The sequence below is a fragment of the Pseudophryne corroboree genome, chromosome 3 (assembly GCF_028390025.1).
Source record: "Pseudophryne corroboree isolate aPseCor3 chromosome 3, aPseCor3.hap2, whole genome shotgun sequence".
Classification (NCBI taxonomy): Eukaryota; Metazoa; Chordata; class Amphibia; order Anura; family Myobatrachidae; genus Pseudophryne; species Pseudophryne corroboree.
In genome coordinates this window covers 368,851,831-368,923,919 of record NC_086446.1, presented here as the reverse complement: position 1 = coordinate 368,923,919, position 72,089 = coordinate 368,851,831, and the positions used below count along the sequence as shown (strand labels likewise).

The window sequence follows — 72,089 nt, the reverse complement described above, 5'->3', positions numbered from 1 at the left end:
CCATGGTTACTCACTGTTTGAAGAGAGGAGCATACGGCAGGCTTTGCAGACACCGGGTATCACAGCCTTACAGACTGCTGCAAGATTCTTTCACACTCTGAGAGCACTAGCAGTCCAAGTTAAAATTCTTCTGACACCATGTTTTGTTCATATGTTTGTAAATCCAGTCATCAGGACACAGACATGTGAGTTCACTGCTGTGCTGTTTATTCCATCACCAACTCCAGACACACTGCACACTGGACCACCCACTTCCCAGCATCCCCCTGGTCCTAGGGACCATCACTGAAGATTCAGGCTTACACATGTTAGTAAGGGAGTGTCTACAAATATTAAGCATTCTAATACACTAACATCACACATGGAATCGGCGCTCAGGGGACAAACTGACACAGAGGGATACTCACTCCTTGATTCTTGTAACTTTGGATGATGTTCTACAGCTCCTGTGGGTCAAAGCACAACAGCCTGTCTATGCTAACCTCAAACTACCGTAACTCTGTGTGGCCAAACTAACTGGCTTTCCTGCGGCCCAAACTATGACAACACGAGATTAAGTAGACAGTAGCTGGCATATAACAGAAACTGGATTTAACTAACTATCAATTAATAATAATAATAATAATAATAATAATTTTTATTTATATAGCGCTCTTTCTCCAACAGGACTCAAGGCGCTTCTAGACAATACTTTAATAACATTTACAACGCAATGGTGGTCATTCCGAGTTGTTCGCTCGCTGCCGATTTTCGCAGTACAGCGATTAAGTAAAAAAACTTCACAAATGCGCATGCGCATGGTACGCAGCGCGCATGCGTTAAGTACTTTCACACAAAACTTTGTAGATTTACACAAGGTCGAGTTACGTTTTTTCATCACTCGAGTGATCGTAGTGTGATTGACAGGAAGTGGGTGTTTCTGGGCGGAAACTGGCCGTTTTCAGGGAGTGTGCTAAAAAACGCAGGCGTGCCAGGTAAAAACGCAGGAATGACTGGAGAAACGGGGGAGTGGCTGGCCGAACGCAGGGCGTGTTTGTGACGTCAAACCAGTAACTAAACGGACTGAGGTGATCGCAGTCTAGGAGTAGGTCTGGAGCTACTCAGAAACTGCAGCAAATTATTTAGTAGCAGTTCTGCTAATCTTTCGTTCACTATTTTGCTAAGCTAAGATACACTCCCAGAGGGCGGTGTCCTAGCGTTTGCAATGCTGCTAAAAGCAGCTAGCGAGCGATCAACTCGGAATGAGGGCCAATATGCAATATAAGAACAATAAACAGGAGCATGCAGTGACCTGAGCAACAAAATCAAGGATAAGAATACTCCCCTAGTATTCCCTGCGGGTAGAGCCAGCCGGCCCTGCCTCGGAATGCGCTTAGTATGAACTTGGGGATCTTAAAGAACCCAGGGGCCAGAAAGTGAACAGCCGTTCACTTTGGAATTAGGAGAGCATGTGGAACTGGGCCGCTCCTCTACACTCTACCCAATCACCAGCCCTACTTGACCTGCAGTGACAGAATCAGACCTTGAGGGTGCGCCGGAGTAACCAGTGCCTGTTTCCTATGGAGATGCGTGCTGTAGATTCATTGCCCCAAAATGTTCCCTTCTGGGCAGTAATGAGCTTGTTTGGGCCTATTGCCCACCCTGTCAAGCACAGGCTTTAAACCAGATTATTGCTGTTTGGGGTAGTCCGGGCCTTTTGCCCAGATCACCCTTATAATGCAGCACAGGCCTTTTTGCCTTCCTACTTGGGCAAATAGATTATGACTAGGGCTTGGCGTCCTCTACTGGGAGCTCAGGCCTAATGCCTGTATTCACCCAAGGCCTAGTTCCCGCTTACCTGATCACAAGTGATCCTGGCCTAATGCCAGGATCACTACAAATAAACAGGGCCCCAGCTCTCCTAGCTAACACAAAGGCCTAGTGCCTGTGTTGTCCCACAAGCCTAGTGCCTGCCTAACTGATGATATAGTAATCTTGGCCTAATGCCAAGATTACGGTAAACAAATTGGGCCCAGTACTCCTAGCTACCCCTCAGGCCTATTGTCTGTTTGTGCCCACAGGCCTAGTGCCTGGCGACCCGGTGGTCTAGGGAGGACTTAAACAATGGTGGTGAGGACCCAGAGGCGCCTACCAGACTCGGTGGAAAGGCTGCAATGGGGAGCTTCGTTAGCTCTTTTTCTTCCCACCTGCTGCAGCACTCTCCGCTGGTCCCCTTCCACCGAAGGTCCCTCCACCACCGCTTTCTGGCTTCTTCTTCCGCCGCTGGCTTTCACTTCTCCGTCGCTGCCTCTTCTCTCTCCGCTGCCATTCTTCTCTCTTCTCCTGGAGGTCTTCACTCTTCAGTGCCTGGCGTCCAACTAAGCTCTCCCGCTCTGCAGCGTCTATTTTATGATGCTGGGAGGGGGCGGAGCCATGAGGCGGTGAGCCCTGATTGGCTCGCCATGGCCTTTCCTCATTGGCTGCCAATGCGCGAGCCCCAATTGGTTCGCGCTTGGCGCGCCATTCAAACTATCACGATCTGATTGGAGGGACTTGAATCCTAACAGATGCAAGTCCCTCCGTGCCGGAAGCCCACCACCGCGCCGAAGCCTGCCTCAAGATGCCGGAGGGGAACGTAGGTGAGTATCCCCCATTCCCTGCCAAGCCAGGCACCCACACAGACCCCTACTCACACATGCACAGAACGGAACCACCAGCTGACTCCATGCTTCGCAGAAGGGACTGCAGGAGAAGACAGCACCACTGGATACTGGGTCGCATCACTGGAAGGGTAAGTATATGATTTGCTACTTAAAAAAAGCTATAGATCGCAGTATTGAACTGATAGGATGAATAGTGATAAGCAAGAATTCCCTTTTAATTTTCTACATGAACATACCGCGATATCTCTTGGACTAGGTTAGCGTATGTTGGGCAATTTAAACTAGGTAGTATAAGTTTCAAATAGATGCTGTCAGGCCGTTTAGATTATGGTAGGCAATTTTGTCAAGGCTTTTATGTGTGTGGTATACACTGTTATTCACTTACATTTACCATTTTGCATTATTGTATTTATCCTCCTCATCAATAACCTTCTATAGGATCATACAATCTGGCTAGTAAGGCAGCCAAGTCTGGGCTCTGGTGAACACCTCTGCTGTCTGAGATTCCGTCCCTATAGATGGTAGTGTCAATCAGTGCCGTAACTAGACATTTTAGCACTGTGTGCAAGAAACGGCATCGGCGCCTGCGCCCCCTATGTAAAATAGGGGCAGTGCGCGCATCAGAAATATAGGGGCATGGCTTCATGGGGAAGGGGTGTGACCACAAAATAATACCAATTCATATTACGGTGCACAGTAGTCTCTATTGTTTAAATTACACCGCACAGTAGCGCAACTACACCAGGTAGAGCCACTTTTACACATTACGGCAGGTAGAGTCCCCTTTTTTACACATTACAACAGACAGCGTCCCCTTTATAAACATTACGGCAGACAGCGTCCCCTTTTTACACATTACAGCAGACAGTCCCCCTTTTTACACATTACAGCAGACAGTCACCCTTTTTACACATTACGGCAGACAGAGTCCCCCTTTTTACACATTACGGCAGACAGTTCATTACGTCATTACGTCTCTCCCATAGAACCGCATAGACACTAGAGATCAATCATGACCCCTAGTGTCTAAGTGCCGCTCCCACAATGCAGTGCGCAATGACTTCATCGCGCACTGCACAGCAGTACCGGCACCGGGGGGGCACCACCAGTAGCGGATCTTGCCACGGCGGCGGTGCCCTCCAGAAGGCAGCGCCCCGGGCAAAAATCCTGTGTGCCCGTAGATAGATCTGCTACTGAGATATATATATATATATATATATATATACAGTTGTGCTCATAAGTTTACATACCCTTGCAGAATTTTTAATTAAGAACTGGGGTATATAAACTTTTGATCAGGGTCATTTGGGTAGTTGCTGTTGTCATTATGATTTAAAAAAGCTTAAACACAGTTGTTTGACAATAAGTGGCTTCACCCAACCACTAACCATGAGTGAAAGAAAAGTTTGTGAGTTATCATTCATATCCTGACAAATGGCCAGAAAATCACAAATTCTGCTAGGGTATGTAAACTTATGAGCACAACTCTCTCTCTCTCTCTCTCTCTCTCTCTCTCTCTCTCTATATATATATATATATATATATATATATAAATATATATATATATATATATATATATATATATATATACAGTGCTCAAAAAAATAAAGGGAACACTTAACACAATGTAACTCCAAGTCAATCACACTTCTGTGAAATCAAACTGTCCACTTAGGAAGCAACACTGATTGACAATCAATTTCACATGCTGTTGAGCAAATGGAATAGACAACAGGTGGAAATTATAGGCAATTAGCAAGACACCCCCAATAAAGGAGTTGTTCTGCAGGTGGTGACCACAGACCACTTCTCAGCTCATATGCTTTCTGGCTGATGTTTTGGTCACTTTTGAAAGCTGGTGGTGCTTTCACTCTAGTGGTAGCATGAGACGGAGTCTACAACCCACACAAGTGGCTCAGGTAGTGCAGCTCATCCAGGATGGCACATCAATGCGAGCTGTGGCAAGAAGGTTTGCTGTGTCTGTCAGCGTAGTGTCCAGAGCATGGAGGCGCTACCAGGAGACAGACCAGTACATCAGGAGACGTGGAGGAGGCCGTAGGAGGGCAACAACCCAGCAGCAGGACCGCTACCTCCGCCTTTGTGCAAGGAGGAACAGGAGGAGCACTGCCAGAGACCTGCAAAATGACCTCCAGCAAGCCACAAATGTGCATGTGTCTACTCAAATGATCAGAAACAGACTCCATGAGGGTGGTATGAGGGCCTGACGTCCACTGGTGGGGGTTGTGCTTACAGCCCAACACCGTGCAGGACGTTTGGCATTTGCCAGAGAACACCAAGATTGGCAAATTCGCCACTGGCGCCCTGTGCTCTTCACAGATGAAAGCAGGTTCTCACTGAGCACATGTGACAGACGTGACAGAGTCTGGAGACGCCAAGGAGAACGTTCTGCTGCCTGCAACATCCTCCAGCATGACCGGTTTGGCAGTGGGTCAGTAATGGTGTGGGGTGGCATTTCTTTGGGGGGCCGCACAGCCCTCCATGTGCTCTCCAGAGGTAGCCTGACTGCCATTAGGTACCGAGATGAGATCCTCAGACCCCTTATGAGACCATATGCTGGTGTGGTTGGCCCTGGGTTCCTCCTAATGCAAGACAATGCTAGACCTCATGTGGCTGGAGTGTGTCAGCAGTTCCTGCAAGACGAAGGCATTGATGCTATGGACTGGCCCGCCCGTTCCCCAGACCTGAATCCAATTGAGCACATCTGGGACATCAAGTCTCGCTCCATCCACCAACGCCACGTTGCACCACAGACTGTTCAGGAGTTGGCGGATGCTTTAGTCCAGGTCTGGGAGGATATCCCTCAGGAGACCATCTGCCACCTCATCTATGTAAAGAACAAAGTATTTAATAAGAATGTTTCATTCATTCAGATCTAGGATGTGTTGTTTAAGTGTTCCCTTTATTTTTTTGAGCAGTGTATATATATATATATATATATATATATATAAATATATACATTACCTATTTCTATTCTAAGACTGGTGAGCACATTAGTGCACCTCTTAATATGATTATTTTATAATCACAATGTACACTATTAGGTACCTCTTGTTTTTTCGTTACATAGTTTGGATGAACTCGTTGAATCTGTACATAATGATAAGAGATATTTATCCTAAGAGGTTAGAAAAGCACCGGTACCATTTTCCATAATTTGCTATATTAAGGATAATAATGTAATAAGCTTAGATGTTGGTATAGAACACTGTGCATGAGCAATATAAATGCTGAGAAATGGTTGTTATGGCACCTACCCAGTGCACAGTAATCAAGCACTATCAGTTACGCTCAGAGCAGTATATAGTTTGGATCTAAATGGACTCTCCATGGGTAAGTAAATGCAATTGAGCGCTAAGGCACAGCAGATATCCCAATTTAAGCATTTTCTTTACAGTGTAATTGTCAAGGACAAGTACAATGTTCTCTGCCTGATAGTTAAGCTCATAAGAGTTTAAACTAGCAATATTACCATTATTTTCTTTCTGCCACCACATGCTGCTTTGTTAATTCTGTAAATCAGTATTAACAATTACATTAACATGCAATTAATGCAATGGTACTCACTATGGGGCCAACTGGTTATTCCTTGTGGCTGGCCCCTCCCTGGAAAACCGCCACCTCTTTGCTATACTAGGACATCAGTATTTTAGTGGTATTGGCTATGACCTTTAAAGATTCTTCTCAACTTACTGTATATTCAAGTTTGTTAACATTTGCTGCTTAATATTTCATAAAATTAGGATTTTTTTAATTACAAATCCCTTTTTCCCACATTATTACTAGAGATGAGTGAACATAGGCCCTCATTCCGAGTTGTTCGCTCGCTAGCTGCTTTTAGCAGCATTGCACATGGTAAGCCGCCGCCTACTGGGAGTGAATCTTAGCTTAGCAGAATTGCGAACGAAAGATTCGCATAATTGCGAATAGAAATTTCTTTGCAGTTTCTGAGTAGCTCAGGACTTACTCTGCCACTGCGATCAGTTCAGTCAGTTTCGTTCCTGGTTTGACGTCACAAACACACCCAGCGTTCGCCCAGACACTCCCCCATTTCTCCAGCCACTCCCGCGTTTTTCCCAGAAACTGCAGTGTTTTTCCGCACACACCCATAAAACGGCCAGTTTCCGCACAAAAACACCCACTTCCTGTCAATCACACTCCGATCACCAGAACAATGAAAAATCCTCGTTATGCCGTGAGTAAAATACCTAACTTTTGAGTAAAATAACTAACCGCATGCGCTCTGCGAATCTTGCGCATGTGCAGTAAGCGACTAATTGCAATATAGCGAAACTCAGCAACGAGCGAACAACTCGGAATGAGGGCCATAGTGCCGGGATCCGGGTCCAGCACAGGTTTTCCTGTCTGACTCAGATCCCAAAACAAGGCAAAATGTCATTCTCTCGTTGTTGGATTCTCGCAGGTTTTGGATTCTATAAAGGTCCCCGGTAATCGTGTCATCTTCAGTCCAGCTATGGAGCTTGTATTGAATAGACGTGTCCATGCTGTGTCTGTCCAGGGGTGCTGTGTTGTCCATCAAGGGTCTGGAGCTGCTGTGTCCGGCCAGGGGCTGCTGTGTCTGTCTGTAAAGGGGTTTTTGTGTCTTCCAGGGGTGCTCTGTCTGTCCATTGAAGGGCTGCTGTGTCCACTATCAATATATCTGGATACACTACTTCAGCCATGTGTGATAAATCAGAATGACTACATTCTTGATACTACATCTTTCTTGAATAGGTTATCAGAGATTGGTGACATACCTCATGAGTCATAATAGCCTATTATGTAGTATTGACAGTTCAAGACTATATACGGTGATTACAAACAATGAAGGTATGCAGCAGTACATACTCTCATAACTGATAACCCACTATATAAAGGACCAGACATTGATTTAGTGATAGATCTTTTTAGGATCATTTTGACAAAAAAATGTGTTTATGTTCGAAGGCCGTTATTATCTTCAGGTTTCCGGCGTAGTGATAGGGTCGAATGTGGCCCCACCGTATTCTAACGCCTACATGTATAATGTTGAATGGGGGATTTTTTTCTCCGGACGAATATACAGCCAGTACAATTACATTTATAGACGATAATTTTGTTTCACAAGAAATCCTTGAAGTATGGTCTCCCATACTCACAGTTCATCAAAGCAAAAAGAATCTGCAGTGAACTGAGTGAGGCTGAGAAACATATTGATATGACGATCACAACATTAATTGAATCGGGGGTATGATTACAAGTCACTTCGGGTGGCTAAAACTAAGGCTACAGTATGTCTAAACCAAGGGGACAGTTACTTAAGCTTAGTGACAAAAAAGTAAAGAAAAAGCGGATGACATGAGTAAATCATTTTAACACTGAGAGTACTAAGATTAATTCTATATAAAAAAATCTTTGGCCAATTGTGAATTCTGACAGGGACCTTAATTTAGGTGACATAGATTTAATTCCTTGCTATATGTAGGGTTGCAATATGCGCGACTGGTTAGTTAAAGCTGATGTATGTAACAGGGAAATCATTAAAACTGGAAAAAATTTGACACAAAAGAAGGGGTGCTTTAAGTGCCTTAATTGCACAACATGTAGAAATTTAGTTGCAGGTAATTGTTTTTAACACCCCCTGAGTGGTAAAAAATTCTTTATTCAACATCATGTTACATGCACTACTAAGTACATTGTGCTACCTGACTGTGTGGGTTAAGTTACGTCGGTAAAGCCGATAGGACTTTAAGGGAGAGAATGGCAGGCCACCGCTCAACCATCCGAGCGGCTCATGACACCGGACAGAGTGACCAACCAGTTGCCCGTCATTTCTATCAAGCGAGCCATAGCTTAACAACCCTAAGATACCGTATTATAGATCATATCCCTCCAGATAGGAGAGGAGGAGATAGCTCTCAGAAACTGTTGAAATGCGAATCAAGGTAGATTCACAAATTAGGTACATTGGTGCCCAGGGAGTTAAATGAATATCTGGGCCTACATTGCTTTTTATAGAGTATCTTATAATGGGATCTATGGTCACTTGGTTTATAATGATGTCCCTGCAAGCATGCACATAATGGGGGATATTCAATTATTTGGAAAGTCGGTTGGGTGTGATGGACAGGAAAAAACAGACACACAACTGACTTTTCAAAACAATTGAATAACCCCCTATGTGTTTCACAAATTGATAACAACAGTATTGCTTTTACTCCTACTGAATGATTATTTTGTACTCTGTGGAGCATAATTTGATCAAATGATTACACAATAAGTTACATGAAAAGTATCTCTTGCTGTTGCCATTTGTGTAGGCTATGAGTATATGATGCAGATATATTGTTATTATTGTTATAGTTGTATCCATTCTGTAACTGCCACCAATTATGCTATTTATTTGCAGACTGGTTACCGTGGTGATGGTTCAGGGAAGTATGGCATCGTTGTTGAGCGTAATGATCCCAGAAGTCTCACAGGCCAGCACACGGGGTGTGGTAAAGGGGATATTTGGTGAGTTTAATGTTTTGTTTTTAATGTCCTGCTGATGTTAGGAGTAAACTAACGAAACGTTGACTATACCTGAAGGTGTGTGATGCTTTTTTACCTGAGTGCCGCCGATTGATTGTTTATATATATATATATATATATATACTGTGACAGGAACACTGGAATAGTGTTTGAGGGCAGGTGTGTTTGTCCCAGGTTCTTGTCCTACATGTTTTAGAAAAAAGAAACTTCCAGGAAAATGTTTGTTTTGTTAGCAGCTTTTCAGTCTGTTGGAAAAGCTGGATAAGAGTCCAGGGAGAGAGAGAGAGGGGGGGCAAGTTCCAGCCATTGGGCCCAGTTCGGGTCTTTGGCCTCACAGAAGGCTAATCAGGGCTTCTAGCAGTGTAAGAGTGTTATAGGGCTGCTAGCCTGATCAGTGTGTGCAGACTGCCTGGGGATAAACTGCAGGATCTCTGTGAGGGAAACCTGCATCCTTATACAAGTGAGCCACACAGTATTTACTGGAAAAACTTTGTGTTTTGTTTAGAGACAGTCAGGTACATCTTGTGTATAGTTAGTGCTGGACAGGCAAGGCATTTTCTTTTGCTGTTTATTTTTATTTTCTGTTTAATAAAATTAGTTGCGGCCAGTTGCACCACAAAACTGGACTTGTATGATCTCTCAGCTGCTGCACACTGCTGTCTACCCCAGGAGACGGCGCCTGTTCCCCTACAGTGTTACAAGTTGGTGGAGAATGCGAGCACTCTGTTCTGCGCATAAGTGAAAGCCGCAGCTTTATGAGACCTGCAGAAAACTGTGGTCTATGCAGATACAGGCCAGTGTGAAGTTGCTGAGACTCACCCCTGAAGGTTCAATATACTGTATGTCCTGGGTGAAAGCAGCTACAAAGCAGCCTGAAAAACCTGTTCACATGGAGGAACTTCTTAAGGCCTTACTGCAAGCTATAGTGGCTCACCAGGAGGCCAACAGACAACAGCAGGTGGCAATTGAGGAAAATAGGAGACTACAGCAGGTGGCCATTGAGGAGAATAGGAGACTACAGCAGATGGCTCTTGATGAACTTTACAGGCAACAGTGGCAGGCTAGAGAAGCCTTAACAGAAGTGATGCAGAGTCTTGCAGCGCGGACTGGAGATGTCGCCGCCAGTGTTCCGACCAGCTCTAGTTCCATGTGGGCCAGTCACTTCTTGCAGAAAATGACGGAGGCTGATGATGTGGAGTCATATCTGACCATGTTTGAGAGGACTGCCGAGCGTGAGAACTGGCCTAAAGCACAATGGGCCAGTCTGGTAGCACCTTTTCTTTCGGTGAGCCCCAAAAAGCATACTTTGATTTAAGCCCTGCCAAGGCTCGGGACTATGAAAAACTAAAAACTGAGATCCTGACCCACCTGGGAGTCACGCTGTCAGTACGGACACAACGGGTGCACCTTTGGGTGTATGCCATGGAGAAGCCTCCTCGCTCACAGATGCACAACCTTATTCACCTAACCAAAAAATGGTTACAGCCAGAGACACTAACTGGTCCCCAGATGGTTGAAAGAGTCGTCATGGACCGCTATTTGAGATCTTTGCCCATGGTCCTGCGCAAGTCGGTGAGCCATGGGAATCCGGATACAGCTGACCAGTTAGTGGACATGGTAGAGAGGTATCTGGCGGCAGAGGAACTACTGATGACTACCCAGCAACCCCTAGATCCTCGACAGTGCCCTTCAGTAAAGACTGGTAAGATTGTTCTGTGGGAAAACGTTGCTGGGTGGTTAAGAGAATACAAAACTGGAGAGACTGTAAATACTGGCCCTGGAGACAGGCCAAAGGGGCTAGAAAGGTCCCTGCTGCCCAAACGAGTTGATAATCGTGTGTTTTAGTGTTTTAGGTGTGGTATGCCAGGTCATGTTGTTGCCAATTGCCCAGTCACGCAAGAACCCATGCAATGTGATGCTGCCTTTGAATGTCGCAGAATGTCTTTCTTTGCTAGGTTAGCCTGTACTGTTGTACCTTCACCTGAGCTGGAAAAACAAATATGTGTAGTGTCCCTAGATGGCAACCAGGTACAGGCGTTTCTTGATTCAGGAAGTTTAGTAACCCTCGTGAAAGCTGGGTTAGTGAACCCCTTAAAGGTTCAGCAAATAACTATTAGGGTAACTTGCATACATGGGGATACCCAACACTATGTCACTGCTAAAGTGAATATAGAAACCTTTTGTGGGTCAGCAATTGTTAAAGCAGGACTGGTCCCCACCTTGGAGCGTGGGGCCATAATAGGGAGGGATTTTCCTCATTTTTGGAAATTGTGGGAATCCCGTTTAGGAACAGGTGTGAGCAGTAAAGAGCCAGTTGACAATACCAGAGATTTTATGGCTGTACGTGTGTCCTCTGAACTTTCGGACCATTTAGCTTTTGCTAGTTTGGCTGGGGAAGTGACAGATGGGGAGTCCAGTGAGGATCCTCTTGCTGGGAACAGAGACATAGTAGTTAGAGCTGAAAGTGTGCCTGACCTTGAGGTAAAGAAGGATCTGTTTGCGTCTGAACAGTAAGGGATCCTACCTTAATAAAGGTTAGAGAGAATGTTAAGTTTATTAATGGGGAACCTGTGGTACCAGGTGACAGGATTACATATCCGCACATGGCCATCTGTAATGAGCTCTTGTACCAAATGGTCAAAAAGGGTGAGGATGTGGTGGAACAACTGGTAGTCCCTCAGCCTTATAGAAGAACAGTGTTAGACTTAGCTCATAGTCACGTTACAGCAGGACATTTAGGAGCATAAAAAACCACTGAGAGAGTTTTACAAATGTTCTTTTGGCCAGGGGTTTATAAAGAGGTGTCTGAATATTGTTCTTCCTGTCCTGAATGCCAGTATCATGCCCCCAGACCCCATTTTAGGAGCCCACTAGTTCTCATGCCTATTATAGAGGTCCCGTTTGACAGAATAGCCATGGATCTCGTGGGGCCCTTGTTAAAGTCTGCTCGGGGCCATCAGTATATCCTGGTAATAATGGATTATGCCACTCCATATCCTGAGGCTATCCCTTTATGCAATATCACAACTAAGGAGATAGCTAGGGAGCTGGTGCAGGTTTTTAGTAGGTTGGGAATACCAAAAGAAATCTTGACTGACCAAGGTACCCCATTTATGTTGAGGGTCATGAAAGAATTGTGCAGATTGTTTAAGGTCACTCACCTCAGGACATCCGTCTACCATCCCCAAACTGATGGGTTGGTAAAAAAGTTTAATAAAACATTAAAAGTATGTTAAAAAAGGTTGTAGATAAAGATGGAAAAAACTGGGATTGTTTGCCATACTTGTTGTTGGCCATCAGAGAAGTTTCCCAGTCCTCTACGGGGTTTTCTCCATTTGAGTTATTGTATGGTAGACACCCCAGAGGGCTGCTGGACATTGCCAAAGAGACGTGGGAAGGACAGCCCACTCCTTATAAAAGCATTATTGAACATGTAACACAAATGCAGGATAGGATTGCAGCCATGATACCTATTGTCAGAGAGCACATGGAACAGGCTCAAAGTGCTCAACAGAGGGTATATAACCGGAATGCCAGGGTACGTGAATTTGCTCCTGAAGATAGAGTTCTTGTTTTGGTACCCACTGTGGAAAGCAAGTTTTTAGCTAAATGGCAGGGACCATTTGATATCAGGGAAAAAGTGAATGAGGTTAACTATAAAGTATACCAACCAGGAAAGAGAAAACCCGAACAAATTTACCATGTTAACTTAATAAAACCCTGGAAAAATAGGTTGTCTCTGTCAGCTGAGCCTTGCCCTTCTGTGTCTGCACCTCGTTTGCTTAGAGCAGTAAAGGTGTCAGAGACACTATCAGCTGATCAGAACAACCAGGTAAAAGAGTTTCTCATCCGAAATAGGGAGATATTTTCAGAGCTGCCTGGCCGAACGGTCATAATAAAACATGACATTGTCACAGAACCAGGGGTCAAGGTCAATTTAAAGCCATATAGGATTCCTGAAGCTCGGCGAGAAGCTGTCTCTAAGGAGTCTAACAGTGAGTGGTCCAGCCCAATAGTTCTAATCCCGAAACCAGACGGTAGCATACGCTTCTGTAATGATTTTCGTAACCTAAATGCTGTGTCCAAATTTGATGCATACCCCATGCCCCGTGTGGATGAGCTTATAGAAAGGCTGGGAACAGCCAGGTTTCTCACCACGTTAGACCTGACCAAAGGTTACTGGCAAATACCTTTAACTGATAGCGCAAAAGAAAAAACAGCCTTTTCGGTTCCGGAGGGGCTATACCAGTATAAGATGTTACCCTTTGGGTTGAATGGGGCTCCAGCAACCTTTCAACGGACAATGGATAAGATTTTGAAGCCCCATAGAAAGTATGCAGCTGCCTATTTGGATGATGTGGTAATTCACAGTCCGGACTTGGGGTCCCACTTGGTTAAAGTACAAGCAGTGCTGGACTCAATCAGAGAGGCAGGGTTAATGGCTAACCCAAAGAAGTGCTGCCTAGCGATGGAGGATGTGAAATACTTGGGCTTCACCATAGGTAGAGGACTGATTAGACCCCAATTGAATAAAATTGACGCTATTCAAAACTGGCCTCGTCCAGTGAATAAAAAACAGGTAAAGGCTTTTTATTCCTAATTTTGTGACCACAACAGTGCCGTTGTCAGACCTTACCAAAGGGAAGCAGTCAAATATGGTGAAATGGAACCCTGATGTAGAAAAAGCATTCCAAGCGTTAAAAGTGGCTTTATGTTCACAACCTGTATTGATAACACCAGATTTTTCAAAAGAATTTGTTGTACAGACGGATGCTTCAGAGGTAGGGATAGGGGCCGTGTTGTCCAAAAACAGAGATGGGGAGGAACACCCTATAATTTATTTGAGTAGGAAACTCAATGAGCAGGAAAGAAGGAGCTACCGGCCCAGTGTGAATACATCTGCACGAGGTGTGTGCGAACGGTTGCCCTGGAAGCCCAGGTAACTGATCTAGAGCAAACCGTTACGCGACTGAGGGAGATTCACAATCTCGAGCGTAGTTTAGACAGAACGGTGGAGGAGTTGCGGGAGGGGTCACTGGTAGAAGAGGATGATGATCAGGTAGCCAGTTGGGTCACAGTTAGAAGGAAGAAAAAGAGGGGGAGGCACGACATCTCCGAACTATCAAACCCGAACAAATTTGCCCGATTGGACGAGGAATCGGAGGATGATAGTGAAGAAATGACGCTGCCGGAGGAGACTGCTCCCTCTAGCATCCAGAGGTGCGGTCCCTCTGGCGCGGTTGGGATAAAAGATAGAGAGGTACCTAGTCAAATGGTGGTGGTAGGGGATTCTATCATCAGGAAGGCAGATAGGGCAATCTGCTACCGGGACCGTGATCGCCGTACAGTCTGTTGTCTCCCGGGTGCTCGGGTACGGCACATCGCGGACCGGGTAGATAGATTGTTGGGAGGGGCTGGCAAAGACCCGGCGGTCTTGGTGCACGTTGGCACCAATGACAAAGTTAGCGGAAGGTGGGATGTCCTTAAGAAAGACTATAGGGACTTAGGAAAGAAACTGAAGGCAAGGACATCTAAGGTAATATTCTCGGAATTATTACCAGTGCCACGCGCTAGTCCAGGGAGGCAGAGGGAGATTAGGGAGGTAAATGTGTGGCTTAGGGATTGGTGCAGGAAAGAGGGGTTTGTGTTCCTGGAACACTGGGCGGACTTCTCAGTCAGGCGCCATCTCTTTTGTCGTGACGGATTGCACCTGACTGAGGAGGGGGCAGCGGTGCTGGGGGGAAGGATGGTTAGAAGGTTGGAGGAGATTTTAAACTAGGAGCCTGGGGGGAGGGTTTAGCTAGAAACTACGGGTCATGCAGTGAGAATAGTGGGGACGGCAGTAGTAAACGAACTGGGGGAGAAGTTGGGGGGAGGGTAAGAGCAGGCGGTAAGGTTACTAACATGGGTACTAAAAGGGATTTTACCAAAGCACTAACCAATGACGATTACAGGTCATCCTTGCCACATAAGGTGAAAGATGTCCCTAACGCAAGGGAAAATACTTATCTTAGTTGTATGTATGTAAACGCCAGAAGCATTACTGGTAAAAAGGGTGAACTAGAAATACTTGCAGCAAGCAAACAGTATGATATTATAGGCATTACTGAAACTTGGTGGGATTAATCTCATGATTGGACAGTCAATCTAGAGGGCTATACACTGTTTAGGAGAGACAGACTAAATAAAAAGGGTGGAGGGGTGTGTCTGTACGTAAAGCCGTTTTTAAAACCTAATATATGGGAAGATCGTCAGGAGGGGACTGTAGACACTGTTGAGACATTATGGGTAGAAATTGCATGCGGGGAAAAAGGAACAAAAAAGTTAGTATTGGGTGTATGCTATAGGCCGCCTGGTATCAACGCATCTGATGATGAATTGTTACTAAAGCAAATTGAAAAAGCAGCAGGAGTAGGAGACATAGTAGTGATGGGAGATTTTAACTATCCAGAGATAAACTGGAAAAACGATTCATGTGATACTGCTAGGGGCAGTATGTTTTTAAACACACTAAATGATAACTACCTAGTCCAACTAATTGAGGAACCAACTAGGTACAATGCAATCTTAGACCTGGTATTAACAAACAATCAGGATTTGGTATCGGGTATTATAGTAGGGGAACCCATAGGAAACAGCGACCACAATATGGTCACATTCAATATCAGTTTCTACAAACAGCCCTATACTGGCTCAACTAGGACTTTAAACTTTAGCAAAGCCAACTTTGAAATGATGAGGGTATTTTTCAGGGATATTGAATGGGAAGGTTTGTTTTTAGGAAAAAATACTACCGAGAAATGGGAGGTACTAAAATTCCTGCTAGCTAAAAATACACTCAAATATATTCCTATGAGTAGCAAAAAAGGGAATAAAAATCATAAACCGATGTGGCTTAACAAAAAGATTAAGGAACTTATGGGCAAGAAAAGGCGAGCATTTAAAAAATACAAATCTGACGGGGATGCAGAGTCATTTCAGCAATATAAGGAATGTAACAAAAATTGCAAAAAGGAAATAAGAGCGGCTAAAGTAGAAACTGAAAAACTAGTAGCAAAGGAAAGCAAAGCGAATCCCAAAAAATTATTTAAATACATTAATAGCAAGAGATTAAAAAAGGAGAGTATAGGCCCTTTGAAAGACAAGTTGGGAGTCTTAAGCAAAAATGATAATGACATAGCGGACACACTAAATGAGTTTTTTTCAACAGTATTCACTAGAGAGGACCCAATTCAGGGACTGACACACAATCTCAATAATGACAATATCACACTGATAGGTACTTATTTAAGCGAGGAAGTAGTCTGTGACCGATTAAAACATTTAAAGATTAATAAATCACCAGGGCCCGATGGTATTCATCCAAGGGTTCTAATGGAGCTTCACTCTGAACTGGCAAAACCACTATCTTTGATCTTTGAGGATTCAGTTATATCAGGTATGGTTCCCAAAGACTGGCGTATAGCGGAAGTAGTGCCTATATTCAAAAAGGGAAGTAAAGCTGAACCAGGTAATTATAGACCAGTTAGTCTTACATCTATAGTGGGGAAAGTATTGGAAGGTATTCTAAGAGATAGTATTCAGAAGTTCCTTGAAACCAATAAGGTCATTAAAAGGAATCAACATGGGTTTATGAAGGACAGATCCTGTCAAACCAACTTACTTGGCTTTTATGAAACAGTAAGCGCAAACCTAGATCAGGGTAAAGACGTGGATGTAATCTTTTTAGACTTTGCCAAAGCGTTCGATACTGTACCACACATGAGACTTATATACAAGCTACAAGAATCAGGGCTAGGAAGCACAATATGCACTTGGGTCAAAAACTGGTTAGATAATAGGAAGCAGCGCGTTGTGGTTAATGGATCTTTTTCAACTTGGACTGAAGTGCTAAGTGGTGTGCCGCAAGGCTCAGTATTAGGACCGCTAATGTTCAATATTTTCATTAACGACCTAACAGAAGGTCTAGAGAGCATGGTGTCAATTTTTGCAGATGATACCAAATTGTGTAAGGCTATAAATACAGAGGAGGATGCCGAGTCTCTTCAGAACGACTTAGTTAAATTAGAAGCATGGGCAGCCAAATGGAGAATGCGCTTCAACACAGACAAGTGTAAGGTAATGCACTGTGGTAACAAGAACAAAAATTACACCTACCTACTAAATGGGGTAAAATTAGGGGATTCTGTACTGGAAAAGGACTTAGGTGTCCTCATAGATAGCAAGCTAAGAAGTAGTATCCAAAGTAGGACTGCAGCAAAGAAGGCTAATAAGATATTAGCATGCATAAAACGGGGTATTGATGCTAGGGACGAGAGTATTATACTCCCGTTATATAAATCACTAGTGAGGCCACACCTTGAATACTGTGTACAGTTCTGGGCACCGTACTACAAAAAGGATATCCTGGAGCTTGAAAAGGTACAGAGTAGGGCGACCAAACTAATTAAGGGCATGGAGACGATGGAATACAAGGAAAGGCTTGAAAGACTAGGCATGTTTACATTGGAAAAGCGGAGACTAAGAGGGGATATGATCAACATCTACAAATATATAAGGGGACAATACACAGAGCTTGCGCGGGACCTGTTTTTGGTTAGATCAACACAGAGGACTCGTGGACACTCGCTCAGGTTAGAGGAGATTCCGCACAATACGGCGTAAAGGCTTTTTCACGGTAAGGACAATACGTGTTTGGAATTCCCTGCCCGAGGGAGTTGTAATGGCGGAATCTGTCAACACCTTTAAGAATGGGTTAGATCAGTGGTTCTCAAACTCGGTCCTCAGGACCCCACACAGTGCATGTTTTGCAGGTAACCCAGCAGGTGCACAGGTGTATTAATTACTCACTGACACATTTTAAAAGGTCCACAGGTGGAGCTAATTATGTCACTTGTGATTCTGTGAGGAGACCTGCAAAACATGCACCATGTGGGGTCCTGAGGACCGAGTTTGAGAACCTGTGGGTTAGATAAATTCCTATTGGAAAAGGATATCCAGGGGTATGGTGCATAGTCATGCATTATAGTTACTATAAATAGGGATAAAATGCAATGGCTGACAGCAGCATCAGTCAGAAATTTTAGTCAAATCATCATGCATAGGACACCACAAATAGGTTGAACTCGATGGACAATTGTCTTTTTTCAACCTCAGATACTATGTTACTATGTTACTATGTTACTATGTATGCTATTGCGGAAAAGGAGGCTTTGACCATTAAGTGGGCATTAGATACCTTGAGATATTACCTCTTGGGTAGACAGTTCAAACTAGTGACAGATCACGCCCCTTTAAAATAGATGTATGTAAATAGAGGTCAGAATTCTCGTGTAACTAGATGGTTTCTGGCATTGCAATATTTTAAGTTTACTGTTGAACATAGGCCAGGTACACAATTGGCTAACGCAGATGCATTGTCCCGCATCTTCTGTTTAGGGGCTACAAGTGTTCCGGTCCCTAGGTCGAAACAGGGGAGGGGGATATGTGACAGGAACACTGGAATAGTGTTTGAGGGCAGGTATGTTTGTCCCAGGTTCTTGTCCTACATGTTTTAGAAAAAAGAAACTTCCAGGTAAATGTTTGTTTTGTTAGCAGCTTTTCAGTCTGTTGGAAAAGCTGGATAAGGGTCCTGGGAGAGAGAGAGAGGGGGGGGGGGGGGGCAAGTTCCACCCATTGGGCCCCGTTTGGGTCTTTAGCCTCACAGAGGGCTTATCAGGGCTTCCAGCTGTGTAAGAGTGTTATAGGGCTGCTAACCTGGTCAGTGTGTGCAGACTGCCTGGGGATAAACTGCAGAATCTCTGTGAGGGAAACTTTCGTCCTTATACAAGTGAGCCACATAGTATTTACTGGAAAAACTCTGTGTTTTGTTTAGAGACAGTCAGGTACATCTTGTGTATAATAGAAAAGGAGAGAAAAGACAAAAAACCCTTGTTTGGGAGCACTCGTTTGTAATGATTTGTGTAATGTTAATAGAATAAATGATAAGTGAAATAAAACTTAACCTTTAATTGTTTCTTGAATAAAAAAGGAATAAATGTGAAATATTTGTGAGACTCGTGTCTGATGTTTGAAAAAAGGAACTTGTTTAACCTTTTTAGCAAATGAGGTACAAGTTGCCAGGAGAAGGTGAAAATATCAGAAGCAATATATTTGATGAATAACAATGTGTTCTGATGAAATAAGTGTAGCCAGAACAGTCACTGTACATGCCTTGGAATGAAGGTTTCAATAGAAGCGTGATATGGTAGCAAAGTTGAGTGAAACAAATCTTTGGAGAGAGAAAGAAAGAGAAGGGGGCCCACTGCACCTGGTATTCTCAGGGGGTTTCCCATCCTGATACTGACCAGGCCATGCCTGCTTAGCTTCCGAGATCGGACAAGATCGGGCGCATTCAGGGTAGTATGGCCGTGGGCCTATTGTAAGAGATGTAAGGAAAGAGATAAGAGAGAGAATGCACTCCTGTTGTCCGTACAATACGTAAATCAACCATGTATAGTCCGGGAGTGTTTTTCCAGAAGCAGAAGTGGAAGTATAGCAAGCATTGGAGAATTAAAAAGGGCCCACCGCACCTGGTATTCTCAGGAGGTTCTCCTTCCTAGTACTGACCAGGCCATGCCTGCTTAGCTTCCGAGATCGGACAAGATCGGGCGTATTCAGGGTAGTATGGCCGTGGGCCGGTATGAGGAAAGTATGAATAGAAAGGGAGAGTATACTGCTTACTGTACTTCACACTCAACCAAGGCCACTGATGGTCTCAAAATTGGTATTTCCAGACAAGGTATGTCAAGATAATTTGGAGTGTCTGGAATATATATAGGTATAGTGTGGTAGGTGAAGTTTGGCAGGTAATGAGCTCCCATAGAAATATTGAAAGGATAATGTGTGGTGTGTGTGTATATCTTGATACTTAAACTGGGGAAAGGAAAATAATGATAATAATAACTTTTAAGTAAAGAATATAACAGTTAGTAATAGGACAGAGCTAAAAAATAACTCAATTTGAATGACAATTCACACAATAATTGCTGGTCCCCTGAGGGAAAGCCAGATGAATGATCATATGTTGGAAAGGAGCTCAAGGCTGGCTCCCAAATATCAATTATTCTATGATAAATGCCAGAAAATAGAAAAATGCTACCATAAATACACATGTGTGTTGGAATCACAACAAATAGAAAATGTCACCATAAATGCACTTGTGTGTATAAATCACGATTAAATATCTGTAATAAATAAACCTTGGAGGCATAGGCGGTTGTTAGAACAGAATTATGCAGATATTATCTGCTAATAAAACGCTGTTCTAGAACAGAGAGTGTAGTGATAGATTTAGTATCTGTTATCACTACTGATGTATATATAGACAAAAAACCAGTATGCAATCGGTGCTAGGCAGTGAATTTAAATACTAGTGATTCCTGCTGCACATTTAAACCCTGGTGGTCTAGTGTCAGTTACCGCAGCCGCAAGGTATGCGGCGAACGTTGTCCTGGTCTCCTCTGTACACACTCCCGCTGCAGTGATGAGCGCGGCCGCCCGCTTCCGGAATGGGCGTGGCCGCGATGACGTCACTAAGGACGTTCTCTCTACGTACGTTTCACCTGATTGGGCTTGGTCACGAGAGCCTCTCTCTACTGCTCTCTTGTGGCCAGTACTTAAAGGTTGAGATAACCAATGGATTAGTTACTTGGATTTGACTGACGATTGGTTAAACCTATCAGATTTGGAGTGGGATACTCTGTGGAATCCATTTTGGAAAAGGGAAAAGGGAAGGGCAAGGGGAAAGGATGAGAAATGGAATGGAGGAAAGTGTGTAGAATGAAACTGTGAATGAAAGTGGGAGAAAGATGCAGAAATGGAATTGGGAAAAGATGAGAGGTGAATGTGAAATTAGGATATAAATATGGGAATAGGATAAATGAATATATGAAAAAAAAAAATATATATATATATATATATATATAAAAAATAAAATATAAAAATAAAATATAAAAATATAAGTGAATATAAAAATGATAATGATGATGGTGATAGATAGAAAAATAAAAAAATTGTTAAATATGGGATTATGTAAATTTTGAAAGAATTGATGTGAAAATAAAATGGAATCAAATTAACATGAAATATATTGATGCTGAATATGAATGAATATAAATATGGTGTCATATGTTGAAATGAAAGGAAGTGAGTGAGGGAGTGCTGTACAGAAATGGAAGGGAATAGAGCTGGTAGGGGAAGGAATTGTGACTTGAATGTGAGGATTGAAGTGCGGAAAAGGGCGGGGGTTGTAAATTGGAAGGTGTGGGGGATGACATGATGGATGTGAGTGTGTGGATGGGAGAGTCTGGGAGTGTTGTGTTAGGTGTGGTCTGCAAAGAGAATATTGAGTGTGGGGGGAAAAAAGGGAAGAGAGTGGAAATTTTAGGGTCTGGAGGGCCATGGAGGCGGGTATAGGAAGAGGTTCAGGTTATGGGCTGTGAGAAAAGTGAAAGAAGAAGGTGCATGAAGTGTAGTGAAGACTGGGATGAAAGGAGGGGGGGTGGGAAGAGGGGGGGGAGAAAGGGAAATGTGGGAATGAAAGGAAAAAAGAGAAAGAGAAATGAAAAGGGAGAGAGGGGAAGGAGGTGGATGGGTGATTGAAATGCGAAGTGGAGTAGTGAAATAGGAAAAGAGGATAGAGGGAGAGAGGGGAAAGAGAGGATGAGTGGTGAAAAAGAAAAAGAAAAAGAGGGAAGGGGAAGAGAAGAATGAGGAGGAGAAGGAAAGGAAGAGGGAGAAGGGCGGTGGAGAGAGGAAAAAAAGGGGGAAAAAAGGAGAAAGTGAGGGTTGGGGTGATGGTGTGGGACAAGGGGGGAATGGACAGGATTGGGGTGGGAAGGGAACAGGATGAATGGATATTGGAGTTATGTGGGTAGAAAGATGCTGTAGTTGATGTATTCATTTAGACCTTTGGGCATTAGAGTGTCCATCTTGAAGATCCATTCAGATTCCTTTTTCTGGAGTGCCATGCTGTAATCTCCGCCTCTTAATCCCATTTTTACATGTTCCAGACCTGAGAAATGAAGATCTTCTGTTCGACTGTCATGGAAACGTAAGAAATGTCTGGCGACTGTGGTGAGCTTCTTGAATTGGGCTAAGTCTGATTTGGCATTTCTAACCGTACTGATATGTTCAAGTGCCCTGACTTTGAACATGCGAGAAGTCATGCCCACGTACCTTAAGTTACAGGTACAAGAGATGCAATAGATCACATTCTCTGTCCTACAGTTGAAAAAGTCATGCACTGTGATCTGCTGGTTAAATCTGTCCATGATTGTCGTAAGGTTAGAGATGTGTGGGCACAGTTTGCATTTACCGCAAGGATAGCTACCTTTGAGAGGTCTTGGCTTTGAGGGCTGTGAAAAGTAGCTTCTTACCAGTTTATCTTTTAAATTGGGTGCCCTTCTCCAGCTCATGTTGATGTTCTGGCCAATTTGGTCCGATATGTCCTCATCCATTTTTAAAACGTGCCAATGGGTTTGCAGGATTTTTCTTGCATCTTTCCAATTCTTACAGAAGTCACCGATAAAGCGAAGGGTGTTTTTATCTTCCTTAATTTTTGTAGTAGGAAAAACCAGAGAATCCCGTTCTACATTCTGTACTTCGGATTTGGCCCTTTTAATAATTCTGTTGCTGTATCCTCGTTCTTTCAATCTTGCAGCCAGCTCAACGCTTTTAGTTTGAAAGGTGGAGTCTTCAGTACAATTCCTTTTTAATCTAAGGAATTCTCCTTTGGGAATATTTCTGATGGTTGATGGAAAATGGCTACTAGTTGAATGAAGTAAGCTGTTGGTTGAGGTCTCTTTCCTGAAGATTTCAGTGGCTACTGTGTTGGTCTCATCTCGATATATCCTGAGATCAAGGAATGGAATGGAAGATTTACTGCTAGTATATGTAAATTTCATATTGATCTGATTGGTATTAAGAGAAAGGATGTATTGGTCCAGTTCGTTTTGGGTACCATCCCAGATCATGAAAATGTCGTCGTTGTAACGTATCCAGATCAGAATGTGGTTAGTGTATTCCTCTTGATCATCGTTGAATACCATTTCCCGTTCCCACCAGCCCAAAAAGAGGTTCGCATATGTGGGGGCACTTGCCGCCCCCATAGCGGTGCCCCTGGTCTGTACATAGAAATGATTGTTGAAAAGAAAGTAGTTGTGGTTCAACACAAAGTGGAGTAATTCCAAAAGGAAATCCTGAAAGTCACCAGTATCACCCATGGACAGAAAATATTTGACTGCATTAATGCCCAGATCGTGTTCAATGGATGTGTATAAAGATTCAACATCTAATCCAACCATGATATGGGAGTCTTCCAAGCGTATACCTTGAATTTTCTTCAGGACATCAGTCGTATCCTTGACATATGAAGGGAGGGTGAGGACATGTTGTCGCAAGTGAACATCAAGGAAGCAGCTGGCTTTTTCTAGAAGGCCCCCATTCCCTGATATAATGGGTCGTCCTGGTGGATTGTCCACATTTTTGTGGACTTTTGGTAACAAATAAAGTGTCGGCGTCCTTGGGTGCGGGGTGTTCAGATAATCCCATTCTGTTTTTGTGATGGTGCCTTGTTGAAGGTATTTGTTAATGATCCGAGAATAAAGGTTTGAGAAGTTCTGTGTGGGATCAAATAGGGTTGTCTTGTAGCAGGAGGTGTCTTTTAATTGTCTATTGGCCTCTTTGAGATATAGTGTAGTAGGCCATATCACGATATTTCCTCCTTTATCTGACATTTTGATCTGGATGTCGTCCCATTTTTGCATCTCTTTTATAGCTGCTTTCTGTTGTCTGGATAGGTTGTCAATTGATCTAAAGGATTTCTGGCGCCGGTAAAGTTTGTCAAAGTCACGTGATACCAGATCCAAGAACACCTTTATCTCAGGACTTTGGTTATCCTGGGGATAAAAGGTTGACTTGTTTTTACAGATTGGGCAAGTGGAAGTAGGAGGTTGATCATCCGATAGTTCCTCCAGAATGGCTAGAGCATCTTGTTCTTGCTGTGACCAGTTAGCTGGGTCACTAATTGACGGGGAAATGGACTTGTCTTTTTTGGAAAAGTGTTTTTTGAGTAGGAGTTTACGACCGAAATGTCGAAGATTTATTTCCCATTTGAAACGGTCAAAATGATTAGTCGGTGAGAAAGAGAGACCTTTCTCAAGGACACTGGTTTGATCCTGGGTGAGAACATGTGTGGACAGGTTGATTATCCTTAGTTTGGTGAGGCCCTCATTGATTACTTCTGTTTCCTGGAAGGGTATCGTCTTTGCTGTGGTGACCGCCATCTTTGTCTTGATGTTCTTCCTTCCCCCCCCGCCTGGTTTTTGTTTTGCAGGGTATCCACGGGTCTTGCCCCTGCCTGCCTCTAAAAAAGAGGTGGATGTGGAAGCGGAGTGGTAACTGGGATCCCTCCTGCGATCGAAGAGATCTCTCGAATCAGAGTTTGAATCCGGATGGTCTTCTGTATCTGATAGTTCGACTTCAGAGGATGATGGTGTATAATCCCGCCTGGTCGTGTCCCTTCTGTGAGTTTGTTGGGTCCATTTAAAAATGTGTCCAGAAGTAAAGTCGCGTTTATCCCTTGCGAACTTGGATTTTTTCCTTTCAATAATATTATCCTCGTATGACTCAAGATCTTTTTTCATTTTACAGAAAAAATCTTGAAAGGAGGAATTGCCTTCCCATTGTTCCAATTTTAGACCCAGGGTATCAATTTCTTTAGTGCATTCTTCCATAATTAGGTGATTGTGTTTGATTAGAATGCCCATTAAATCCTGGGAGCATTTTAAGAGACATTGTTCCCAATCTTTGCGTAAATTATCTGTAGAAAGTGCGAATGAGGGAAAAAGTTTGGGCCGTAGACCTCTTGGAGATATTTTTTGTTTACAATAGTGTTCCAAGCTAGTTAAATCCCAATCAACTCTAATGCGTCTTTGGAGAGTTCTCTTCAAACGAGATAGGTCATCTTCCCAATTGGTCTCTGTGATGGGATCAGGGATCTTGATAGGAAAAATGGTATCTAAGTCTTCTATGGATCTTTTGTTTTTCAATCCAGTTTTTAAACTGAAAGTGCTCATATTTGTACTGGTCGTTGGAGCTGAGAGAGAGGCGGGTGTCTTGAATTCTTGAAACAGAGGTTTAAAGGGAAAAGTTCAACATGAAAGATAAAGAGATCAGTCCTAATGGAGGCCTAAAGATTGGCCTGGATGACTGTGCTGGGTCCGAGAGCTGAGGAAGAGACCTCAGTACCAAGAATTGTATACAAATAAATTCAATATGGAACCGCACTAGTCTTGATAATTTGAACAAAATGTAGAAATAACATAAATAACATAAAGAAACCAATATATATGCAGTTGGGAAAAAACAGAGATTTTAAACTGCTAATGATTGGCGGTGCTCCCAGGAATTTTGTAGACTGGACTACAATTGAAAAGGAGAGAAAAGACAAAAAACCCTTGTTTGGGAGCACTCGTTTGTAATGATTTGTGTAATGTAAATAGAATAAATGATAAGTGAAATAAAACTTAACCTTTAATTGTTTCTTGAATAAAAAAGGAATAAATGTGAAATATTTGTGAGACTCGTGTCTGATGTTTGAAAAAAGGAACTTGTTTAACCTTTTTAGCAAATGAGGTACAAGTTGCCAGGAGAAGGTGAAAATATCAGAAGCAATATATTTGATGAATAACAATGTGTTCTGATGAAATAAGTGTATCCAGAACAGTCACTGTACATGCCTTGGAATGAAGGTTTCAATAGAAGCGTGATATGGTAGCAAAGTTGAGTGAAACAAATCTTTGGAGAGAGAAAGAAAGAGAAGGGGGCCCACTGCACCTGGTATTCTCAGGGGGTTTCCCATCCTGATACTGACCAGGCCATGCCTGCTTAGCTTCCGAGATCGGACAAGATCGGGCGCATTCAGGGTAGTATGGCCGTGGGCCTATTGTAAGAGATGTAAGGAAAGAGATAAGAGAGAGAATGCACTCCTGTTGTCCGTACAATACGTAAATCAACCATGTATAGTCCGGGAGTGTTTTTCTAGAAGCAGAAGTGGAAGTATAGTGTCAGATTGTGTTTGGGCTGTGTCCCCGGAGGGGGCGCTAGTGGGTCAGTGGAGGTAGATGGGAGAAAACGAGGAGGCTGGATAACGTTCCTGCGCATGAGCGCAATGGTATTTATTTGGCAGATGATATTAAACAGGATGGTAGCAGAAACAATAATAACAGATGAATAAAGTCAATCACTCAGCATGATAACTGAAAGTCTATGGCAATGGATGACAGATGACTTGAGAAAATAATAACCGGTAATATATAAACAGAAGAACAAGTGCTTGTGAAATGGTTCTGGTTTGGAAACCAGTGCAGGTTTTAAAACAGGAAACTTAGGCAGCAAGGTGTAGAATGGCAAACCTGAGCAGAGGCAGGAGTCTGACTTCACAGTGCAGGTGATGAGGCACTGGCAGCAGCAAGCTGTATCACAGGTGGAGGAATGAAACACACCTGGAGTCAGTCTCAACTGCAGGCTGAAGCACACAAGGTGGTGATGAGTGTGAAGCCTTGTTGCAGGTTGCAGGTATTGCTGGGCCTTGAAGTTCCACGGAGCTGTGCAGAGTAACCAGGAGTACAAGTTCTTAACCAGAGAACCAGGAACACAGGAGGAACAGGAACAGATCCTTTCACATGGGTCGCAGGAATGACACAAAGTCCAGGATGCCTGCAGACTGATCCTGCAGTCTCTTATGTACCCCATGGTGCACAGGGATTGGATGAGTGAAGGAAAGTGGGTGCGGCCAAGCACCGGATTGACCGCAGTGTACTGGCTGTTTACAGACTGTCATGGCGGCGCCCACGCTGCGGCCTAGCAGGGACGCGGCGCGCTACATGCCCGCTGTCTCAGGAGTGTTCCCAGGCCCTTGATGATGTCCCATGGCAGGGGCATAGGTGACAGGTGACCGCAGGGAGCCAGGACGGAGTCCGCAGCGGCGGACGGATGTCAGCCTGGTAAGTCGATTCCTGACAGTACCCCCTCCTTTAGGGGTGGACACCGAACACCCACGTGATTTGGAGGGATGAGTGCTGTGGAAGACACGGACCAACCTAGGAGCATGGACATCGGACGAATTCACCCAACTTCTCTCCTCTGGGCCATAACCGGACCAATCGACCAGGTACTGGAGACGTCCATACCGACAACGGGAGTCCAGAATTTTGTTGATCTCGAATTCCACGCCCCGCTGAGTTCGAACCTTGGGACCTACTGGAAGAGTATTCTGAAAGCGGTTTAGGACTAGAGGTCTGAGGAGAGAAATATGAAAAGCGTTAGGTATACGAAGGGAAGATGGTAACTTTAATTTATAGGCCACTGGGTTGATGACTCTTTCGACAGGGTAAGGACCAATGAAGCGTGGTGCAAACTTCATGGATGGGACCCTGAGACGGAGGTTACGGGTTGATAGCCAAACCTTGTCCCCAGGTTTCAAATGGGGAACCGCACGTCTCTTGCGGTCGGCAAAGACCTTGTACCGACTGGAGGCCTTTTTGAGGGAAACGTGAATTTTTCTCCAAATAGATGAAAACTGAGTCAGAGCAGTAGTGGCAGCAGGAACATCCATATGAGGGAGTTCTTGGAAATCAGGTACACGGGGATGTTGCCCATATACTGCAAAGAATGGTGTCGTTTCAGTGGCAGTATGGTATCGAAAGTTGTGGGCAAACTCGGCCCATGGGAGCAGATCGAACCAGTCATCCTGGGAAGATGAAACATATAATCTTAAAAAAGTCTCAAGTTCTTGATTGACCCTCTCTGTCTGCCCATTCGTCTGAGGATGGTATGAAGATGAAAACTTCAGTTTGACCTGCATGGCAGAACAGAGGGCCCTCCAAAACCTCGCTACAAACTGTACCCCCCGGTCAGATATTATTTCAGAGGGTAAACCATGTAAGCGGAAAATCTCCCGTAGGAAGATTTGGGCAAGTTTTGGGGCAGAAGGGAGACCCTGGAGAGGAACAAAATGAGCCATCTTGGTGAATCTGTCCACTACAACCCAAATGGTATTATGTCCTTGAGAAGGAGGAAGGTCGGTGATAAAATCCATGGACAGGTGTGACCAGGGACGACTAGGGATAGACAGTGGTTGTAACTGACCTGCTGGAGACTGACGAGGAGTCTTGTGCTGCACACATTTAGGACAGGATGCCACGAAATCCTGGATGTCCATTTTCATCTTTGGCCACCAATATGTAGCAGAAAGGAACTTGTAGGTCTTCAGGACCCCAGGATGACCAGTAAACTTGGATTGATGGGCCCAAGATAGCAACTTGGGACGGAGATCTGGGGAAACAAAAGTCTTACCAGGAGGAGGAGCTGGGGAGACTTGAGATGCAGCGAAAACCACGGGACTCAGGATGGAATGTGGCACTGAGTCAGATGTTCCTTCTTCAGATTCCATGGATCGGGATAACGCGTCGGCTTTCACATTCTGCGAACCTGGGCGGAAATGAAGCTTGAAATTAAAACGTGAGAAAAACATAGCCCACCTGGACTGGCGAGGGTTAAGGCACTGAGCTGCCTTTAAATATAGCAGGTTTTTATGATCCGTGTAGATATTAAACGGATGTTTGGCCCCTTCTTGGAGATATCTCCATTCCTCGAGAGCCAGCTTGATCGCCAGTAGTTCTTGATCTCCCACGGAGTAGTTAGCTTCTGCAGGAAGAAACTTTCGAGAATAAAATCCACAAGGGTGGACTTTCCCATCGGATCCCTTCTGGGAGAGAACAGCTCCAACCCCAACTGTAGAGGCATCTACCTCCAACTCGAATGGTCTGTTGACATCTGGCTGAGACAGCACTGGAGCAGACATAAAGGCTAGCTTGATCTTCTGGAAGGCTGCCAAGGCTTCTTCTGACCAGTTGGAATGGTCTGCCCCTTTCCGAGTTAGGTTGGTAATAGGAGCGATGAGAGTGGAGAATCCTCGAATAAATTTTCTATAGTAGTTGGCGAAACCCAGGAATCGCTGGATAGACTTGAGAGAGTTTGGAATGGACCAATTGGCAATAGCTTCCAATTTTGTCGGGTCCATCTGAAGATCCGATCCGGAAATTATATAACCCAGGAAGGGTATAGAGGGAACTTCAAAGGTGCATTTAGATAGTTTCCCGTAGAGCCGGTTCTCACGAAGACGTCGGAGAACTTCACAAACTTGTAGACGATGAGATGGAAGGTCTTGGGAGAAGATAAGGATATCATCTAAGTAAACAACGAGGTACTTATACAGGACATCACGAAAGATTTCGTTCACAAAGTGTTGAAACACTGCTGGAGCATTACTCAACCCAAATGGCATTACCAGGTATTCATAATGGCCATCTCGAGTGTTGAAAGCTGTCTTCCACTCGTCACCACTCCGGATTCTGACGAGATTATAGGCACCGCGGAGATCTAACTTGGTGAAGATGCGGGCTCCTTTAACTCTGTCAAATAATTCGGTAATGAGTGGTAATGGATAACTATTCTTGATAGTAATGTCATTGAGACCCCGATAGTCAATGCATGGACGCAGTCCTCCATCCTTCTTTTTAACAAAGAAGAAACCTGCACCAGCGGGAGATGATGACGGACGGATGAAACCCTTCTGAAGATTCTCTCTGATGTAATTACTCATCGCCTCAGTTTCAGGAACAGACAACGGGTAGGTGCGCCCCCTAGGTGGCTTCTTGCCAGGAAGGAGATCGATGGGACAATCCCATTCCCTATGGGGCGGCAGGATATCAGCAGCCTTTTCACAGAAGACGTCTGAGAAGTCTTGATAAGCTGCTGGGAGACTTGACTGTGTCTTTACTTCGGTAGACTTAATGGGACACACTTGGGCTAAGCAGGATTGATGACAATGTGAACCCCATGAGGTAAGCTGCAACGTTGACCAGTCAAACTGTGGATTATGTAGCTGGAGCCAGGGCATGCCCAAGACAATCTCCTGGGTGGCTTGAGGGATGACCAGGAACTTGATCAGTTCAGAATGGAGAAATCCAACTCCCAGAACCACTGGAACAGTTTGATGAGAAATGTTCCCCTTGGAGATTCGACTACCATCCACAGCAGTAATGTAAACTGGACAAGAAAGTTCACAGGTAGATAGGCAAAATTTATTTACCGCAGCTTGGGTGATAAAGTTTCCTGCAGCACCGCAGTCCACTAATGCTGACGCAGACTGGAGCCCAACTGGAGTCTCTAGCATCACTGGAAGGATGAGGTCTTGTTGAGAAGGAGCTTGACTGAAAGATCCTAACTTGACTCCTCCCTTACAAGTCAGGATCTGGCGTTTCCCGAACGCACCGTGCAGGAGTTAATCTGATGGCCCGCAGCAGCACAGTATAGGCAGAGTCTCTCACGTATTCTTCTTGCCCGCTCTTCAGGAGTTAGGCGGGACCTATTTATCTGCATAGGCTCGTCAGAAGAGGGAGACTGGAACTGTACAGAAGGTATGAACCTTGATCTGCGTGGCTCACTCCGAGCGCGTTCATTATTGCGTTCGCGGATGCGAGAGTCCAACTTAATGCACAGGGAGGTCAAATCAGACAGTTGAACAGGAATGTCACGGGTCGCCAATTCATCCTTGATCCGATCCGAGAGTCCGTGCCAGAAAGCTGCTACCAGAGCTTGGTTGTTCCACTGAACCTCTGCAGCCAACGTCTGGAACTGGATGACATATTGTCCCATGCTTCGGGTACCTTGACGAAGTTGGATCAGGTCTGCCGAAGCTGATGTCGCACGACCAGGCTCGTCAAAGATCCGTCTGAAGGTTGACACGAAGTCTGTGTAGTTGTTAATCAGAGGGTCAGCACGTTCCCACAGAGGAGACACCCAACTCAGAGCAGATCCAGAGAGTAAGGAGATGATGTAGGCAACCTTGGATCTTGGCGTGGGGAAATTATGTGGCAATAACTCAAACTGTATTTCACATTGATTGAGAAACCCGCGACATAACTTAGGACTGCCATCATACTTGCTCGGCACGGGCAGATGCAGACGTGACACTGGAGCTGATGCAGCCGGCATAGAAGAACTCACAGCACTGGCAGGTGCTGGAGTAACAGGAACAGTAGGAGAGAGTACACTAGGCAGGGATTGCTGTAGTGTATCTAATCGGGAGGACATCCCTTGCAGGAATTGAAGCATCTGCTGCTGCGCAACCTCTTGACCATCCAGACGGGAGACCAGATTTTGCAAGGCCTCTGACCCCACACTCCGTCCACCATCCGAGTCCATCGATCCTGGACTTACTGTCAGATTGTGTTTGGGCTGTGTCCCCGGAGGGGGCGCTAGTGGGTCAGTGGAGGTAGATGGGAGAAAACGAGGAGGCTGGATAACGTTCCTGCGCATGAGCGCAATGGTATTTATTTGGCAGATGATATTAAACAGGATGGTAGCAGAAACAATAATAACAGATGAATAAAGTCAATCACTCAGCATGATAACTGAAAGTCTATGGCAATGGATGACAGATGACTTGAGAAAATAATAACCGGTAATATATAAACAGAAGAACAAGTGCTTGTGAAATGGTTCTGGTTTGGAAACCAGTGCAGGTTTTAAAACAGGAAACTTAGGCAGCAAGGTGTAGAATGGCAAACCTGAGCAGAGGCAGGAGTCTGACTTCACAGTGCAGGTGATGAGGCACTGGCAGCAGCAAGCTGTATCACAGGTGGAGGAATGAAACACACCTGGAGTCAGTCTCAACTGCAGGCTGAAGCACACAAGGTGGTGATGAGTGTGAAGCCTTGTTGCAGGTTGCAGGTATTGCTGGGCCTTGAAGTTCCACGGAGCTGTGCAGAGTAACCAGGAGTACAAGTTCTTAACCAGAGAACCAGGAACACAGGAGGAACAGGAACAGATCCTTTCACATGGGTCGCAGGAATGACACAAAGTCCAGGATGCCTGCAGACTGATCCTGCAGTCTCTTATGTACCCCATGGTGCACAGGGATTGGATGAGTGAAGGAAAGTGGGTGCGGCCAAGCACCGGATTGACCGCAGTGTACTGGCTGTTTACAGACTGTCATGGCGGCGCCCACGCTGCGGCCTAGCAGGGACGCGGCGCGCTACATGCCCGCTGTCTCAGGAGTGTTCCCAGGCCCTTGATGATGTCCCATGGCAGGGGCATAGGTGACAGGTGACCGCAGGGAGCCAGGACGGAGTCCGCAGCGGCGGACGGATGTCAGCCTGGTAAGTCGATTCCTGACATATAGCAAGCATTGGAGAATTAAAAAGGGCCCACCGCACCTGGTATTCTCAGGAGGTTCTCCTTCCTAGTACTGACCAGGCCATGCCTGCTTAGCTTCCGAGATCGGACAAGATCGGGCGTATTCAGGGTAGTATGGCCGTGGGCCGGTATGAGGAAAGTATGAATAGAAAGGGAGAGTATACTGCTTACTGTACTTCACACTCAACCAAGGCCACTGATGGTCTCAAAATTGGTATTTCCAGACAAGGTATGTCAAGATAATTTGGAGTGTCTGGAATAGATATAGGTATAGTGTGGTAGGTGAAGTTTGGCAGGTAATGAGCTCCCATAGAAATATTGAAAGGATAATGTGTGGTGTGTGTGTGTATATCTTGATACTTAAACTGGGGAAAGGAAAATAATGATAATAATAACTTTTAAGTAAAGAATATAACAGTTAGTAATAGGACAGAGCTAAAAAATAACTCAATTTGAATGACAATTCACACAATAATTGCTGGTCCCCTGAGGGAAAGCCAGATGAATGATCATATGTTGGAAAGGAGCTCAAGGCTGGCTCCCAAATATCAATTATTCTATGATAAATGCCAGAAAATAGAAAAATGCTACCATAAATACACATGTGTGTTGGAATCACAACAAATAGAAAATGTCACCATAAATGCACTTGTGTGTATAAATCACGATTAAATATCTGTAATAAATAAACCTTGGAGGCATAGGCGGTTGTTAGAACAGAATTATGCAGATATTATCTGCTAATAAAACGCTGTTCTAGAACAGAGAGTGTAGTGATAGATTTAGTATCTGTTATCACTACTGATGTATATATAGACAAAAAACCAGTATGCAATCGGTGCTAGGCAGTGAATTTAAATACTAGTGATTCCTGCTGCACATTTAAACCCTGGTGGTCTAGTGTCAGTTACCGCAGCCGCAAGGTATGCGGCGAACGTTGTCCTGGTCTCCTCTGTACACACTCCCGCTGCAGTGATGAGCGCGGCCGCCCGCTTCCGGAATGGGCGTGGCCGCGATGACGTCACTAAGGACGTTCTCTCTACGTACGTTTCACCTGATTGGGCTTGGTCACGAGAGCCTCTCTCTACTGCTCTCTTGTGGCCAGTACTTAAAGGTTGAGATAACCAATGGATTAGTTACTTGGATTTGACTGACGATTGGTTAAACCTATCAGATTTGGAGTGGGATACTCTGTGGAATCCATTTTGGAAAAGGGAAAAGGGAAGGGAAAGGGGAAAGGATGAGAAATGGAATGGAGGAAAGTGTGTAGAATGAAACTGTGAAGGAAAGTGGGAGAAAGATGCAGAAATGGAATTGGGAAAAGATGAGAGGTGAATGTGAAATTAGGATATAAATATGGGAATAGGATAAATGAATATATGAAAATAAAAATAATATATATATATATAAAATAAAATAAAATATAAAAATAAAATATAAAAATATAAGTGAATATAAAAATGATAATGATGATGGTGATAGATAGAAAAATAAAAAAATTGTTAAATATGGGATTATGTAAATTTTGAAAGAATTGATGTGAAAATAAAATGGAATCAAATTAACATGAAATATATTGATGCTGAATATGAATGAATATAAATATGGTGTCATATGTTGAAATGAAAGGAAGTGAGTGAGGGAGTGCTGTACAGAAATGGAAGGGAATAGAGCTGGTAGGGGAAGGAATTGTGACTTGAATGTGAGGATTGAAGTGCGGAAAAGGGCGGGGGTTGTAAATTGGAAGGAGTGGGGGATGACATGATGGATGTGAGTGTGTGGATGGGAGAGTCTGGGAGTGTTGTGTTAGGTGTGGTCTGCAAAGAGAATATTGAGTGTGGGGGGGAAAAAGGGAAGAGAGTGGAAATTTTAGGGTCTGGAGGGCCATGGAGGCGGGTATAGGAAGAGGTTCAGGTTATGGGCTGTGAGAAAAGTGAAAGAAGAAGATGCATGAAGTGTAGTGAGAACTGGGATGAAAGGAGGGGGGGTGGGAAGAGGGGGGGGGGGGGAGAAAGGGAAATGTGGGAATGAAAGGAAAAAAGAGAAAGAGAAATGAAAAGGGAGAGAGGGGAAGGAGGTGGATGGGTGATTGAAATGCGAAGTGGAGTAGTGAAATAGGAAAAGAGGATAGAGGGAGAGAGGGGAAAGAGAGGATGAGTGGTGAAAAAGAAAAAGAGGGAAGGGGAAGAGAAGAATGAGGAGGAGAAGGAAAGGAAGAGGGAGAAGGGCGGTGGAGAGTGGAAAAAAAGGAGGAAAAAAGGAGAAAGTGAGGGTTGGGGTGATGGTGTGGGACAAGGGGGGAATGGACAGGATTGGGGTGGGAAGGGAACAGGATGAATGGATATTGGAGTTATGTGGGTAGAAAGATGCTGTAGTTGATGTATTCATTTAGACCTTTGGGCATTAGAGTGTCCAGCTTGAAGATCCATTCAGATTCCTTTTTCTGGAGTGCCATGCTGTAATCTCCGCCTCTTAATCCCATTTTTACTAGAGATGAGCGGATTCGGTTTTACTCGGTTTTACTCGGTTCTCAAAACGACATCTTATTGGCTCACGGATGTCACGTGTTTTGGATAGCCAATAAGATTCGGTTTTGAGAACCGAGTAAAACCGAGTAAAACCGAATCCGCTCATCTCTAATTTTTACATGTTCCAGACCTGAGAAATGAAGATCTTCTGTTCGACTGTCATGGAAAAGTAAGAAATGTCTGGCGACTGTGGTGAGCTTCTTGAATTGGGCTAAGTCTGATTTGGCATTTCTAACCGTACTGATATGTTCAAGTGCCCTGACTTTGAACATGCGAGAAGTCATGCCCACGTACCTTAAGTTACAGGTACAAGAGATGCAATAGATCACATTCTCTGTCCTACAGTTGAAAAAGTCATGCACTGTGATCTGCTGGTTAAATCTGTCCATGATTGTCGTAAGGTTAGAGATGTGTGGGCACAGTTTGCATTTACCGCAAGGATAGCTACCTTTGAGAGGTCTTGGCTTTGAGGGCTGTGAAAAGTAGCTTCTTACCAGTTTATCTTTTAAATTGGGTGCCCTTCTCCAGCTCATGTTGATGTTCTGGCCAATTTGGTCCGATATGTCCTCATCCATTTTTAAAACATGCCAATGGGTTTGCAGGATTTTTCTTGCATCTTTCCAATTCTTACAGTCACCGATAAAGCGAAGGGTGTTTTTATCTTCCTTAATTTTTGTAGTAGGAAAAACCAGAGAATCCCGTTCTACATTCTGTACTTCGGATTTGGCCCTTTTAATAATTCTGTTGCTGTATCCTCGTTCTTTCAATCTTGCAGCCAGCTCAACGCTTTTAGTTTGAAAGGTGGAGTCTTCAGTACAATTCCTTTTTAATCTAAGGAATTCTCCTTTGGGAATATTTCTGATGGTTGATGGAAAATGGCTACTAGTTGAATGAAGTAAGCTGTTGGTTGAGGTCTCTTTCCTGAAGATTTCAGTGGCTACTGTGTTGGTCTCATCTCGATATTGTTAGGCGCCGAGGGTCCGCCCGTCAGTGCGGCCCGGCGCCTAGCAACTAGGGACGCCGCAGGCAGACAGCCGCCGGCTCCCTAGCAACGCTAGACGCCGGGCGCACGGAGCCGCTCAGACCCTAGCAACGGGGACGCCACGGTCAGACCGCGTTCCCCGTTGCTGGGTCTTAATTAATCAGTGCTTGTGTATTCTGGCCGTGCAGCATGCAGCTGCACGGCATCATTATGTGATTACCCTGTCTGGATCATGATTGGAGGGCTCCCAAATTTAAGCACTCTCAGGACTTCTCACAGACGCCGGTGATAGCTTCCTGTTTGCTGTGTCAGTTACAGAGAGTTTCCAGTCCTGCTCAACCCGGTTGTTCCTGTCCTCAGTGATCCAGTACTCGGAATTTGTCATCTATTCCTGGAGTCCGACCGAGCACCTTTAACATCCTGTGGTGTTCGTGAGTCGCGGCGTAGCCGTGTGTTGCGGCTTGACCGCTACTATTTATTATTTAGTTTATTGTGTTCTGGAGCTTTTGCGGAGGATTCCGCTCCCACAAATCCACTCTGGTATCCAGCGGTGCTGGATAGGAGTAACGGATCAGTGGATCTTTGGTTGTCCTTTTCCCTGGCGGTTTGTCCGCACATACTTTTGGTTAAGTTAGATAGCTTGTAACCCCTGGCCTGGTTGCTTAGTCAGAGGGCCCCTTGTTATCACCCTGTCTCGGATTTCCCTTTGTCTCCCATTAAGACCTGAGGGGGCATCGGGGTTGGGCAGACATAATCCGCCCTTCGAACGCGGCTGCCATGGGCTCAAGCAACCATAGTCTCGCAGGGGATTTCTGATAACACGGGCGAGACAACGGAGTTAGGGCGCCAGGGGTTACTAGGCTTTCTTGCTCCCGTACCAGCATATTGTCAAAGTCAGAAAAATATCCCTATACACGCTGCCATATTTGCACCTCACGCTGGTCCGCGCTGCGCATGCGTGCGCTTTCCCGTGATAGCGCATACCCGCTGATGCGTGCACCCGCTCGCATCGGTATGCGTATTTACGGTAAGGAGTATGTAGTCGTAGCGTGCGACCCAATCGTTACATATTTTCACAATTAATGTAGTTTGTAGACCATGGTCCCTTTGATAGATTCTGAAAGTTTGGTTAATATAGAATGTCCCTGAACGGAGGAATCCCTCTTTGTATTGTAGGAAGGGTCTAACAGGAATCATACAGCAGTGTTTGGTACCCATCGGAAGGGTATTTAAATAGCAATATTCCGGTGTTGGTTTGGAGCGTATTAATCGCTCGTGCGAATAGTTATGGACATAAGAAGTTATGTCCATTTATTATTCATGCACCTGAACAGTGGAGACAGGTATCAGTGGGTCTCAAATGGCTCTTTGACCTCAGAGATCCCCCAAACAATAGTTTGCATGTTGGGAGGGCCTCATAACTTTACATGCATAAGGTAAGCACCGGAATAGTAATTGAAGATCAATTGTACTCCAAATCAGTATCTTTCCCGCAGACGGAGTACAATAGTCTTTAATTACACTGAGCTTTGAGACTCAATGAGGAGGGCCAACACCTGTGTTTTCGAATGGATTAGGGTTTGTATCCAGGAGAATGAGGGCTGAGATGTCATTGTCTCAACTGAAAGTGGACATCATGAATATAGAACAAAACCCAGACAGGATTCTGTTTTGTATTCGTCAAACAATAGCTCTCCAGAAGACAGGAATGTGTTGGTCATCACCCATTGTGTTGCATAAACAAGGCCACTGATACAACACAGCCCACCTGTATGAATCAACCTATGACCTTTGTTATAATGCGAAGCCGAATTCCTGCGTCCAATGGACAATGAGATTGTAGGGACCATTGGATTGCATTGTGTGAGTAGCATAAAAGACGGGCCTGTGGCATCCAGCTGGCACTTCTCATCAAACGGTTCTCATTGCTGATAATCGGGAAGCTGGCTGTCCAGAAGCGCTTGCGATCGTTACCCTTGTGCGTAAGTTTCTCTCCGTAATCATATTGTCTTACTGTGAGCCAATCTCCATCTCTCTCTCTCTCTCTCTCTCTGTCTCTCTCTCTCTCTCTCCCTTCTCTTTTCTCCCATATCTCCCCTTGACTAGTATTGTATTGTATTGTATTAGATTGGTATTGTATTGTATTTCTAGTGTAGCTATTTTGGTTAGGAAGTCTCTGTTATATTGTAGTGTATCATTTGTACTGTGATTCCTTTTTGCAAGTATATTAGTTATAATACATATAATAGGCTTTGGACCCTAAACAAGTATCTGTGTATTTCCTATAGTTTTAAGTGTTCACTTGAGCGTCGGTGATGCTCAAGCAGCTTTGTAGTTAGTCAGGTTACACAAGGTTGCACTTACACCCTGTATTCACATTAAGGTATTCTGTGTATTTCATTGTCAAAGATATAGATATCAAGGTTTAGCGTTGTGAGCGTCTGCGCCGCTGGTGACCTCCTCGTGGTCTCAAGCGTCCGCTACGCCATAGCGAAGCATTACGTTTGTCTATAGCCAATAGCGTGCCTGCCTGTGATCATTTACTCGTGAGTAAACGTGACGCCTGAGCGTCTCGATCACGGCTAAGCGATCGATACGCAAATAGCGTACCTTTACGGTACTTCTCACGCATTCAGCGTACAGTGTTCTTAGACCTCATAAAGGGTTGTTTATACGATAAAGCAATCCAAAAGGCTTTGTCAATTGGGGGCCGTCCAGTCCTTCACTTATCTGCACTAGGTAGATCAGCAGACATTATCCCTCAGCAAAGGGCGGGAGGTTGTCTCGCAGTGCTGATGGGATAAGCGTCTGCTTCGCTTAGGTAAAGGGTGCTGAAGGAATCCGGGAACCGGAGGTAAGAACAAAACGCTAGTGTTTTTTAAAACTGTTTATTTTTCTTCTGTCTTGCGTATATACGCACGCATACATATATATATCTGCATTTCTTTTCCATCTGTGTATTTCATTTTTCGTATATCACTATCCTGTTTGCCAGTTTTATAGTTGATAGAAAAGTGCCAAAAGAGATTTGCTGTTATTTCATAGTTTAAGAATAGAGGTAATAGTTAAAGTATAGACCAACACACGGTTTGCCTGGGAGATAAGGCGAAGTCAGTGTGGTGTGTGGTAGATGATCAGGGATCATCTACATTGATAAAAGTATAAATTGTGTTACGGTGGATCTTTGCTTTGCGTACACGTGTCCCTAACTGAGACTTGCGTACGCAATCCAAAGGCCGACGCACGCAGTGTACATTACGCAACGGAGCGTCTGTGTACGCCCACGTAACTCAAACCACAAGTTGACTTTAACAGGCGATAAATAGCGCAACGCGGTAAATAGCGCAAGGCGATAAATAGCACAAATTGATTTCAGTTTTCCAAAAACTTAGTTTAAATACCTTACTTTACTGTAATACCTCTGGGGAGAGCTATCAGACTACGGGAAATGATTTTTCTGATCAGAAAACTATAAGAATGATATTGGTTTGAAAACGGTATGAGTGTATTGAATCCCGCTTTGTGGACTTTGTGATCTATGTGATAATCCCGCTTTGTGAACTTTGTGATCTATGTGGAACGTGATGAGCACGATCTGAGTGAAAACGTGCAACAGAGTGTGATAAAGTTTTCGTTGTATTACGCTCTGGCTGTTTTGGAGCACAGTAGGGAGACTCCAATGATCCTACCATTTATGGGCAACAAGTGTCTATAAGTGGTACGATTGGACCGCACGGTTGTATGTGTGACCAATAACGCAACGTGATATGAGGTCGTATATCCATGCGTAAATCTTGCCCTCATACGTGTTGTAGGGAGCACATGCAAGCGTGATTTGTGTAAAGAAAAATGGAAAAGGGAATTTTCTCAGGAAAATCTCTAAAAATAGGGCCTGCAACGGCTACACGTGTCTGCTAGAAGGCGGACCGGAGATACCCGGAGCAGAAGAAGTTCAGTGGAAGAGCTTTAAGGATTTCCAACGAAGTTCTGTGTTTGGTGCATTTTAGGAAGTTTTTCTGTGTTAAAAAGGTCCACAATGGCAGCCAAGTGCACAATACAGAGACGGTCGGAGGTCAGGATTCAGACTCCAGAGGCTTGCAGACCCCGAGGGTCTGCTCGGTTAGTAATGTGGGGGAAATATGGTCCCCACTCTGAGACCTTTTGTGATGAATGGACACGAATGACTGCGGGGGATAAGGTACCATTTCCCGGGATAGGTAGCTTTGACTCAGAGGTGTTGCATAATTTAAGGAGAAGGATATGTCTCATTAAATCAGCAAAGAGACGAATCAAGCATTATGATTGTTTACAGATATGGCAACAGGAGGGTGAAATGCAAAGAAATGTAACTTACTTACCTAACTTTCATCTTGAGAGGAGAGAGATGGCAATGGAGGGGATTGTGGTTGCGGAGAAAAGCACAAGGGTGAACAATAAAAACGCTCTTAGCAACTGTAGTATAGATGATAAGAATAAGTGTAATAAATGTAACAAAGATAATTGTAATACTGTTGAATGTACAACTATTAACCCATGCAAGTCGCACCCCATGTTAAACTTTCCTCAGGAACACCAACCAGAAAGTGAACCCAGAACGATGTCGGCACCTCTTCCAGAAGCCATCACACAAGACGTCCAGGTGGACGCGACCCAGTCGGTAAAAACTGTAATCAAACCCCCTAATGGAGGGTCAGGTGAGGTCGTGTCCACAGGTATGTATGGTATTATACATCACGCACAAACAAATGTACCTTATATCTTAGAATCAATTCAGAATGACATTACTGGACTTAATCCTGTTAGGGTAATTGCAGTACCAAATGGGGAAACTGACTCTTCAGGAATCACTCCTGTCAGGAACATCGCCATGTACTGCCCTTTTTCCCGAACAGAATTAAGAGCAATTCTGTCTGAATTTCCTGATCCCAGGAAAGACTTAGTTGCTTGTCAAAGATACATTAGAGTGCTAGGACATACTGCAGAGCCAAGTAACAAAGATTGGAGGACAGTTTTGAGGGCATGTTTACCCCCCGATGTTGATTCATTGAAATTTATCACTGATTGTAAGCTAGATGAGGAAGTGCCACTAACAAACAAGTATAACCAAGATAATGTAAAAAGAATCAATCTACAGTTGAAAGAATATTTTCCTACAGTAGTAAAGTGGAATAAAATCTATACAATAAGACAAAAAGAAGGTGAATCCGCAGAAGAGTATTTTCACCGGGCTCTGCAGGATATGGCTAGGTACACAGGTATAGATGACATTGAAACTAATGTACACCACAGAGAGGTAGCTGTGTCCGTATTAGCGAACAACTTAAAAGACACACTAAAAATTAGGGTACAAACTTCAATACCTCATTGGAGAGGTATCTCGGTGGCGGCATTAAGAGAGTCCGCTATCGAGCATGACCGAAATATCCAAAGAACCAGGGAAGCGCAGGGAGAGCGGTTGATGACACTGAACATCCAAGCACTAGAGGATGCATCAAGTCGACCGGAACCCCAGGCCCCTAGCACATGGAGAAAGCCAAGGATTTGTTACCATTGTAGAAGAGAAGGGCATTATGCCAACAACTGTAATAACCCACATAAAGTTAGACCCCCTAGACCAAGAAATGAGCAAAATTACAACACACACCATTATAATCAGAGATCAGATAGGAGGAATTTTGAGCCACACCCATGATAGGTAGTCAAGAAAGGTGATCATACGACGGATGGTAAGCCTGAGGTAACGGTTAATAAAGTGGGAGGTCATTCACTGAAGACACAGGAATGACCAGGTGAAACGTTGTAAATGTATTTGTGAAGAAAAATGTTTTTCTCTCTCTCTCTCTATCCCCATCTTTGACGATTATCGGTAAGAATTCACACATTGCATATCCACTTGGTCCTTGCAGAAGTCTACCAAACCCCAGCATGACCTCCGCCACAATGTATTTCTGGCCAGATACAGACAGTGGAGTAATGCAGGTGCTGGTGGGGAGGGACTGCTCAAGGAGACCATTAGACACATAGATATGACAGCCTAATAAGTCTGACAATGTTTTTCTAATGCTAACAATGTTTTCTTAATGTTGACAATGTTTAAAAATGCTTTGTTTCTCTTTTCTTATTGATGGTTATTGTCGAGTTATGTAATGTATATATGCACATGAATTGTTCTCTATCTCTTTTTTTTTTTTTTTTGTTGTCTCTCTCTTCCCACTCATGTTTCCATGGTTTAAAGATGCTATGTCACCCCTCAGTTGGACCAATGGTAATGCCAGATTTTTGCTCCTTACAGAAAGATCGTCGGTTGGGAAGGAATATTGCATCACCAGAATGTTCGTTTGGAAGACTGAGAGACAGCACCTTTGAGAGGACAGCAGAACAAGAAGAACAACAAGACGAGAGAACTTATTATCGTAACAAGTTCTCTCCCCCTCAAACTGTTTTCTTATACCCCCTTTACAAATTTCTTCTTTTCTCCTCCTGTAAGATGGACTTGCCCCAAGAGACTGTGATATGGATTTTTCCGTTAACCATGATGTTGACCAGAGCAGTCTGTTTCGGTGAGAGTACCAGTGAGGTCGAGAAAGGATCCAGAAAGGTCCTGATGACTGAGACGGAGGTGTAAATTTCCAATAGCAACTCAATCACCAAGCAAAGGCGAGTACCGGGCACGATCTAACAACCATGTTATCTGTAAACATTTTCTTTGAAGGATTGTTAGTTCAAAAAGAAAAACTGTATCTGTAGGCTCTGTGACAATGGTTGAAGATGGATGCATAAAGAAATGCCAATCCAGTCTTAATATCCATATGGACCAGCATCCATTGAGTGACCATCACTCCTTAGTGGGTAACGTGTTAAATAAAACAGATTGTTGGGTATGCTCTCAAGTACCTCAGGGTCATAGCAAATCAGGGCTAGTACCATTTCCTTTAACGTTAGGGGAGGTACTTGAGCTAAGGGGTGGGAGACCGGTGGACCAGAGATTTAACATCTCCAGCCCTCCTAGTTTGAAGCTCCACCAATACCATGTGGATAGGTCCCTCTTATGTTTTAATATCTCCAATCCCCGTAAGCCGGGAAATTGGGAAGTGTCATGGAGCAACCTTACCATGACCTTTTCACACAGAGCAGATAGAATGCCTACAGATACAGAGCTTGTACGCCACATAGCCAGTAGAGGAAAATCTTTCCGGTATCGATATACCTTAGGAAATAGGATTACTAGAGTTGGAGAGGTATCACCAGGATACTGTGCACATATCGTACAAACCGATACGTGCATTAAGCAGATGGAAGAATTAGGGTCAGGAGATTTCACCTGGAAGGTTTGTAACATGGTCATGTCCTTCTCCGTCCCATATGTTCTCCCCGATGACGCATATTTCATATGCGGGAGAAAGGCGTACAAGTGGCTTGCCCCAAACTCTGAAGGATTGTGTTATATTGGAAAAGTATTGCCTGAAGTGATGACTGTTACACATGACAAAATGAAGGACATACACCGTGGTGCCCAAGCTCCTTATACTCACACTCATTACGAGCACCGAGTTAAAAGACAACTGTCAGAAAGGTTAGAGCATCCGGCCTCTGATCTTATCCATGAATCCACCGGGATTCAGGTTCTGGTAGCGTTAGATTTCACTCGCACCGCTCGAGGAGTGATGAATTATAGATACATTTCCGCACTCGCCAATTTGTTAGATAATATCACTGAAATGTATGATGACACGTTTAGATACACTGGAAGAGAACTTCAAGCTTACAAAACAGAACTAGTTCAGCATAGGATGGTTCTTAATTATCTTACAGCAGTAACAGGCGGATATTGTGTTACATTGGCAACACAGTACGGCATAAAGTGTTGCACGTATATCACAAATAGCACCGAGGATCCGGTAGAGGTCATAGACCAAAAGATGGACGATATTCTCCAACTGAAGTGGGAATTTCGTCGAAAACACAATCTCACCCTTGCTGCTGTAGGTAATGAGCTGACTGGTTGGGTGTCATGGTTGAACCCGCGAAATTGGTTCTCCGGTTTAGGAGACTGGGCTCAAGGAGTCATAATGGATGTTGGAAAGTTTCTCCTATGTATCTTAGGTGTTATTATATCTATTGGAGTGATATTTAGATGCGGGCAGGCTTTAATGAGGTGCAAACAAAGTACAAAAGTGATGAGCTTGAGGAGTGAGGAAACTGTAATTAACCTGGATTTGATTTATGACCCAATGATAGAAACCATGATGTGATGAAAATGCGATTATAAGGTCCGTTTCTTTCACCTGTTTTTCTGCTTTTCCCCAAGATACAAAGACCCCCTTGGACGAGGAAGTTGACGAGACGCTATACAGACAACAGACAAGCACCAAAGATGAAGTTTTGACCACTTGAGAAATGGACATTTGATGAACTTTGCCATGGATCCCCAGTTTCCCTAGTATTCTTAAACTCACGCTAGCCCAACATTTTTGTAAATCTGATGGCACTGACAAAGCTATTTGCTCATGCCCAAGGAGCAATACAGCGCAAAGAAGACGACTCTCAACAGATACCGAACAAAACTTCAACAACAGATGTACATTTCCCTGACATAGAATACCACCGCATTTACCGTAATTATGTCTTTTCTTCATTTCTACAACCCTCAGGTAATAACACACATAGTATAGGGAATACAGGCACAGATACCAGCAATCACATATTCCCCCATTCATGTATCATCAACTAAAATGTGCTCCCCATTCTGTTCAAAAGCCGAAAAGAGCTCGGTAAAGTTTGACAGCCCATCCACAGACCTGTACCACGGGATAAGAAGGAATTCAAATGTATACTTCGCAATACCTCGAAGCTTGATTTACCACACGTACGGCACGATGATACATGACCCTCCAAACATGGACTCATACACACATACTTCTGCTATCTCACTAGGTCATACCCTCTTCACACCTACTCCTCTCTTCTTCCTTACCCAACCATGGAAATGAATTAACCCCTGACTTATATTTTTCTCCTTTTTGAAATGTTTTGAAGGTGGCAGTTATTATTGACTGCCAAAGGGTGGACTGTCAAAGTCAGAAAAATATCCCTATACACGCTGCCATATTTGCACCTCACGCTGGTCCGCGCTGCGCATGCGTGCGCTTTCCCGTGATAGCGCATACCCGCTGATGCGTGCACCCGCTCGCATCGGTATGCGTATTTACGGTAAGGAGTATGTAGTCGTAGCGTGCGACCCAATCGTTACATATTTTCACAATTAATGTAGTTTGTAGACCATGGTCCCTTTGATAGATTCTGAAAGTTTGGTTAATATAGAATGTCCCTGAACGGAGGAATCCCTCTTTGTATTGTAGGAAAGGTCTAACAGGAATCATACAGCAGTGTTTGGTACCCATCGGAAGGGTATTTAAATAGCAATATTCCGGTGTTGGTTTGGAGCGTATTAATCGCTCGTGCAAATAGTTATGGACATAAGAAGTTATGTCCATTTATTATTCATGCACCTGAACAGTGGAGACAGGTATCAGTGGGTCTCAAATGGCTCTTTGACCTCAGAGATCCCCCAAACAATAGTTTGCATGTTGGGAGGGCCTCATAACTTTACATGCATAAGGTAAGCACCGGAATAGTAATTGAAGATCAATTGTACTCCAAATCAGTATCTTTCCCGCAGACGGAGTACAATAGTCTTTAATTACACTGAGCTTTGAGACTCAATGAGGAGGGCCAACACCTGTGTTTTCGAATGGATTAGGGTTTGTATCCAGGAGAATGAGGGCTGAGATGTCATTGTCTCAACTGAAAGTGGACATCATGAATATAGAACAAAACCCAGACAGGATTCTGTTTTGTATTCGTCAAACAATAGCTCTCCAGAAGACAGGAATGTGTTGGTCATCACCCATTGTGTTGCATAAACAAGGCCACTGATACAACACAGCCCACCTGTATGAATCAACCTATGACCTTTGTTATAATGCGAAGCCGAATTCCTGCGTCCAATGGACAATGAGATTGTAGGGACCATTGGATTGCATTGTGTGAGTAGCATAAAAGACGGGCCTGTGGCATCCAGCTGGCACTTCTCATCAAACGGTTCTCATTGCTGATAATCGGGAAGCTGGCTGTCCAGAAGCGCTTGCGATCGTTACCCTTGTGCGTAAGTTTCTCTCCGTAATCATATTGTCTTACTGTGAGCCAATCTCCATCTCTCTCTCTCTCTGTCTCTCTCTCTCTCTCTCCCTTCTCTTTTCTCCCATATCTCCCCTTGACTAGTATTGTATTGTATTGTATTAGATTGGTATTGTATTGTATTTCTAGTGTAGCTATTTTGGTTAGGAAGTCTCTGTTATATTGTAGTGTATCATTTGTACTGTGATTCCTTTTTGCAAGTATATTAGTTATAATACATATAATAGGCTTTGGACCCTAAACAAGTATCTGTGTATTTCCTATAGTTTTAAGTGTTCACTTGAGCGTCGGTGACGCTCAAGCAGCTTTGTAGTTAGTCAGGTTACACAAGGTTGCACTTACACCCTGTATTCACATTAAGGTATTCTGTGTATTTCATTGTCAAAGATATAGATATCAAGGTTTAGCGTTGTGAGCGTCTGCGCCGCTGGTGACCTCCTCGTGGTCTCAAGCGTCCGCTACGCCATAGCGAAGCATTACGTTTGTCTATAGCCAATAGCGTGCCTGCCTGTGATCATTTACTCGTGAGTAAACGTGACGCCTGAGCGTCTCGATCACGGCTAAGCGATCGATACGCAAATAGCGTACCTTTACGGTACTTCTCACGCATTCAGCGTACAGTGTTCTTAGACCTCATAAAGGGTTGTTTATACGATAAAGCAATCCAAAAGGCTTTGTCAATATCCTTCCAGTACTCAGACCTCTGCCATAAAGATCTCCTCTGGTCTGGAGTACGGGAATCATAACATTATCACCGGCCAAACTAAAATTTAAAATTAAACAGGAGTTAATTTTTTCCCTTATTCTGTTGGGAGATTTGTCAGCCTCATGAATCCCTCCGGTGTTGGGCCAAATCCTGGCCAGCTTTTAGTTAGCCAGATTCAAGAGCTTACTCAGATGGTTCAAGATCTGTCCCTTCGGGTGAGGTCACAGGAAGATCTGTTACGGACTTCCCCAAGGGTCATTCCTGAACCAAAAATGCATCTGCCTGACCGTTTTTCTGGGGATAGAAAGCAGTTTTTTTAATTTTAAAGAGTCTTGTAAACTGTATTTTCGTTTAAGACCAGTCTCCTCAGGTACGGAATCTCAGCGGGTAGGAATTATTATTTCTTTGCTACAGGGGGATCCTCAGACCTGGGCTTTTGGCTTAAAGACAGACGATCCGGCTTTATTGTCTGTAGACGCCTTTCTGGGGTCTTTAGGGCTATTGTATGACGACCCTGATAGAGAGGCATCCGCCGAGAGTCAGTTGCGTGCTCTCAGACAGGGTAGGAATCCTGCAGAGATTTATTGTACGGAGTTTCGCCGTTGGTCGAACGACTGTGGATGGAATGACCCAGCCCTGCGCAGTCAGTTTCGCCTCGGCTTATCCGAGTCTATAAAAGACAGTCTCCTTCAGTATCCCGCTCCTGAGACTCTCGATAAACTCATGGAGCTCTCTATTAAGATTGATCGTCGTCTCAGAGAGCGGAGGGCTGAAAAAGGAGCATCTGTCGGGTCTTCTCCTTGTGTTTTTTCCATTCCTGTGGACATAGAGGAGCCCATGCAGATAGGCCTCTCCAAACTGTCTCCTGAAGAAAGAACCAGAAGGCAAAATTCTGGTCTTTGTTTATACTGTGGGGGTAAGGGACATTTTGCCCGTAGTTGTCCGAACAAGTCGGGAAACGCCTCGACCAAGTGAGTTGTGAGGGGGTTCACTTTGGTCTGCAGCTTATCTCCTCAAATAATTCACTGTTGGTTCCAGCTAAAGTTTCCTTTGGCAGCCTCTGTTCCTCGGTCTCGGCTTTTGTGGACAGTGGAGCTGCAGGGAACTTTATGGATTTAACATGGGCTAAGGCCTTAGGTATTCCTCAATTAGCCTTGGGTAGGTGTATCACCATGCATGGTTTAGATGGGAGTCCCTTGTCCAATGGGGTTATTTCTCTCTGTACACCTCCTGTTCTACTTTCGGTAGGAGCTCTGCATTCTGAAAAGATTGAGTTTTTCCTTACCCATTGCCCAGCAGTTCCTGTGGTTCTGGGTCACCCTTGGCTGGCCTTTCATAATCCCATCATTGATTGGCAGTCGGGGGAGATCTTACAATGGGGTACCATTTGTAATAAGGAATGTATTACGCTTCCCATCAGAATAGCTGCTGTCATTCCCGCACCCATTCCTGTGGAATACCAGGATTTTGTTGATGTATTTTCCAAGGGCAATGCGGATATTCTGCCTCCCCATAGGCCTTATGATTGTGCTATCGAGTTAATTCCTGGTGCCACTTTGCCTAAGGGAAGGTTATATGCATTGTCCGGACCTGAAACTGTGGCCATGAATGAGTATGTTAAAGAAAGCCTAGGGAAAGGATTTATCAGGCCATCTAAATCCCCTTTAAGTGCAGGCTTCTTCTTCGTGGAGAAGAAGGATGGATCACTCAGACCTTGCATTGACTTTAGAGCCTTGAATAAAATCTCAGTAAAGAATACTTACCCTTTGCCGCTGATTTCTGTCCTCTTTGATCAGCTACGTTCGGCTGTGATTTTTTCTAAGATTGACCTGAGAGGAGCATATAACCTCATCAGAATCAAGTCAGGGGATGAGTGGAAAACGGCATTCAGTACTCAATCAGGCCACTATGAGTATCTGGTTATGCCATTCGGCCTGTCCAACGCTCCGGCAGTTTTCCAGGATCTCATTAACGATGTGCTCCGTGAATTTCTTGGAAGATTCGTTGTAGTCTACTTAGACGATATATTGATATATTCTGACTCTATTGAACAACATGTTACCCAGGTGCGTCAGGTTCTAAAAAAATTACGTGAAAATCACCTATATGCCAAGCTGGAGAAGTGTGAATTTCATGTCACGGAGGTATCCTTTTTAGGGTACATTATTTCCCCTCGGGGATTCTGTATGGAACCAAAGAAGCTCCAAGCCATCCTTAGTTGGGCGCAACCCACCAATTTAAAAGCAATTCAGCGCTTTTTAGGGTTTGCGAATTACTATAGAAGATTTATTCACTCTTTCTCTGACCTAGTTGCTCCCATTGTGGCACTGACTAAAAAGGGAGCAGATCCTACCAACTGGTCACGTGAAGCGGAGTTATCTTTTCAGGCCTTAAAACAAGCCTTTGTCTCAGCCCCGGTCCTCAGACATCCCAACCCAGAATTGCCTTTCATTGTTGAGGTTGATGCCTCGGAGGTTGGAGTAGGGGCTATCCTATCTCAGAAGGATCCGGATTCCCTGGAATTACATCCTTGTGCCTTTATGTCCAGGAAATTCTCATCTGCTGAATCCAACTACGATGTTGGTAACCGGGAATTACTGGCTATTAAATGGGCTTTTGAGGAGTGGAGGCATTGGCTTGAAGGAGCCACTCATACCATTTCAGTTTTGACTGATCACAAAAATCTTCAATACATTGAATCAGCTAAACGGCTGAATGCCCGGCAAGCTCGTTGGGCTTTATTTTTTACTCGTTTCAAGTTCATTATCACCTTCAGGCCAGGTTCCAAGAATACCAAGGCAGATGCCCTGTCACGCAGTTTTCTTCCAGTTCAAGACAACAGTCCTGTTACTCCCATACTTCCGTCTTCAGTCATTCGGGCAGGTCTCACACAAGATTTATTTACCCAGTTAAAGCAGCTTCAACATCAAGCTCCTGGAAATACTCCTGCTGGTCGTCTTTTTGTCCCCGAGTTTTTGAGAGCAACGGTTTTGACGGAGTTTCATGATAGCAAGGTTGCCGGGCATCCGGGGATCGCTAAAACTTTTGAATTAGTTTCCCGCTCGGTATGGTGGCCTGGTCTTTCCAAAGACATTAAGGAGTTTGTTTTTTCTTGTCAGGTCTGTGCACAGCATAAGGTTCCCCGTTCCTTGCCTATCGGTCAACTTATGCCCTTGAATGTTCCTCTTAGGCCATGGTCTCATATTTCCATGGATTTTGTGGTGGACCTCCCTCTGTCAGCCGGATGCCGAGTCATATGGGTGGTAGTGGACCGTTTTAGCAAAATGGCCCATTTCATTGCTCTTCCCCGATTGCCATCTGCCCAGGGATTGGCAGTCTTGTTCCTCCGCCATGTTTTCAGACTCCATGGGTTACCCACTGATATTGTTTCTGATCGGGGTCCACAATTCATTGCACAATTTTGGAAGTCTTTTTGTGCCTCATTAAAGATTAAATTATCTTTAACGTCTGGCTACCATCCCCAATCCAACGGGCAGACTGAGCGAGTTAATCAATCATTAAAACAATATTTGCGTTTGTACTCGGCCAAACTCCAAAATGACTGGTCTGAGTTTCTTCCGTTTGCAGAGTTTGCTTACAACAATGCCTGTCATTCCTCCACCAATGTATCTCCATTTTTTACAGTTTTTGGTTTTCACCCCAGAGCTAATTCCTTTTTTCAACATTCCTCTGTCTCCTCACTGACCTTGACCTCTCATCTCAGACTCATTTGGAGAAAAGTGCACCTGGCTCTCAGAAAAGCGGCATTTCGGGAGAAAAATTTTTCTGACAGGCTCCGACGGCCGTGCACTTTTAAAGTTGGAGATAGGGTATGGTTGTCGACTCGCAACATTAAACTTCGACAAACCTCAGCCAGATTGGGTCCTAAATTTATTGGACCTTTTCATATTATCAAAAAAGTCAATCCAGTGGCTTTCCGGTTACGTTTACCAAAAACTTTACGGATCGGAAATACCTTCCATTGCTCCTTGTTAAAACCATATGTTTCGTCCAGTAGATTTCCTCGCAAGATCTCTCAGGGGAAATCACCAATAGATGTACAGGGTCAGCAGGAGTTCTTAGTGGAGAAGGTTCTCGATTCCAAGTTGTCCCGGGGTCGGCTTTATTTTTTGGTACATTGGAGAGGTTATGGTCCAGAAGAAAGGTCTTGGGTCCTGGATGAGGATCTCCATGCCCCGAGGCTCAAAAGGGCATTTTTTCGAGAATTTCCTCAGAAACCTGGCCTTAGGGGTTCCTTGACCCCTCCTCAAGGGGGGGGGGGTACTGTTAGGCGCCGAGGGTCCGCCCGTCAGTGCGGCCCGGCGCCTAGCAACTAGGGACGCCGCAGGCAGACAGCCGCCGGCTCCCTAGCAACGCTAGACGCCGGGCGCACGGAGCCGCTCAGACCCTAGCAACGGGGACGCCACGGTCAGACCGCGTTCCCCGTTGCTGGGTCTTAATTAATCAGTGCTTGTGTATTCTGGCCGTGCAGCATGCAGCTGCACGGCATCATTATGTGATTACCCTGTCTGGATCATGATTGGAGGGCTCCCAAATTTAAGCACTCTCAGGACTTCTCACAGACGCCGGTGATAGCTTCCTGTTTGCTGTGTCAGTTACAGAGAGTTTCCAGTCCTGCTCAACCCGGTTGTTCCTGTCCTCAGTGATCCAGTACTCGGAATTTGTCATCTATTCCTGGAGTCCGACCGAGCACCTTTAACATCCTGTGGTGTTCGTGAGTCGCGGCGTAGCCGTGTGTTGCGGCTTGACCGCTACTATTTATTATTTAGTTTATTGTGTTCTGGAGCTTTTGCGGAGGATTCCGCTCCCACAAATCCACTCTGGTATCCAGCGGTGCTGGATAGGAGTAACGGATCAGTGGATCTTTGGTTGTCCTTTTCCCTGGCGGTTTGTCCGCACATACTTTTGGTTAAGTTAGATAGCTTGTAACCCCTGGCCTGGTTGCTTAGTCAGAGGGCCCCTTGTTATCACCCTGTCTCGGATTTCCCTTTGTCTCCCATTAAGACCTGAGGGGGCATCGGGGTTGGGCAGACATAATCCGCCCTTCGAACGCGGCTGCCATGGGCTCAAGCAACCATAGTCTCGCAGGGGATTTCTGATAACACGGGCGAGACAACGGAGTTAGGGCGCCAGGGGTTACTAGGCTTTCCTGCTCCCGTACCAGCATATCCTTCCAGTACTCAGACCTCTGCCATAAAGATCTCCTCTGGTCTGGAGTACGGGAATCATAACAGATATATCCTGAGATCAAGGAATGGAATGGAAGATTTACTGCTAGTATATGTAAATTTCATATTGATCTGATTGGTATTAAGAGAAAGGATGTATTGGTCCAGTTCGTTTTGGGTGCCATCCCAGATCATGAAAATGTCGTCGATGTAACGTATCCAGATCAGAATGTGGTTAGTGTATTCCTCTTGATCATCGTTGAATACCATTTCCCGTTCCCACCAGCCCAAAAAGAGGTTCGCATATGTGGGGGCACGTGCCCCTGGTCTGTACATAGAAACGATTGTTGAAAAGAAAGTAGTTGTGGTTCAACACAAAGTGGAGTAATTCCAAAAGGAAATCCTGAAAGTCACCAGTATCACCCATGGACAGAAAATATTTGACTGCATTAATGCCCAGATCGTGTTCAATGGATGTGTATAAAGATTCAACATCTAGGTGAAGGAGGCATCTCAGCTTTAATACTCTGAAGGAGAACCTGCATAGAAACAGCAATTGGGACAATTATGAGTGATGTTTCTGGGATTCCCACCATACCTATATGCTGTTTTTGAACTGTCTAAACCACAGTTCCACCAAATCTGGTAAACCTCCATTGTATCTATTCTGACTGAGAAGCCTACCTGTCTAATATGCCTTTTGCACAGACCGCTGGATTTTATTGTTTTTATGTTGTTTGCTATTAAAAAATTGTATTACACTATATTCTCTTTCCTACCTCTTTGTTATATATGCAATACGATGGAAATGGACTGAGAAGAATAAGTGAACCTCTGAACAAACAGAAGCGCTGGTTAAGTGGTTTTCTCAATTTCTTGTTTATGTTTGCACTCAGAGAACTTGAATGAGTCAAAGCTGTATTAAAAAAAAATCATAACAGACACCAAAGTTTCGGGGCCACAATGCCTCTTTGTCCAGGTGAGTAAACAATAACAAAAGAACAAAACATACCTTAAGCCCACCAACGTGACACGCCGAAGGAGACCTGTGTTTTCCGTCTCTTGGTGCGGCGCCTTCGTTGCGCGTCATGAGAAGCCGTGCAGGTGTCGTCAAGGAAACAAATGACGCTATGCGTCCGTCCCATCCCGTGCTGGAATACAAAAAGAGAAGTGTACATATATACAGTACCCACTATACCCTATTAAAAGAGAAAATGAAAATAAGCTAAATGTATCTGTTAATGGACGCAGTAATGACACATAGAGAGTAAAGTAGTTGATAACAGGGCACCAGATGCACTATTTGAGTGAGTGACATAATACTATTGTATGCAATGGACGTAGTTCACAGGTCTACCGTCGGTATTCCAGAGGAATATATACTAGTGTATAAATAAATGTATGTTATATAGGGCAGCACAGATCTCCAATAGGTCCATCCTTTGGGTGTGCCTTAAAAAGTGTATAATAGTGTCAATATCATAATAAACATATAATAACATAATATATAAGTGTACTAGCCGGTATAGACTGTGTGTCAAAAGTGAAATTAAATATAATTGAATATATATATATATATACTAGGTGCTTCATCGCGCCCTACGGGCACTCTTCACACCGTTGCAAGGGGCTACGCCCCCTTAACCCTTGCATGCCTTTCTGGGGTTCAATATTTGTGTTATATGGAGTATTACTTGCATTCCTTTGTTAGTGGTTAAATATTGCACAATGAAAGGGCGTGCGATGGTGAAGGAGGCGCAGCCCCTTGCGATGGTGTGAACAGCACCTGCAGGGCACGATGTACAGAATGTAGCAGGTGCGGGGGGGACTGCGGATGGGGGAGGGTGTCTGTAGATGCTGCGGGTGGAGGGGGCGGAAGCGGGGGGGGGCCCCCGGATGGGGAAGGGTCGGGAGGTGCTGCGGGTGGGGGAGGGGCAGATGAGTGGGGGCTGCAGAGGGGGGAGGGGTCCGGAGGCACTGTAGGTGGGGGAGTGGCAGGGGTGCAACGGGTGGGACAGGGTCAGGTGCGGGGATGTTGCGGATGGGTGAAGGGTTCCATAGGTGCTGTGGGATGGGAAGGGACGGGGGTGCCAGGGGTCGGGTAGGGGGTCCGGAGGCGCCGTGGGTAGGGGAGGGGCAGGTACGGGTGGTGCGGCGGATGGGGAAGGGGTCCGGAGGTGCTGCAGGTGGTGGAGGAGCAGGTGCGATAGGTGGGGGAGGGGTCTGTGAGGGGGGGACCGCAGATGGAGGAGGGTGTCTGCAGATGCTGCGGGTGGAGGGGGGCAGGTGTGGGGGGAGACATATATGGGGGGTGGATGGTGGAGGGGGTCTGGAGGTGCTGTGGGTGGTGGAGGGGCAGAGGAATGGGATCCACGGGTGGTGTAGGGGGTCTGGAGGCACAGCGTGTGGGGGAGGGGTGGAGTGCCGCATGTGGTGGAGGGGAAGGTGCGGAGGTGTGGTGCATTGAGGAGGGGTCTGGAGGCGCTGCGGGTACTCTACCTGCCAAAAAGGTAGTTGGAGGGCATGCAGTAACAGGGCCAGGACAGAAGTGACAGGGTCAGAACAGGGGTGATGGGGCCAGGACAGGGGTGACAGGGTCAGAACAGGGGTGACGGGGCCAGGACAGGGGCGACGGGGCTATGACAGAAATGACAGGGACAGGATAGGGGTGACAGGGCCAGGGTAGGGGCGGCAGGACCAGGACAGGGGTGAAAGGGCCAGTATAGGGTTGACAGGGCAAGCACAGGGGTGACAGGGCCAGGATAGGGGTAACAGGGCCAGCATAAGGGTGAAAGGGCCAGGATAAGGGTGACTGGGCAAGGCCAGGGGTGACAGGGACATGACAGAACACAGGGCACGGGAGAGATTGGTATTAGGGACAAAACAGTGGTGACAGACAGATGTGTCTTACCGGAGTCACTGCTGCTGGCTGCTGCTGTTCCACTCCAACCTGTTGGGATCTGCTGCTGGTGGAGACTTGGCATGGCTGACTCTCTCAGGCTGGAGTCCTGCTTCCTCTGCCCGTCAGCATCCCTCCCCCATTCCTCAGTCACACCGCAGACCTTGCGCAGCTGCCAGGCACTGTGGTAAGGGGAGACTGGGAGTGACTGGTTAGCCCCCAGGAGACGCTGCGACTGGAGGGAGGAGGGGGTCATAGCATGCACGCAGCGCGGTCCTCGCGGCTGCTGGGCACTGTGGTAAGGGGAGACTGGGAGTGACTTGTTAGCTCCCAGGAGACGCTGCGGCTGGAGGGAGGAGGGGGTTGAAGCCTGCAAGCAACTCAGACTTCTGCAGCGCTACCTGCTGGCTAAAGTGTGTGAAGGAGCTGGCCGCACTTCACAGCGGGCGGCAGCGCTGCAGCTAGCGGTGGGGTTGCCGGGGCTGGAGATAACAGGCAGTACGAACCTGCACAGCGGCAGGTGCCCCACAAAACTGCAGCTAAGAAGCGTGGAGTGTGCTAGAAAGTGACGCTCCTCCGCGCCAGAGAGACCCTGCTGAGTATGCTGATGTGGGTGGTCAAGCACACAGTGAGCCGGTGCCCGGCTGTCTGTACGGCATACCCCCTCACACCCCCCCATACCTCCCAACTGTCCCGGGGGTCCGGCAGCAGAGCCAGATTAAGAGGGGGGGGCAGGGTGTACGTACCGTGGGCCCCACAGTTTTAGGGGGCCCCCCGGATGGAGTGGCTCTGTCCCAGCTCAGAAGCTCCCCCGTCCTGCCAGCAACAGCAGCAGCATTGTGCTACAGTCAGCACACTCTGCTGCGTGTTGGCAGGTCTGTGGTGTTGCAGGGAGGCAGTAGTCTCCCTGCTTTCTTCTGCCTGTGCGGGTGTGTAGGGGGGGGCGACCACCACCTCTGGATTTAGCCCTAGCTGAGGGGCCAAAATTCCATATAAAAAAAAAACAATCCCGGAATTTGCATTAGGGGGCGTGGCCACGCGTCCCGCGATTAGGCCACGCCCCCAGCCCCACAGCAGGCACAGCAATGAGGTAGTGCTCCCCTGTCTCAAGTGCCATGGGCCCCCGGACTCATAATCCGCCCCTGGAGGCATGCCAGCAGCTCACAGAGCGATGGGCATGCCCCCTCACTAACGAAAACGGGGGCCCTCCCATGAAGCCACGCCCCTTTTCGTTGGCCACGTCCCTTTTCGACGCACGTTTGTCTCTCCTTCTGCCTGAAGAAAGCTGGGAGGTATGCACCCCTGTCTGCCTGAAGAAAGCTGGGAGGTATGCACCCCTGCCTGTGCCATGCCCATACTATCTGCTTCTGCTCCTAGTCTCCTATAGATTTGCCCAGATCTGTGACTCATTTGACTAACTCCGCCCAGTGTTGTGACTCCGCCCAGCGTTAGCAAATGAGTCGCAAAGTCACAGATCTGGGCTATTATATAGAAGATATAGATATATATATATAGTTCGAACAAAAGCTGCGGCACTCAGGGTCTTAGAAAAATGCTTGTATTGAAAAGTATACATAGCGCACCTGCGCCCCACCAACGTTTCGGGGAGTCTAACCCCTTTGTCAAGGTGTAGGTGACAGAAAAAAAGAAACAAAAGACATAACTCACCTATTTATGAAGAGAAGCCCGCCACGTCCCGTGCAGTACAGCTCCCGCGCCTCCGTCCCAACCGCCGGATGTAGCAGGAAGATGACGTACAGCGACGCACCCGGCGCGTCACTGCTGCTTCGTTGCTCGGCAACCCGCGGCACTGTTGTCCCGTTGCCCAGCAACTCATCACGCCGTCAGGTCAGAGGCTCAGGAGCTGTAAAAGAGCCAAAGTGACACCACCACAGAAAAAGTGCAGCTGCCTAATATACATGGAAAGATGCTGATAACCTAAATATAAATACACCCGTGCTCTAGCAGGGGAACAGGGAAAAGAGACCAACTCCATATTGGGGGGACCCGGTTCATCGTATTTACATCCATATGCATAGCTTAATCGGGGGGGAGAGGAATCACCAATAATAGAAGTCCAGACCTACCCAAAAGTGATGAAAGCGGGGGACTAACTCCCGAATACACCCATGCTAAAAGTGCGTAGGTCATTAGATTAGAATAACTGTATAGAGTGACATAAAAAATCAAACTGATCGACATAAGAGCATAATATCTTGGCCTAAGGCACATAGCAGGAGGCAGTGTGCTCCCCTGTTCAGGCTCTTCCCATCACTTGATGGACTGCCTGACCCAGTGGGCCATACATCAGCACCCCTGGGTCGAGTAGGTGCAGCCCTTGGGGGTCAGTACTCGCCACCCTAGGAACTGGGTGTTTCTCTCATCCTTCAACAAAAGATGCCCCACGAAATCCTCTCGTTAAGTCCAGCTGGAGAAATGGTGTTTAGTCTGAAAATCCATGCTGCCTCCTTACGCAATAGTCGACCATCTCGATCCCCACCCCGCAGGGTCTTGGGGACATGGTCAATGATGATATGCTTGAGGTCCTTTAAAGAATGCTTGACTTCCTGGAAATGGCGAGCTACTGGCTGGTCTGATGGCGTGCCAAGGAGAGCAGCTTTAATGGCCGATCGATGCAATGCCATACGTTCCCGTAAAGTCCTGATTGTCTTCCCCACGTAGCATGAGCCACAGGGACAGATGATGAGGTAGATGATATGAGTAGACGTACAAGTCAGGACATGATGAATAGAGATCCTCTTTCCAGTAAGAGGTAACACAAAACATGACCCCGTGATCATGTGGCTGCACGTGGTGCAACCCAAGCACCTGTAGCACCCCGGCTTCTTCGTCAAAAAGGTCCCACCCCCTTGGGTACCCGTGGGTTTAGGCATGCCCGTGATGTCAGCATGGACCACCCAGTCCCTGATATTACGTCCACGCCTGTAACACATCATGGGGGTGGTGTGTTTGAAAGGAAGACTGGAGTCCGTGGAGATAAATTGGCCATAGAGCTCGATTGGCCCTTGTTAGAATAGGGCTAGAGGTGTCAAAAGTGGTTGTCCAGGTTATTCTGTCAGCAGAAGATCTTGATGTAGGGCGTAACAGCTCATCCCTGGGTATCGATAGTATTTCTCCCTTAATACGTTTGAGTAGTACCTTTTCGTAGCCTCTATCCATGAATTTGGAAACAATGGAATCCAGTTCCTGCTCCAACCTCTCTGGTTGACTATTGATGCACGCTACCCTCATCATCTGAGACCTAGGCAGGCCTTGTTTCAACGGTCGAGGGTGATGACTATTTGCTCGCAGGAGAGTGTTCTTATCCGTTGGTTTGCTGTACATGCTGGTTTCCAACCTGCCGGCTTTGATGGTCACCAGCACATCTAGATAGTTGATGGAAGAGGACGACCACTGAGACGTGATCCTGATGGGGGAGGGCCTGGAATTGATGGAGTCCAGGAGCTTTCTGAGCGCTAGTTCCCCTCCTGTCCATACTATGAATATATCGTCGATATATCTAGTATAGAGTGCGATGTATCGAATGTTTTCCTGGTCCTGAAAGAACATGGATGTTTCTTCCTTCAACATGTAGACATTTGCATAGGACGGGGCCACATTGCTCCCCATGGCACAGCCGGTTCTTTGCCGATAGAACCGTCCAACGAAAATGAAATAGTTCCTGGTCAATGTTAGTTCCAGTAAAGACATGAAGAGATCCAAGTTCACAGTGGACATATTCTCCTCCATTAGGAACAATCTCATTGCCCCTAACCCATCACTGTGCGGTATGCTTGTGTATAAACTACAAATGTCTACTGTGCACAAAAGTGCCCCCTCCGGGACTGTGCCAAAGGACTCTAGAAGTATGAGGAAGGAAGTGGTATCCTTCAGACATCTAGTTTGTTTATGAACCAAGGGTTGAAGTATGCAATCCAAAAATTGCGACACTGGCTGGTACAGTGATTGCCAGGCAGAGATGATGGGGCGGCCCGGCGGTTTCATAAGATCTTTATGTATTTTTGGCACCGTGAAGAAGACGGGCACTACTGGAAAGTCCTGTGTGAGGGCCTTGCATACTTTCTCAGAAATATGCCCGTGTTGTCTCGCATTGCTCAAAATTCCATCTAGTTCCTGCTTGTAGAATGCCGTTGGGTCTGAGTCAAGATCCTCATAGGTGCTAACATTAGATAATTGTGCCTCAATCTCCATCCGGTAGTATGTCAGGTCCAGAATGACCACACCGCCCCCCTTATCGGCAGGGCGGATGATGATATCTGTGTAAGAGCTCAAGTTCTTGAGTGCCTGCCATTCTTGCTTTGACAAGTTACGGTGCACTTGGGTGGAGGCCTTTGTGTACTTATCCATGGATTCATCCACGAGTCGTAGGAAGGATTTGATGGAAGCATTCGAGGATTGTGGATCGAAGGACGAGCTGCTTCTCTTATTCAGAAATGGCTGTAGATCTGTAGGGGTAGTAGGCAGCGGGCTGGGGTGCGCCGAGAAGTATTCCTGTCGTCGTAATTTTCTTGCAAATTGGTATAGATCGATTTTCCAATTCATCTCGTTATGCCGATTGGTGGGGACAAACGAAAGTCCATTGCTAAGCACATCTAATTCCGCGGGGGTTAATGTACGTGCCGAAAGGTTATAGATTAAGTTTTGTTTTTCACTGCCCGATCTATGGAGTCTCGTGTTCTGCCCACCCCGACGGGTGGCCGGCCTTTTCCTTTGTTTGTACTCACGCCTACTGCCCCTAAAAATATATAAAAATAAGCACTGTCAGGTGAAAAAGTCAAATTAATCAGTGTAGGTGCAGGTTATAGAGGGTCCGTGTCAGAACAATAAATGTGCAAATGAACTGAGTCATACTGTACGTGAAAGTGCATAAAAAAATTTAGGGTGAAAAACCGATGTGTTACTATGGCCCGACATATCCCCGTTATAGTTCGCTGCTGCCTATATGTACAACATAAGTGTTTCATGGTGCCTGATATCTGTATTTACAAAATTAAGGTATTAGGTCTCACTCAAAATGGCAAGCCCTGTGTCACTCCATGGTCATATTAGCATTGAGGATGAACGACAACTGTAAGGTTAAAGTAGTTAATCACTGGTGGTTCCATGACGTCAGATCAAAGGTAGAGGATGCTACATCAGATATGTTGAAGAACCTGTCAGATAAAGGTATGGCCAAAATATTCCATCACAGATCATATGAACAAGTTCCAGGGCATCATCTCGTTTAGACCTCCCGGGTTGATTGTCCCCAATTGATATATCCATTTGGCTTCGGTTCTCAGCAGCCTGCCTTCTCTGTCATCACCCCTTAAATCCTTCGGTACGTGATCTATAATTAGATGTTTTAGATCTTCCAATGTGTGGCCTGCCTCCGCAAAATGTTTGGCTACAGGTTGCTCTGATCCTTTTCCAGTGATTGCTTGTTTGATAGCAGACCTGTGAAGGGCCATTCTCTCTCTCATGGTCCTTATTGTTTTCCCCACATAATATTTCTTGCAGGGACACATGATGATGTGCACGTGAGGATATGCTTAATTCTGTATATACAGTCCTTGTGTGGATGTTTGAAACTGGAACCTACCATCATGTGGTCACAAGTAGTGCATTTAGGGCACTTGTAGCACCCTGGTGTTTTAGTCAAAAAGTTACTCCGGTCTATCCGTGGTGGATTAAAGCCCGTTACATCAGAGTGGACCACAAAATCCTTTATACTTTTGCCTCTAGTGAAGCACATCATAGGCCGTTTTTGTTTAAAGCAAGGGAGCATTTTTTCTGTGGAAACCACAGGCCATATGGCACGCATCGCCCTTGGTAACACTGGGCTTGTGGTATTGAATTTACTGTTGAATGGGAGTATTGGTTCCTGTTTCCTAATTTTGGATATCAGAAGATCCTCTCTTGGAGTGTGTAAGATCTCTTTCTTTTGTTTTTTAAAGATGTCAAATCATCCAGCTCCGATTCCAGGGAGGTACGGTCACTAACAATTTTGGAGATTATGATCATTTAAGATTTTGGTAGTCCTTCTTTTAAGGCCTTGGGGTGGTGACTATTAGCACGAAGAAGTGTATTCTTATCCGTGGGCTTAATATATAACCCAGTCTGGATTCTCCCATTGTTAATGGACACATGTACATCCAAGTAATTAGCACTGCAAGCATCGATAGAATAAGTAAACTTAATTGTAGAGTCCCTGGAGTTGGCCCCTGTCATTAGTTGGACAGAAGACTCTTCAGAACCTGTCCACAAGATGAACAGCGCTTATATATATATATATATATATATATATATATTCAATAACATTTAATTTCACTGGCGACAAACAGTCTATACCTAGTACACTTATATATTATGTTATTATATTATTTATTTTATGATATTTACACTATTATACACTTTTTAAGGCACACCCAAAGGATGGACCTACTGGAGATCTGTGCTGCCCTATATAACATATATTTATTTATACACTAGTATATATTCCTCTGGAATACCGACGGTAGACCTGTGAACTACGTCCATTGCATACAATAGGTTTATGTCACTCACTCAAATAGTGCATCTGGCGCCCTGTTATCGACTACTTTACTCTCTAGGTGTCATTACTGCGTCCATTAACAGATACATTTAATTAATTTTCATGTTCTCTTTTAATAGGGTATAATGGGTACTGTATACCGTACACTTCTTTTTTTGTATTCCAGCGCAGGATGGGACGGCCGCGTAGCGTCGTTTGTTTCCTAGACGACACCTGCACGGCTTCTCAGTGGTATTTAAGGTATGTTTTGTTCTTTTATTATTGTTTGCTCACCTGGACAAAAGGGCGTTCTGGCCCCGAAACGTTGGTGTCTGTTATGATGCTTTTTTAATACACCTTTGACTCATTCAAGTTCTCTGAGTGCCGCTGTTTTTGTACTGGATGTGGCTACTCTCTACTGAGGGCACTGGAGCAGCTATCATATATTAAGGAAGTGCCGGTCCAGTAACGCGTTTACGTATGTGTGTGTGTATATATATATATATATATATATATATATATATATATATGTATATATATATCCAAGGGTGATTTTAATTATGATCATTGTTCTTACAGATTTTTTTCTTTGTTAATGCAACTGAATACTTGATCTGCTGTTTCACCGGTCTTGAGAAAGGCCTGTTAACAGGCCGAAACGTCGACATAAAACTACGGTGACATTCGACTGTTCAAAATTGAATGATTTCTACATAGCGAGAGTGCATCCACACTTTGTGGACATTTTGTATGTATATATATATATATATATATATATGAGATATGGGGGGAGAGGGACATATAGCGACCGCTGTATCAATAAATATTTTCAGGCGTCCACAATAATAAAATCTAATTTAATAATAATTAAATTAATTAAACAACTATGACCTGACTCAGTGCTCACTGACTAGTGAGCACTGAGTCAGGTCATAGTTGTTTAATCGTATGGAGGTGGCAGGATCAGATTTCACCAACGGGCCCCGATATAACATGGTAGAGCACGGGGAGATCACTAGGTAGAAGCAGCTAAGAGTTTATGGTCACAGAAATAACACTAATAACACACTTCGGAATTCTTGTACAGATTCCGATTTTACAGCAAAGGAGTAAGCAAATATTTTATGATTGTTCATTTTCATTTTTATGTATAAGTTGCATATTTGATAGTCACATACTGAATATGTTGTAGGTTATTCACTTGAAATAAGTATGTTAGAGATTGAATCTGCTATGTCGATTATACTGTTTGTTTTGCACATGACATTGGTTTTGTCTCAAGCTAAAACTGATTGTTTATAGCGTCGTCATGACCACCCGCCTGGCAACCAAGACGGCAGTTCCGCGTCACAGGATGTGCGCCGGGACGCCAGACAGGAAGCCGGAGCAGCGTGGCCAGCGGCGTCTGCAGAGGGACAGCGCGAAGGGGGGTGAGTGTGATCTATTTAAACACTGTCACTTGTTATGTTTGGTTATCCTGATGAAGGGGACGGGGTCCCCGAAACGTTGATGTACCACCACTAATACACGTTTTTGATATTTGAAAAGTCACCGAATGCCGCCTCTTATTGAGCTATATATGTGAGGCCAGCTGGCCTGTGGAGGGCACCGGCGCAAGATTATCCTGCAACGGATTGTGTGAGTGTCGGGGGTTATGGGATTTATATATATATATATATATATATATATTTTTTTTTTTGTTTTTGTTTTTTGTGCTATACCCCAAAGTACTATACTATTATTTTTCTGTGACACTGCCTGTCAAACCGCAGTGTAGTATACATATTTTGACACTGTAAGTGGTCCATCCCCAGTAGTGCTTTGTTGTACATAAAGGGGTGCTGTGTTGTCCCTCAAGGGGCTGCTGTACCTGTCCATCAAGGGGCTGCTGTGCCCTTCCATCCAGGGGCTCTGCCCCAGTGTAAAATGAAAAGAATAAAATATGTACCCCGGTGTCTATACAATTTTTTTTCCATAAATACTGTGACACTGCCAGTCAGACTGCAGTATAATATTGTTTCTCATACACTTTTGTGTGACATTGTATGTGGAAGTGAACCGCAGTGTTATATTATTATTTCTGACTCATACACGTATTGTGTGACACTGTAGGTGGAAGTGAACCACAGTGTTATATTATTATTTCTGACTCATACACATATTGTGTGACACTGTAGGTGAAAGTGAAACACAGTGTTATATTATTATCTCTGACTTATACACCTATTGTGACACTGTAGGTGGTCACTTTTTTGTACTAATTGTGGTGTGTGCTGTATCCCACTTCATTCGTGTTTGTTGATAGATATGGAGGACAAACAATTGAGAGGAGAGCAGGAAGCACATACTAGTGCTGCAGCTGCTGCCACCAGTCATGACAATACAAGTTTGTCAACGTCATTTACTAAGGCCGATGCCCATGGCCTAGAGGGCTTAAGTCAGGGCATGTAAAATCAAAGAAGCAATATAATTTTACAGTGGTAAAGAAAAAACATCAAAAGTAAAGTTAGCTACAGAGAAACATAAACTTGGCAATATGCCTTTCCCCACACAAGTGGTAAGTAAAGGCAAAGGCCTTGTGTCAGGTTCGGTCTGGTTTGTGTCCCCGGAGGGGGCGCTAGTGGGTCAGTGGAGGTAGGATGGAAGAAGTGAGGATACTGGATTGGATTCCTGCGCATGTGCACAATGTTGTTTATTAAGCAGAAAGATAAAACAATATGGCAGCAGGAATACTTGGAGAAATAAACAATAATAAATGCAATGGGTATGATGCAGCGTGGAAGCTGAGAGTCTATGGCAAAACAGTGAGAGTCTATGGCAATACAGTGAGAGTCTATGGCAATACAGTGAGAGTCTATGGCAATATGCTGGTATGGGAACCAGAGATGATAAACACGTGGAGCCAGCAGAGGTGATGATAATGGTAGCAAACCTGATAGTAGATGAAGAAGACTTGATGCAGGGTTCACAGTGCTATTGGAAAGCACCGGCAGCTTGCAAGCTGATTCACAGGTGAGGTGATGAGCTGCACCTGGAGATGGAGTCTCTACAGCTGAGGCTGAAGCACACTGTGTTGGAGATTGGTGTGAAGCCTGTAAATGAATGCAGGAATTGCTGATGCTTGTAGTTCCACGGAGCTGTAGTAGGATAACCAGGAACACGGAGTAACAAGCAGGTAACCAGGAACACGGGGATCTGGAGACTGGAACACAGGGAACCACTGGATGCAGCAGGAGAGCTGGAGTGGTTGCTGGAACTTGTAGTTCCACAGAGATGCAGGAGGATAACCAGGAACACAGGGGATCTGGAGACTGGAACACAGGGAACCACTGGATGCAGCAGGAGAGCTGGAGTGGTTGCTGGAACTTGTAGTTCCACAGGAACACAGGAACTTGCACACGGAATGTCGCAGGAGAGCTGGAGGGGTTGCTGGAACTTGTAGTTCCACAGGAACACAGGAACTGGAACGGAACTGGAACAGCTGGGACCTGTTGTTCCACAGGTCCACTACACAAGGATATCTCTGTAGACAGAGGATTGCAAACAGGAGCCACCTGTTCACGGGATGTGACGTGTTGTCCAAGGCCATGTGAGAGAGCCACAAACTGGAAGTTATACCTCCTGCCCAGCAGTGATTGGACACAAACTGCAGGCGGAGATACTAGCTGGATTGGGTGTCCAGATCAGCTGTGAGTTAGCTGAAGCATTCCAGGCTGCAGAGGACTGAAAACCAGAACTGGAACAGAACTGAACTGGTTAGGTGGAGCACGGTGAGCTGTGGGCTGCAGGAGACTGAAGACTGGAACAGAACTTGAACTGCTGGGACCTGTAGTTCCACAGGTCCAATTCACAGGGGATACTCTGAGGACAGAGGACTGAAGCCAGGAGAGCCCTGTTCACTGGAAGTGATGCAATGGAGACTGCGGATTCCTGACAGTACCCCCCCTTTTATGGGTGGGCACCGAACACCCACGCAGGAACTTGGAGGATCCTTGAAAAAGAACTTAGGAATACACAAAAGCAGAGGTCCTCAAAAGTCTTCCCAACTTTCATCTTCAGAAGACAGATTTTCCTCGTCAGAACAAGTAGACCATTCATGGTCATTTGAGACAGGTTTTACTTCCTGGAAGAAGGCATAACTCGGAAGGATAGAACCCCCCATAATGTAACTTGAGTCGTCATCAACAAACTCACTTTCAGAAGTGTTGCTGTAGGATGGAGACACGGGAGTATATGCAACTTTCAAATCTGAAGTCTGAGAACCTTGTCTTGACTTTACAGCTTGGAAATCTTTAATAGCTTGGTCTAACGTATCCTGATCTTGCACAGCCAGAGATGTTGGAGAGGATTTAGCAGTAGACAAACTGTTGACAAATTGGCCAGAATGCCCAGATGACTCTGAATGCATAAACTTTGGAGCAAACTCCTGTTTTACGGCTTCGCAGAAAGCGGGAAGATCACTCAGTAGCGGATCTTTAGATTCAATGAGAGGATTCGCCCAGTCCAGTGCTCTACCTTTGAAGAACAGGAGGAAGTATCTGATTGCATTGGCTGGAGAAATAGTCACTGAAGGTTCTGACTCAGTAAAAGCGAGGTATTGGCTCGCCACTGCACGAAACTGAGCATAGTCACCATCAAAGTAGACTGGAGCTTTTGTATCTGGTGGACACTTGGAAGGCTGAATGTCAGTTGAAGTCTCGGAAGACAATGTAGGACACTTGAGAGTTGAGGACTGGAATAAGCATTCAGAAGCAGGAGTAGAATCAACTTGAAATGCTCGAGGGTGGAGAGAGGACGTCATCTCCTGGATTGACTGACGGGAATTCTCTGCCGAGGTTGACAGAACGCTAGAAGCTTCATCTTGGGGTGATATGCGTAGAGCCTCCATCTGGATTGAGGCAACTGCAATATCTGAAAGAACTGTAGACTCTGGACATAGGGACAGGAGTTGCTTACTTGAAACACTGGAGAGAACCACACCGGGTTCGGAGGAACTGGAATTGGTAGGAACCGACGACAACTTTGGACAAACGGATGGAACAGGGATTTGTCCAGGACTACTTGAATGGACTTGAACTGTAAGAGGCTGATCTGGACAGACGGATGGGACCGGATTGGGTCCAGATAAGCTTGAACCGGCTGGAACCGCAGGAGTCTTCGGACTGACGGATAGGACCGGATTTGATACAAAGAGACTGGAATCGGCTGGAACCGAAGGAGTCCTCGGAGTGACGGATAGGACCGGATTTGATCCGAGGATGCTGGAATCGGCTGGAACCGAAGGAGGTAGCTCAGCATTGGAAACAGAGCTACTCGGGCTGGCTGGAACCAGAGGAGGCTGATCCGGACAGACGGATGGGACCGGATTTGGTCCGGAAGAGCTTGAAGCGGTAGGAACCGGTGGAGTCCTCGGACTGACGGATAGGACCGGATTTGATCCGAGGATTCTGGAATCGGCTGGAACCGAAGGAGGTAGCCCATCATTGGAGCCACTCAGGCTGGCTGGAACCAGTGGAGACTTTGGACCGACTGCTGGAACCGGGCTAGGTCCATTGACACTTGACTCTGTATAGACAGAATCCGGATGTTCTGATGATCCCTTTTGGAGTGGTACTGAGCTGGTAGCACTCTCTGAAGTTGGCAAACAAAAGTTCATGTCTGTATCTGTGGCTTTAAGAATTCCTCCTGGGATCTTGGCCCTGGATTCCTCACTTGAGGATGAAACTCCAAAGACCCCTCCTGGGGTTAATAGATCAGACACACTTCTTTGAGTTGCATGCCCGGACGCCACTTCTGGAACCTGAACATCAGATACCCCTACTGGGGTCACAACATCAGATGCCCCACCTGGGGCTGTAGACACAGACGCCCCTTCTCGGGCTGAAGGCACGGATGCCCCTTCTCGGGCTGAAGGCACGGATGCCCCTTCTCGGGCTGTAGGCACAGATGCCCCTTCTCGGGCTGTAGGCACAGATGCCCCTTCTCGGGCTGTAGGCACAGATGCCCCTTCTCGGGCTGTAGGCACAGATGCCCCTTCTCGGGCTGTAGGCACAGAAACTATTTTAGTTATGGGTAACGTAGATAGTCTCTGTTGATTTCTGAACTTGGGATTGGGTCTATTTGTCACAGGACCCCAATCGTATACTTTTTGGACACTCCTGTCCGAGGTAAAGGAACTTGAAACTGTAGAGGATACATTGGAAGGTTTGCAGGTGAAAACACTGTGATGCTGGGACCTGTCACCAACTTTTGAGTTGCGGAAGGAACAGTCCTTAATAAGATGACTAGAACTCCCACAGTAAAAGCAGAGGTGAAGCTGCTTGCGATGCCGGCGTTCAGCTTCCGTGAGTTTGGAGCGCGGATAGCTCTGGAATCTGCCCTCTCTTTGCACAGGAGGAGAGACTTTAGTTTGAAAAAAAGTTGACACGGAGGTCGCACTAGTCTCAATACTTTGAGCAGTACTCTTGACTGCGTTTAAAGCACCACCTAGGATTTCTGGCATTATTGGAATGATTTTTGTTAGGAGTCTTTGAAGTTGTTCCAATAGATGATAAAGTGTGCTTATTGGTTCAGAGTTCACAGCAGACAACAAAGGAGTCTTGAAGCTTTCAAAGGAGGAAGTCGCTTTCTCAGGAGAATTAGCTGTGAAGAGAATGCCATAGGCCTGACTTGAGCAAGATCCATCCACAGGAACGGATTGTGCAGGGAAAGTTGAAATGACTGGAGCAGGAGTGACTTGAACAGGAACTGGAGAAACAACAGAACTTGGAAGGGATTGCTGCAAGGTATCCAAACGGATAGACATTCCCTGTAGGAACAGGAACATCTGCTGCTGCGCAGCCTCTTGACCATCCAAACGGGAGACCAGATTTTGTAAGGCCCCTGACCCCACATTCTGACCACCATCCGAGTCCATGGGCCTTGGACAAACTGTCAGGTTCGGTCTGGTTTGTGTCCCCGGAGGGGGCGCTAGTGGGTCAGTGGAGGTAGGATGGAAGAAGTGAGGATACTGGATTGGATTCCTGCGCATGTGCACAATGTTGTTTATTAAGCAGAAAGATAAAACAATATGGCAGCAGGAATACTTGGAGAAATAAACAATAATAAATGCAATGGGTATGATGCAGCGTGGAAGCTGAGAGTCTATGGCAAAACAGTGAGAGTCTATGGCAATACAGTGAGAGTCTATGGCAATACAGTGAGAGTCTATGGCAATATGCTGGTATGGGAACCAGAGATGATAAACACGTGGAGCCAGCAGAGGTGATGATAATGGTAGCAAACCTGATAGTAGATGAAGAAGACTTGATGCAGGGTTCACAGTGCTATTGGAAAGCACCGGCAGCTTGCAAGCTGATTCACAGGTGAGGTGATGAGCTGCACCTGGAGATGGAGTCTCTACAGCTGAGGCTGAAGCACACTGTGTTGGAGATTGGTGTGAAGCCTGTAAATGAATGCAGGAATTGCTGATGCTTGTAGTTCCACGGAGCTGTAGTAGGATAACCAGGAACACGGAGTAACAAGCAGGTAACCAGGAACACGGGGATCTGGAGACTGGAACACAGGGAACCACTGGATGCAGCAGGAGAGCTGGAGTGGTTGCTGGAACTTGTAGTTCCACAGAGATGCAGGAGGATAACCAGGAACACAGGGGATCTGGAGACTGGAACACAGGGAACCACTGGATGCAGCAGGAGAGCTGGAGTGGTTGCTGGAACTTGTAGTTCCACAGGAACACAGGAACTTGCACACGGAATGTCGCAGGAGAGCTGGAGGGGTTGCTGGAACTTGTAGTTCCACAGGAACACAGGAACTGGAACGGAACTGGAACAGCTGGGACCTGTTGTTCCACAGGTCCACTACACAAGGATATCTCTGTAGACAGAGGATTGCAAACAGGAGCCACCTGTTCACGGGATGTGACGTGTTGTCCAAGGCCATGTGAGAGAGCCACAAACTGGAAGTTATACCTCCTGCCCAGCAGTGATTGGACACAAACTGCAGGCGGAGATACTAGCTGGATTGGGTGTCCAGATCAGCTGTGAGTTAGCTGAAGCATTCCAGGCTGCAGAGGACTGAAAACCAGAACTGGAACAGAACTGAACTGGTTAGGTGGAGCACGGTGAGCTGTGGGCTGCAGGAGACTGAAGACTGGAACAGAACTTGAACTGCTGGGACCTGTAGTTCCACAGGTCCAATTCACAGGGGATACTCTGAGGACAGAGGACTGAAGCCAGGAGAGCCCTGTTCACTGGAAGTGATGCAATGGAGACTGCGGATTCCTGACACCTTGGCCTTTATTTATGGCTAGTATTTCTGCTTCTTATGATGCTGTAATCCCTTCTCTCTGTAGGAGTGTAAAAAAAAAAAGAAATTCGTGCTCAGAAACATCACATATCCCTTAAGAGAGTCTAAGTGTGTCTGCAGGTGCCATGTCTGAGCCTGACCTTTCCAATGCTGTACTCGAAGGGGAGGATCCATCCACCATTTGTGCACCCTCTGCTAATGTGGGTATGAGCAGTACAAGTCAACATGCTGACATAGAAATTGAGGATGCTTCTGTGAAAGTGCACCAGGATTAGGAGTATATTTGTGCAGCTGGTGCTAATAAGGATGTTGATGAGGATGTTGTTTGTGTAAATCAGGAACCAGTGGAAACAGTTGTTGCCCATGATATGAAAAAGCCCATTGTCATGCCTGGGCAAAAGACAAAAAAATCCACCACTTATGTGTGGAATTATTTCTACCCAAATCTGGACAACAACTGTCAAGCCATCTGTACCCTTTGTAAATCCATAGTAAGTAGATGTACGGAAGTTAACCATCTAGTAACCTCCTCCCAGTTACGTCACTGGTAGATCATTCATCAAAACTTTTTAATAAATTCAGAAACTTTGGGGTATATTTACTAAAATTCGTATTTTTCAGAATGAGGTTAAAGTTCAAACACAAATGACATCGCAAGTGTAAATTTGCAACTTTTTGAATATATTACGACTAATTTACTAAGCTGTCGTATTCTGCATTTTCGTGTTTTCTGATGTCGATGTCATTCGTATTTTTTGGCAGTGTTTTACGGGAGTGAATAGTAAAACACTGCCGACATTAACACAATGAATCTTGGCCGGATCTGTGAGATCCGTGCAGGGCTTCATTGTGCACCTTTCGTATAAAAAATAACATTGTTACAAATCATTAAAAAAAATGCGTGGATTCAGCAGCAGAGTCTACGAAAAATATGACAAACAATAGCGCCTATAAGGCATCTCAAACAGTGTTTGTTGGAGGCAAGTGAGAAAAAGTTAAATATCTTGGAGTGAGCGAACAATCCACAAGAAGCAGTTATAGAAATAGTGCAATTTGGTGGCCTAGCTGGCATCAGGGAAGGTCGGGTTCCTGTGGAGCTCCGGCCAGCTAAACCTAATATACCCATCCCTGACCTGGATTTGAGGGCCCATCTGCAGGAATACAATCCCCTCAACCCTGCTACACTACCCTGCACCCGGAGGTCGAAGCTGCGGAATCGGGGGGGCCCTGCGTTGCCCCCCCGCGGATTGCGGCCTACCTCCGCCTCAGAAGCCGGGGCCTCGATTTTGAAGCGGACCCGTCGATCCATCGGACCCGGTACGGCGACCCTACGGACTCCCTCCCCCACCTGAGTGGCACCCCCTGGCACCTAACAGCCTACCCATCGAGCGCTGACCCTCGCGGGAGACCGGGGAACGAGCGGCCTGCGGGAGGTGGAGGCCGGGCCGCGTGTGGCTGGCGGCCGGCGGCTATCTTGCAGTTGGCGCCGCCCTGACCCTAGATCAGGCCTCACTGATCCCTGGCTTCACCGGACACCTGCCTTCTGACCCCCGCCTCACATATCCCCCCACATGAAAGATCTCCCCCCTCGCTGATGGGGACTGGCGGCCGGGGGACCTCCGGAGGGACCAGGCCTCACTGACAAGCGGTGGCCATCTTGCGACTGGCACAGTGTCCACTGACAAGCGGCGGACATCTTGTGATTGGCACAGTCTTCATTTCATGGCTGGTGATAGCTGTGACTCAAGCTCCCTCTTGTGGCGACTTCTAGATCAGACAACTCACAGCCACTGTACAGCTAATCCCATAGTTTCACCTATTCTCATATCTCCTGTTCGGCGGCTGGAGAGGAACCATTATATTGCGCCTTGCAACAACAGGTGTGATACTTTATCAGCCCGACCGCCACCTGCCGTGCCTGAAAGTTGCAGACTTATAGCGGTGGATGCCTGGCTCCCGCTACCTCACCCCGAGCCTTTTGACATATACATCACGCCGCGGTGATATTCTGCGGTGCCACACTCTGACACCTCTAACACGTTGCTACTGGCAACCCTGATCCGCAACATCCTGACATGCCTGCTATCTTCATAGCAATGTTACTTTCCAGTACCTTCCCGACGCTGATGTGACCCTCATTAAACTACTCACTGCGCCCTACATTGCTTCTACTCTACACATCTAATTCTAGCGACCTCATATGGGAAAGTTCCTGGTATCCACCCCAATGTCCTCGACTGGTCCTATTTCAGGCGCACGCGAAGACACG

At 45.5% G+C, this 72,089-nt stretch overlaps 4 pseudogenes; all 4 read right to left on the bottom strand.

Moving 5' to 3' along the window:
* Positions 1-19,470: 19,470 nt before the first annotated feature.
* On the bottom strand, positions 19,471-19,588 carry LOC134895589 (5S ribosomal RNA; annotated as a pseudogene).
* A 144-nt stretch (positions 19,589-19,732) lies between these two features.
* Positions 19,733-19,850, bottom strand: LOC134895655 (5S ribosomal RNA; annotated as a pseudogene).
* A 6,189-nt stretch (positions 19,851-26,039) lies between these two features.
* On the bottom strand, positions 26,040-26,157 carry LOC134895588 (5S ribosomal RNA; annotated as a pseudogene).
* Positions 26,158-32,485: 6,328 nt separating this feature from the next.
* LOC134895654 (5S ribosomal RNA) lies at positions 32,486-32,603 on the bottom strand (annotated as a pseudogene).
* Between the last annotated feature and the right edge of the window lie 39,486 nt (positions 32,604-72,089).